At 39.7% G+C, this 72089-nt stretch overlaps 2 protein-coding genes and 1 pseudogene across 2 annotated transcripts; all 3 read left to right on the top strand.

Moving 5' to 3' along the window:
* Positions 1–1561, top strand: part of LOC103721037 — a 2873-nt pseudogene extending 1312 nt beyond the window's left edge.
* A 21770-nt stretch (positions 1562–23331) lies between these two features.
* Positions 23332–57002, top strand: LOC103721036 (LEC14B protein-like). Its single transcript, XM_008811065.4, has 10 exons — positions 23332–23479; positions 23970–24503; positions 24619–24738; positions 28970–29047; positions 33984–34160; positions 51386–51463; positions 54337–54512; positions 55476–55631; positions 55994–56054; positions 56445–57002. Exons 2-10 carry the CDS (start codon positions 24114–24116, stop codon positions 56652–56654), a joined length of 1446 nt encoding a protein of 481 aa, XP_008809287.1. The 5' UTR covers positions 23332–23479; positions 23970–24113; the 3' UTR covers positions 56655–57002.
* Positions 57003–60398: 3396 nt separating this feature from the next.
* On the top strand, positions 60399–71549 carry LOC103721034 (uncharacterized protein At4g15545). The gene is made up of 9 exons (XM_008811063.4): positions 60399–60809; positions 60899–60967; positions 67239–67295; positions 67476–67551; positions 67738–67842; positions 67944–68150; positions 70713–70755; positions 71008–71086; positions 71167–71549. Exons 1-9 carry the CDS (start codon positions 60522–60524, stop codon positions 71257–71259), a joined length of 1017 nt encoding a protein of 338 aa, XP_008809285.2. The 5' UTR covers positions 60399–60521; the 3' UTR covers positions 71260–71549.
* Positions 71550–72089: the final 540 nt, after the last annotated feature.

Below are 72089 nucleotides of genomic sequence, written 5' to 3'. Positions count from 1 at the left end.
ATCCCTTTATGCTGACCTCCAATCCCCGCCATCCCCGACCCTTTCCCTGTGATGATCTTCTTCCATGGTGGCAGCTTCGCCCATTCATCCTTCGATACTGCCATCTATGATTCCACTCTGCCGCCGCTTTGTCTCACTCTGCAATGCAGTTGTCATATCTGTAAACTACCGGCCGATCACCGGAGCACCGGTACCCCTGTGCCTATGATGATGGATGGACTGCCCTCAAATGGGCCTCCACCAAGCCTTGGCTCCACAGCGGTAAGGATGCCAAGCTCCGGGTTTTCCTCTCGGGGGATAGCTCTGGTGGGAACATCGCGCACCATGTTGCTGCGAGGGCTGCTGAGTCAGGAATTGATGTCTGTGGAAACATTCTCCTTAACCCCATGTTTGGTGGAAACCGGCGAACCGAGACGGAGAAGAGATTGGATGGGAAGTACTTTGTCACGGTTCAGGACAGGGACTGGTATTGGAAAGCATTCCTCCCTGAGGGGGCGGATAGAGACCACGCTGCTTGCAACCCATTTGGTCCCAATGGAATGAAGCTCGAAGAGCTTCCATTCACAAAAAGCCTTGTGATAGTGGGAGGGCTGGATCTTACCCAGGATTGGCAGCTGGCTTATGCTGAAGGGCTCAAGAAGGCTGGCCATGATGTGAAGCTTGTCTATCGCGATCAGGCCACTGTTGGGTTCTACTTCTTGCCTAACACAGACCATTTCCACGAAGCAATGGAGGAGATAAAAAACTTTGTCAGTTCTAACTGTTAGTAAATACAAAGCTCTTCATACCTTACCCACAAATGCATCGATCTATATATATAAGAAGCTTGACTTTTATTGCTCAGGGATTCTTTAGTTCTATGAAGTACGATGGGTGGTGATGCAGTGCTGCTTATGAGACTCATGCTATCTCTGCTGCTGCTTCTGCTGCTTTCTTACTGTGGGTAATGATTTTGGTCCTGTTTCTAAGGCATGCGCATGAATCCAAAGAAGTCATGGTTTTTGCTAGGAGCTGTTTGGTTTGATTTTGGTTTTGTGGGTGGACAAGAGTTGCTTGCATTTGATGATGAGGAGAAGCTCACAAAACTGTTGTCTGAATTCTGAATCACACTTGGTTTGTGAAAGAAGTGCTACTTTTGAGTTTTATACTTACAGTCTTCAGTGGTTCCTGATCCAATTCTACAAATATGGTGAGGTTGGAAGATGGTCCGGAAACGATAGGTCTTTGGTCCGAGGAAGAATCACGGGATTGTCTTCCTCTGGCTGACCGTCTCCGCGGCAGCGGTATCTGTTCGATACCACGCATGAAGTTTAGGAAGCTGGAGCTGATCCTGAATCTGGTTAAAGTTTGGTGAGAATGAATTGGGTAGCTAGCTAATGTTGTAAAGTATTAATTACAGAAACATGGTGAACACTCCATGAAGTTATTGCGAATTATATATGTTATACCCTCTAGGATTCTAGTAATATAAAGATGCCTAATTTTTCTTGTCAATGTTGACATTGTCTTCAATATACTGATCATGGAAATGAAACTTTGTGGACTTATCCATGGTATCGAATTCCTATTTATTGGTATGATTGTGTTCTCTGTCTCATTTTTTGATTAACCCATTACATTTTTTTGTTCTAATTTGTGGTTCTGCTGGTTTAGAAGTCCATTGTGCTACTGGTGCTTGCAGCATCAACGTCCATTTTCTTTTTCTTTTTCTTTTTTTTTTTTTTGTGTGTGCATGGGTTGGGTTGCAGCTTCAATGCATTGGTCGTTGGTTTAAGATGATGCTGGAGTATGGGATGTTTTCCATTTTGATATGTAGATGAACTGGTATGTTATAAGGTAAGCTCTATGGGAAATTAGTCTCATTTTTGTGTGTGTAATAGGCGCATCTGCAAACCTCAAGCAAGCCGTCTGTTCGAGGTCTTGTTTTAGATGGATAGATTTGGTTTGGATTTGGCTATAGTTCATGATAAAAGTTAACCATGAAAGAATTAACAAAACAGTTAACAGTGACCGGAAAGGAAGAAGAACCAGAAGTTGTCACATCCAACGAAATTCTCCCTTTTTTTTCCTTTTATAGTTTCCAACGGGAGCATTTGGATTTCAGTTGGTCTACTTCTTAGCAGCTTGAGCGGAGGAGCTTTTCAAAACACACCGGCCTGGACTAGCCGAAAAGTATTATCTACCTAGCGACTAATGATATAGATCTAAATATACGTCTGCACAGATCATCACGTTAAGGGTTCAAATTTCTTCAAATTTATCACAAGCACTACGATCGGTTCGTGGTCAGTCTTCATGAATCCGTGTTGCAGTGCTCTCTAGTTCATTTTGGCTATAGGCCGAGTTCGTTTTAATACCATTTGTCACAATCAGAACTTCACTCAAAAAACTAATCGGAAAGTATTATTTGGATTTCTTAATCCTGTATAAGTACCAAAAATTTATCCAGCAAATAACTAATGTGGGACTAAATATATGCCACGAGTTCTCACAAAATCCACCAGCCCTTTGGAATTTATTATAGTGTTCTTGTCAATGCATTAGATGCCATCCACAGCTAGGCGTGATGGGGACTTGGAAGCCCTGCCATTTGTTTGATTTCTCGGACCTTTTCTTGACAAATGGTTAGCTGGCCATCCATGCTTTAGAATAGAAAAGGTTCAGTGCCTCCTCCTCTCTCTCTATGGTTTGGATATACAATAAAAAGGCTTGCTTTATAACAAGACAAGGCATAAGGCAATGCCCTGTCCTTTGCTTGGGGCTTGTTATGTTGTTTCCACAGTCAGGCGGGCTGATTAGGCAACCTCAGCTAATCTCCTCATACCTAGTCCTTTTTGTCACTTTATATTTAGAGTATATCACCAACAAGACAGCATCCTCATTTACCTGGTAAGGACATCGAACGTATCAACTGATCAACCATTTAGTGTGACATCTTTGCATAAGCACTGACATAAAAAGTGATGCATAAATTATACTTTGGCATTCATGTAAAATTCCCATATTAATGTGGATTCGTTTTCTACTTTTACTACTATTTTGCTCAATCTAAGCTTATTTTTTTAACTCACCCACATCCATTTGTCCTCATCAAGTGCACCTCTCTAGTAGTATCAGAGACGATAGAAGAGCAATGCAACAAGATGTCAATACAAATGGTTATTAACCCCCTACTCTCTCTTTAATATATATATATATATATATATATATATATATAGAGAGAGAGAGAGAGAGAGAGAGAGAGAGAGAGAGTTACACCATGTCTGGATTTGTATCGATGATCTGAGCTACTAGATGTAATCTATTATCTCTAAATTGCTTGTATATCAAAAATCATATGTTCTAAAAAATTTTAACCTATCCTTCAAGTGGTAAAAGATTGGTCATTTTAAATAATATGAAATAATATATATTTTTTAACTACTTGGTGATTAAAGATCTCTAAATCATATGATTTTTGATTCATAAGTAGTCTAGAAACTATCATATATGTTTGTTTAAACCTTTACTCTATGTTTGATTGTCATAAAAAGAGATTAGGAATGAGATCATCCGGAATGATTGGTTCTATTTGATATTTTATAAGTGCAGGTATTCTTTAGGAAATACTAGAAATCTGATAAACATGTAATTATATGTTGTATTATTATATCAATGTTATATTAACATAATAATATTCCAGCACATAATCTACTCAATGATCTCTTTGAATTTATTCCAGCGAAGAGATCTTTCCTCACATCATTTGTCGATTTCGATTAGGGGACTACATTAGAATCAATCTTCCTAAGTCTAAATGAGTTATCAAAGATGGGATGGACAATATCTGGCTCCCTTGTCAGGTATTGTCCGGTTTCGGGACTTCACGTAAGCGTCCTTCATCCCTCCTCGATTTTGTTTTCCACCCAAAATGCGTCTGCAGGATTTGGAGACACTCGCCTCATATGCCCAGGCTCTAGAACGAGTTTTTCCGATGTAGGACTATTGGGCCTCACATCCTTCCCACCATCGGACAAGAGCCGTCCTCGGCTCTGATACCAAATGTCACGCCCCCGCCTGCACGGAGCACGTGAAGCACCCAGTGCCCATGTGGGGGCCACATGAGGGGGGAAACACGGGGCTTTCCTGCCAGATATTGTCCGGTTCCGGGGCTTCACGCAAGCATCCTTCACCCCTCCTCGGTTTTGTTTTCCACTCAAAACGCGTCTGTAGGATTTGGAGACACCCGCCTCATATGCCCAGGCTCTAGAACGAGTCTTTCCGATGTAGGACTATTGGGCCTCACTTATCCCAATTCTTGCAAACCAAATGTAGACTTGGGATATCTAGACGTATCGAAATTTCATACATTGAGAGCATGCAGAATATCCAAACTTCTACTAGAAAAATTGACAGAATACTGTAGTATACTGAGAAGATGGGACGTAATAGGCCATAAAAAAAAAAATTAATGATAAAACGATGTTAGTCAGAGTCTCATAGTCTTAATAAACAGGGATAATTTATATCACCTAACTTGATTGTTATTTCTGTAGATAGAACTCCAAGGAGACTCGAAGATATCAAAGACTTCACCTTTTGTTTTCATTCTTCTAGTACATCATCAAACACTTCATTTAATAAACCGAGTAGAAGCAAAACCGATTTCATTTTTTTACAAAAAAGATTCTTTGAGCAACACTTGGTTGGTCAATAGATGTATGGATGGTTTAATATATTATATGATGATAGCATGAGGAGCATCCAAATTGGTAGCAACTTATAGGCTACAGAACATGGGATATAATAGGCCAACAGGAAAGACTGAAGATAAAAACACTAGCGACCACAGTTTCATAGTCTTAATTAATTAGAATATTGTACATCTTTTTTTGATTTTTATATTTGTAGATTAAAATGCTAGAATAGGAATAATCAAGACGTCGAGCCTTATTAATGAACAAGTGGAACCTAAGCTCTGATTTTTGACCTTAAAAATTTCGTTAGGCCATTGTTTTTTTTGGGGGGGTAAAAGCCATAGTTGTTTGCTCAATGGGGTGTCCGGATGCTGCAATATACTATTCAAAGATTGCAAGTGGAGCATCACTTCTTCTTCCTTTGGAAAGTAGCACCACTTCTGTGTATGCTAGAGAATGGGACATGATAGGCCAAAAAGAAAGACTAAAGAAAAAAAATAGTTCAATTTTTTGTAATAATTTTGTAAGAATCGATTATAACAATCCAAGATCTCATCCAAAATAGCTAGCCAGAAGATATTATTTAAATTTATTAATTCTGTATAAGTATCTAAGATCTATTCAGTGCATAATCGATGTGGGACTAAATACACGTCTGCATGGTTCCTCACATACTTCTCTTGAAGCTCTGGCGTTCTTATCAGGTTAAGGGTTAAAATCCATTCAAATCTAATCATATACACCACGGTCGACCCGTAGCCAGCCTCAATGGATCTCTGATACAGTGTCTCATAGTCCACATAGGTTATGAGCCAGATTCGTCTGATACCATCAGCAACAACTCAGGACCTCAATGAAAATGGCTAGCCGAAAGGTATTATTTGGGTTCCTTAATTCTGTATAAGTACTTAGATCTACCCAATGAATAACCAGTGTAAGATTGAACACATGCCCACACGGTTCCTTATAGATCATCTTCTTACTTGGTTGATGATTGTTGTATCCATATATTGGACAAAGTTGGAGTGTGTGCTTATTGTCGGTGTTTAATTAAAGAAAAAAGTTTTCTTATTATTGACTACTATACCCCCACATTCATGATTTGAATCATTGTATAATCCTTGAAACCATGGAGATAATATAGAGAGTTGGCATTTACTTATCGGCATCAGCTTGGAAATTAAGTGATCAAGCCCTGCAATTATCCACTGGCAACTCAATATTCTTAGATTATATCTTCCAGAGTCCCATCAGCTGCTATTACAAGGACCTTCCATGCTCAACATAAGAACATGGTTAAATTGTAAAATGAAGCTATGTAGGAATTAACAATAGGCTTAAAGCAAATGATCCCTCGTGACTAATCACATTAAAATAGATCATCATGACACTCATCATTCCTGTTTGACATTTCACCTGTCTAAATGTTAGCAGTTTGTACTCACATAGCTTATTACAGAACGAATTGCAACAGAATACAACATAAACTGTAGTACCAATGATGTCCAAACAGCTTATCTAATGGGGATACAATTCCTGTAGGTCCTCTTAAGGATCCTCAACAAGGAAATGGACATCAAACACATATGGATATGGTTATATATCTCTAGTTAGGAATGTAACTAGCCTGCTATTAAAGATTTGTTTGATTTGCGAAAAAAAAATTTTCTCACTGAAATATTTTTTCTGAGAAGATTCATAAGAATATGATACCTAAGAAAATGATTTTGGCATGTTAGGTTGATCATGAAAAAATAGCACATTCCAAAATGGCTTATGTTTGGTCGAGTATTTACTTTCTTAAGAAAGTTGTATAAAATACCTATTATATTCTTAATAAAAGAAAAGACCTTACCAATAGGTTTTGATGGCTTAAAAATACTTTTGAAAAAAAACCAAAAATCTCAATTTCCAACCGATGGGAAAGTAGTTTTTCCTCTCTCATGGGTTTTTCTTCACCATGAAATATAGGAATCTTATTTCTATAGAAATGCCTACTTTCTCATCTCTCTCTTTTGGAAACTCCAACCAAACAAAAAACATTTTTTTATTTTTTTTGTTGACCATACTTTTTTTTCTTCTTTTCCTGTGAACCAAACGAGTTTTAAGATCAGAAAATGCCAATCAATTTAGTAGCATAAATACTAGTATGAGAGCTAATAAAGGAATAAAAAAATTTAGAGAGACCACATATACATGTATGTATGAACGTAAATATATCCATTTTAAGTGGTTGTAGATTTTTTTGGCTCTTAAAAATCTTTTAGATAGACTTTGTTCTTTTCAACTTCTCCAAAAACGCTAACCCTAGTTTTTCGCTGCCACCACCCACCTTTTGGGCTTGTAGGCCCATTCTGGCCAGGGACCAACCTCCACTCTTTTCCCTCTCCTCTTTCTCCCTGCTTCTGTCTTCCCTCCCCCCTTCTTCTTCCTCTTCTTTCCTTGGTGGCAGGTTGAGCCCCAAGCTCTTCTGCTAGTTGGATGGCCCAGGCGGTGGATTTCACAACAGAGATAGAAGATGTGATGGTGGAAGCCCAAGTGTTGGAGGCCGTAGTGGATGTTTAGCCAAGGTTCGATGGATCGTGATGGTAATGCGGTGGCCGATGGAAGTGGAGAAGAAACGACCTGGACGTGAGTGGTGGCGATGCCGTGGAGGTGAGGTGACAAGTGGCGACGAGCGTAGCTACGATGGTAGAATGGCTGCCTGCAATCAGGGCTGGCCCAACCCTTAGGTGATTGAAGCGGTCGCCAAGGTCCCGGCCTAAAGAAGGCCCACCGCATGGAAGGCCTCAAAGACAAAATAGGAAAAAAAAAAGGCCCTCCTTAGTAAGTTCGCCTTAGGTCGGCTTACTGCAGAGAAGATCTCAAAGACAAAATGAAAAGAAAAAAGGTCCTTTCTAGTGAGTTCGCCTTAGACCCACAAATGCATTGAGCCGCTCCTGCCTGCAATGGTGGAGTGAGGTAAGTTGGCATGGAGGAGGAGTATGAGCGATCTCATAGGTTTGGGTAGACCTTGTAGCCAAAAAACCTATGGAGAAACAAGGCAATGAATCTAGATTTAGATTAACAATAAGGAAGGGCCCATAGATACATCTCACCACCCTTCCTTTGAGGTGGCCCTAAGGTGAAAAAGGTTTCCTATCTCTAATACATCGAGTTTTGCTTCAAAAAATGATGCAAGATGGCAAAAGAAAATAGAAGAGAGGGATATGGCACCTGAAGCTCTTATTGTTGTTCCTTCTTCTTTCTTTGTTGCAGGAAGCTATATAAGTGTAAGGATCAAAGTTTGTTGGGGATGGATCAAGGTATAAGAAGGTACAGGGATGCAATAAAATCCAAAAAATTTTAAAAGAAATTTTGGTAGAGTCTTTCCTAGACTTTCTGATTTTGCTATTTATCTTTCACTTTAGAGAGAATACCAAGTATTTGTAGAGAGAGAGGATGGTTCAAGGACTATGATTGAATGAGGGATATGATAGCCCTAAATGTAAAAGTTAGCTTAATCCAATTAGAAAGGGATTAATGACATATCTAGGTTCAAGGGATAGGATTTAATATGTGCTTTTTATTTTTCTTTAGGTCTCAACTGCTAAGATTTTGTAGGAAGGGAAGAGAATGATTTAAAGGATCTAGTGGTTAGGATTCATGCAAAAAATTTGTAAGGACATGTTTCCTATCATTTTTTAGGAAGTGTTTAATGTTACTAAATTTCATCCTAAAATTCAAGCATCAGCAAAAGCTCTAGTGTTTGCTGTTCGAACTCTAAAAGCTTTTATTAATCAATGAATGTAAGATGAATTGAAATAAAATTTTCAGCACTTAATTGGTAGCCTTAAACAATAAAATCAAGTGGATTTATCCAATTTTTTGATCAGAAAATGAAGAAAAAATAGACCTCCACAATTTCAATCCATGCAAGGTTTTTTTCATCTAAAAACAAACAAAATATTGATATTACATATATATGTCATGTTGGTCTATGCCGGTATAGACCGACGTATATTTGCATGGGCCTGCAGAAACTTTCAAGGATTGAGAAGCTGGATAAAATACTCGAGTATCAAAGATAACCGATTCATGATACCTTAAAGAGTGCTTTACGCTGACAATGCATGGGATCCTTCTTATCTGATGGAAAGCCATTCATTACATTTTTGCTCCACCATTTCTCGATGTAACTGTTGGGGGGGAAAACCCAAGTCGTGCCAGTTCAAAAGCGCTCGGCTAGAGAGCGCCGACCAGAAAGGCGCTCGGCCAGGGAGCGCCGACCAAAGGCGCTCGGCCAGAAGGGCGCCCGACCTCAACACTCAAATTGGAGGCACTCCGCCGAGCAACTAGCTCGGCTCGGCGCCCGACCAGGTGCCGAGCCCATGCCTTGTCCAAATATCCAACCTCAGCCTAATCCCTTAGAGAATCTGACAACTAAATACCTGACCCCATCGTACTCTGTTTCTGTCATCAAGCCATTAAAGCACGTGATCACCGCAGGCCTTCGGCACGTCCTACCATTAATGCGTGTGACCCCTGCGGACCTCCAATGCACTCAACCATTAAATGAACACGGCTCAAGACGATCTTCGGATCACTGGACCTTCAAAGCGTATGGCTCTCCCTGATCACCGGTTCACTCAGCAATCAATGCACTTGCCATCCACGAACCCCAGGCCCACCACGGCCGGCGGTTCAACCACTCCAACAGGTCCGATCAACCATGACAATTCGCTGACTCCGGTCTGATCCGGTCTTATTCTCCACAACGCCATTAATGAGCATGATCGTACCCAATTATCACAAAGAGACAATCTACCCCGTCACCTCTCAGGTAACATGATATCCTTCTATAAAAGGGAACCTGGGGGGAAAGAAAAGGGGACGAACACACACAGAAACATTCTCCTCTTTTACTCCACTCATACACTAAGCCCCCCTCTGACTTAAGCATCGAGGGCCGGCGCCAGAGATCCCGGCCACCGGCTTTTTTGCAGGATCTTCTAGGAGGACGCCACCAGCCGGCGCGCCGCCACCTACTATTCCAGCAGCGGAGCTCCCCTCCCCTCTCGGCTCGCGGTCATCCCCGGGTCCAATTTCCAGCAACAGTTGGCGCTAGAAGAAGGGGACCGAGTTGCGGCCATGAAACTGAGAAGTAAGGGGGCTTCCAATGCCTCTCGACATCCTCCACCCAGTCCTGGACACTCTATCCAGAACTCGCCGCCTCTGGCCGAGTCAGCTCCTCAAGTTCGGCCGGAGCAGTTCGATGCCCTGGTGCAACAGGTGCAGGCCTTGGCCACCGCTGTCCAAGGCTTGCAACCCAGGGGCATCCCGACGGCACCGCTCTCTCCGGCCCCAGTTCAGCCGGTGCCTCCTACAAATGGACTCCCCCTTCGAGGTCAGGACTCTCAAGTCCAGGCCTCCCCCTGGAGAGAACATCCAGTTAGAGGCCCTGGTGCTTGGCCACAACCCTCGGAGGCTGAGTCAGTTCCAGGGCAACCTGCACTGGAGTGGACCGCTGCAGCGATTCCCCAGAATGATGAGCTCGACAAGAAGGTCGAGAAGCTGGAGCGCCAGATTCAGGCACTCCACGGAAGAAAATCGGGACGTGACAGTGACTTCGAGTTCACCACGAAGTCCCCCTTCTCCCAGCAGATTGAAGACGAGCCAGTCCCGCCACGGTTCAAGATGCCCCAGGTGGAGCCTTACAACGGCAGGACCGACCCCCTTGACCACCTGAAAAGTTATCGAGCCTTAATGGCCCTACAGGGAGCCTCGGAGGCCATGCTGTGCAAAGCTTTTCCAGCAACGCTCCGAGGACCAATCCGGTTTTGGTTTACCGGGCTGAAGCCGAGTACCGTTTCCTCCTTCGAGCAGCTCGGCAGGCAGTTTGCCAGTAACTTTGCTGCCAGCCAGCCCCAGCGGCGAACATCGGACTCCCTCCTTGATATAAAACAAAAGGAGGAAGAGTCCCTCAGAGAGTACCTAGACCGATTCACCGCCGCGACATGGGAAGTCCGGGAGCTTGACCAGTCAATTGCCATGTCGGCACTAAAGACTGGAGCCCGATCTTATAGGTTCCTCTTCTCCATCGAGAAGAATTTCCCTGCTTACCTTACTGAAATGCTTGTTCGGGCGTGGAAGTACGCGAAGGCCGAGGAAGCCGTGGCCGTTAGGCGGAGCGGGGCCGAGCAGACTTCCAAGAAACAGAAAAGACGCCGTGAGGAGCGTGGCCAGCCCAGAAGCCCGTCCCCGCGCCGAGCCAAGAATCCGCCCCGTCTGAAGAGTCCACCCCGATTACGGGGACCGCCTCAGCAGAGGTCACCACTCCGCCCGAGGTTTCCACCACGGGCTTGTGCACCCGAAGGGAGGTATGAAAACTACACTCCCCTTACTGCTCCTCGGGCCAAAATTCTCATGGAGATTGAGGGTCGGGATTATTTCCGGCCCCCGCCTCCAAGACGAGATCCCGGAGCCCGGCGTGATCCCCGGAAGTACTGTCATTTCCATCGGGATCATGGCCATGATACGGAGGACTGCTTCCAGCTTCGGAACAAGATCGAAGCGCTCATCCGCCGAGGGGTGCTCGATCGATTTGTGCTAGGCCGGCGTGAAGAAAAGAGGCCAGCGGAGAGAGCCGCACAGCCTGAAGATTCAAACGCCAACAGGCCCATCGCCGGCACCATCAATACCATCCGAGGCGGGGCCTCGGTTGGAGAAACTTCAGGGAAAGGAACCTCCTCAAAGCGCCTGCATGCCTTGGAAGCCATCTCGTTCTTCGATGATGACTTGGAGGGAGTCGAAACCCCCCACGATGATGCTGTGGTCATCTCTATGGTTATGAATAGATTCGATGTAAAACGCATCTTAATTGATAATGGAAGCTCGGCGAACGTTTTGTATTTTGATGCCTATTATAAAATGGGGATGCCAGAAAAGCAACTACGGAGGATGAATGCTCCGTTGGTCGGATTTACTGGGGATTCGGTCCCAGTAGAGGGCGAGGTCGACCTCCTGGTCACGGTCGGGCTCGCCCCCGGGAAAGCACCGTGAGAATGACCTTCCTTGTGATACGCCTGCCCTCAGCTTATAATGCCATCCTTGGAAGACCAGGTCTCAACGCCCTTCGAGCAGTGGTCTCAACTCGCCACCTGCTCATGCGATTCCCCACCAGCCAAGGAGTTGGTGAAATTCGTGGGGACCAGACGGTAGCGAGACGATGCTACATGGCGACCCATGAGGCGAAGCGACCGGCCGAGGTGCCGGCCCCAGTAACCGACCAGCCTTCAGCCAAAACCCTGGAGGCACGGGTCGGCCCTCAGAAGAATCGGGTAGAGCCCGGTGAGCTACTAATCCAAGTTCCTTTGCACGAAAATTTTTCCGAGCTAATCGTGCAGGTCGGCTCCGGCCTCAATGATCGCGAAAGGGATCGCCTCATCAACTTCTTGCGGAACAACATGGATGTCTTCGCATGGTCGCCCGCGGATATGCCGGGGATAGATCTAGAGGTCATGATCCACCGGCTCCAAGTAAAGTCAACCTGCAAGCCCGTGCGACAAAAGAAGCGAGGTGCCGCTCCTGAACGACAACGAGCAGCAGCCGAGGAGGTTGATAAACTTCTCAAGGCTGGCTTCGTTCGAGAGATATCCTACCTAGAGTGGCTTGCCAATGTGGTCCTCATCAAAAAGGCTAGTGGGAAATGGCGCATGTGCATGGACTACACCGACTTGAATAAAGCCTGTCCAAAGGACAGCTTCCCACTCTCCAGCATCGACCAGCTCGTGGACTCCACCTCTGGACATGAGCTGTTGGCATTCATGGACGCCTTCTTCGGATACAACCAGATCTGTATGGCGCCAGAAGATGAAGAAAAGACGGCCTTCATCACCGACGGGGGTACTTATTGCTACAAAGTAATGCCATTCGGCTTAAAGAATGCCGGAGCAACCTATCAGAGGCTGGTCAGCCGGATCTTCAAAGACCAAATAGGCCGAAACATGGAGGTCTATGTTGATGACATGCTGGTGAAAAGCAAGGTGGCGCAAGACCATGTGACCGACCTTGATGAAGCATTCTCCACACTCCGAAGGTACCGAATGAAGCTCAACCCAGCCAAATGTGCGTTCGGAGTCACCTCGGGCAAATTTCTTGGCTTCGTCATTACACAGCGGAGAATCGAAGCTAATCCTGAAAAGATCCAAGCGCTCCAGGAGAGGACGCCTCCGAGGACAGTCAAGGAAGTACAACGGCTTACGGGCCGAGTCGCAGCTCTCGGGAGATTCATCTCCCGATCGGCCGAGTGTTGCCTTCCATTTTTTGCGACTCTTAAGAAGCCAAAAAACTTCCTATGGTCGGCCGAGTGCCAGTAATCTTTTGAAGAGCTTAAGCACCTTCTTGCTTCCCCTCCCCTACTCACAAAGCCTCGGCAGGGTGAACTCCTTTACCTGTACTTAGCTGTTTCCCCTATAGCAGTGAGCTCGGTCCTGGTTCGGGAGGAGGGCAAGCTCCAAAAGCCAGTATACTACACCAGCCGGGTCTTGAGGGATGCTGAGACCCGATACTCCAAGCTGAAGAAGACTGTCTATGCCTTGGTCATCTCAGCTCGGAGGCTCCGACCCTATTTCCAAGCCCACACGGTGGCCGTGCTAACCGACCAGCCAGTAAAGCAGATCCTACAAAGATTAGACCGCACAGGCCGGATTACCAAGTGGGCCGTCGAGCTCAGGGAATTTGACCTCGAGTTCCGACCCAGACCGGCGATCAAAGCGCAGGCACTCGCTGACTTCATAGTCGAGTGCACCATACCGGACGAGGCCAAGCCTGAACCTGAGCCTACGCCAACAGAGCAGACCCCGAGTTTGGCATGGACTTTGCACGTCGATGGCTCTTCAAACTCGGAGGGTAGCGGAGCAGGTCTCATCCTCACCAGCCCAGAGGGGATGGTTGCCGAACAAGCCTTACGCCTCGAGTTTCCTGCTTCCAACAACATGGCGGAATATGAAGCACTCGTCGCCGGGCTCAAGCTAGCCAGAGAGCTAGGAGTGAAGGACCTGAGGGCCTTTAGCGATTCTCAGCTCGTCGTCAACCAAATTCTGGGTGACTTCGAAGCCAGAGACCCCACAATGCAGGAATATCTTTGTAAGGTACGGAATCTCACCTCGACCTTGAATTCTTTCCACATCCAACATGTCGCCAGGTTAGAGAACCTTAGGGCCGACCAGCTGTCAAAGCTGGCGTCCTCCCGCATGAGCGAGCTCCCCAAAACGGCGGTACTAGAGTATCTTCAAAAACCCAGCACGGAGGAGCTCAAGCAGGCCCTTTGCATTGAGTTCGAGCCAAGCTGGATGGACGAGCTCATCAGCTATCTGCAAGACGAAGTCCTCCCCAGTAATGAACGTGAGGCTCGCCGAGTAAAGCATTCCGCCACCTGGTACATGTTGCACGAGGAAAAACTTTATCGAAGATCTTTTACCTCTCCCCTCCTCAGATGTCTCCGCCCGACAGAGGCTGACTATGCAATGCGTGAAGTCCATGAAGAAATTTATGGAAATCATCTGGGAGGACGAGCATTGGCCCATAAGATTTTGCGCCAAGGATACTACTGGCCGACACTCCAGAAGGATGCTTTGGACTTCGTCCGAAGATGCGATCGATGCCAGAGAAACGCCAATGTCCAACGCCGACCCTCGGCTCTGTTGACTTCCATCAGCTCCCCTTGGCCTTTTGCCCAGTGGAGAATCGACATTCTGGGACCATTTCCTCTGGCTACCGGGCAAAGGAAATTCCTAGTCGTCTCCATCGACTATTTTACCAAGTGGGTGGAAGCCGAGCCACTCGCCCGGATCACCGAGCAGAAGATGCGGAATTTTGTCTGGAAGTCAATAATCTGCAGATTTGGGCTTCCCCGCGTCCTCATATCGGACAACGGCCGCCAGTTCGACAACCTCCGCTTTAGAGAATTCTGCTCCGAACTTGGCATCGACCACCGCTTCACCTTGGTTGCGCATCCTCAGACGAATGGAGAAACCGAGGTAACAAATCGTACTATTTTGCAGGGGCTCAAAGCCAGGCTCGACAAATCCAAAGGACAATGGGTCGAAGACCTATACAATGTTCTGTGGGCTTACCGGACCACATTCCGTTTCCCCACCGGCGAGACTCCCTTCAATTTAACATATGGAACGGAAGCTGTCATCCCGTTGGAGATCGGACTCCCTTCTCCGAGGGTAGAATATTATGATGCCAGCTCCAACTCCTCACAGCTCAGAAACAACCTGGACCTAATCGAGGAGACAAGGGAGGCCGCCCAAGTTCACATGGTAAGGTACCAGCAAAAGACAGCGCAGTACTACAACGCCAGAGTCAAAGTTAAATCCTTCAAAGCAGGAGACCTCGTCCTTAGAAGAGCCGAGGCCTCCCGACCGATCGAGCAAGGGAAGCTGGCTCCAAATTGGGAGGGACCTTACCGAGTCACACGCATCCAGCGGCCCGGAACTTGCAAGCTGGAGTCTCTCGATGGGACTCCCATTCCACGAAGCTGGAGTTCTGAAAATCTCCGCGTGTACTACCAGTAGAACCCCGAGGGGTTCTCCATTTTTTAATCATAAATCTCATTTTACAACAGCTTATGTGTACTTGCTCAAATTTGCCAATTCTCCTAATGATTGTCTCATGGTACCAGACCTGGCCCGGCTCGTCAATCAGCATAAAGCGGAGCCAGACGCCTTGATGAAACCTTAGAGCGTCAAACATCGAGCTCGGCTCGATCTCCATCGACCATCGAGCTCGGCTCGATCTCCATCAAATACCTCGACCACGGTCGGGATGCCCCGATACTTCGGGATGACGGAGCACCTACGTGGTCTCCCTGAAGATGTTCGTGAGTTCGAGATGCGGTCTCCATCAAACATCGAGCTCGGCTCGATCTCCGTCGACCATCGAGCTCGGCTCGATCTCCGTCGACCATCGAGCTCGGCTCGATCTCATGTTCATGATCAGTGAAACATCCGGGATCGGATTTTGCAGTTTTTTCTTCTGCAGTACCTCGACGTGACATGAGCGTGAAAGAGGTTCAAGAATCAGTTTTCTTTTTATAAGGGCTAAAAACAAATCACTTATTTTGGCTTTTTGACCCCATATTGTAGGGTGGATCTCGAAAGATATGAAAGATCGATAGGCAACAATCTCTGATGGCAATTGGTTTCTATTTATGTCGGCGTCCCCAAAGAACGGACTCCGAGAAGAAGAGCGTCCTCAATCGCCAGGCGAAGTTCACAGCCTCGGCATAAGATGCTCATGGTACCAGGTACCTATTCAATTAATGACTTTACATTATTTCATCTGCTTCATTCCTGATTAATTAATTACCTGAATGAAACCCCGATCAGTGTCAAGGCACCTGGTCGGGCCAATCATTACTCGGCCTCACCCGTCCCACATGCACTGTTCGATAGAGAGCTATAGCCTAATTTATACCGGCAGCTCGATGAATCCTCATCCCGAGCTTCGGGACATCCGACTTGGTTGTCGAAAGAAGTCCGACAATCCGCCTCGGCAACCTAAGATCCGAGTTTGAAGTCCGAATAAAGTTCGAGTTTAATGACCTTTGGTTCTGGGGCTCGGCCGAATTCTGAGCTAAGCTCGAAAAGACTTGCCGAGCCTAAGCATATCCTAGACATAAGCATCGCGATATCACTGATCGAAGGTCCGAGCAGCGAAAATTCATACCTAGGCTCGGACTAGACAAATATGCCAAACTTGAACGCAGGTCTAACTGCATAGCGGACGAAATTGGGGCTACAGAGCCCAACTCCTTAGAACCTAAAGCAGATCCAAGTTAAGAAACCTAGGTCTACCGAAAATCAAAACATAAGCCAATTGCGAGTTACGAAAAAATATCTATTCAAAGGTATTCATTTAAAGGAGCCCGTAGGCTAAGTACAAAGCTCGGGCTCGGCCTCAACAGTATAGAGGCCATCCTAATTTACAAAAAGAAAAACGAAAAACTTCAAGGCTCAGCCCTACTGTCCTCGGCGACTTCAGGAACGGCTAGCTCCTCCGCGATCGAGGCCTCTACCTCAGTAGCCTCGGCGACCTCAGGAGCAGCCTCGACGACCTCAGGAGCAGCCTCGGCGACCTCGGGAGCAGCCTCGCCCGCCTTGGCCGGGCCCCCCTGGTCAGCCCCGTCAGATGCCGGAGCTTCTGCCTCCACCTCGGACTCCTCGACCCCTGCTCCTGGTTGAAGCAGGTTAAGGTCGAAGTCTAGAAGAAGCCGCCGTAGTTGGTTGCGGAAGTCTTTGAAGCTCTGGATGAGCCCGTTCACGCCTTCCTCTTCCAGTAAGTCGCGAAACTCTTCCGATTCACAGAAAAGTTTAACGGCGTCCTGGGCCTGCTCCCGAGCTTCCTGCTCCCGAGCCTCGTGGTAGGCGGCCTTCCGCTCCAAATTTTTTATTTCCCGTTCGCGATCAACGAGTAAGGATTGCGCGTCGAGCAAACGGGCCTCGAGCTCTTGGGTTTTGAGGTGAGCCTCCTGCTCGCGGTTGGCAAGCGCCGACTCGGCCTCGGCCAGACGAGCCTCCGCGGCGCGCACTTCAGATCTGGCAAGGGCATGCGCGCCCTTCTCCTCTTCGAGCTCGGCGGTCAGAGCCCGAACCTCGTCCTCGGCCGCCCCCACTTTTGCTTGGAGCCCCTGGCGCTCGGCCTCGGACGCGAGACGCCTCGCCTCGGCCTCGGACGCGAGACGCCTCGCCTCGGCCTCCTCGTGCCCTCGCTGATGCCTTCGGGCTCGCTCCCGATAATCCTGGATTATATGCATCAGCGTCTCCGTCTCGTGCAGATGCTGTAAAAAAGAGACGTGAGAAACGAATTTAAAATATAACTTGCACAAAAATAGTTGCACAAATGAAGAGATTAACCTACCCGGACGGCAGAGTCCATGAAGGCGCCATAATTCATGGACCGGATCTTGGCCTGGTCGGCCGGGAGCAGCGCGACCCGAAGAACCTCGCGCGCTACCTGGGGGTTATCGAGGGCCGAGTCGCCCTCGAAAACCGCCCACCCGGGAGCGTAAGGCACCCGCTCCCGGGGGCCCGACGAGCCCGGAAAGCCGGCCTCGGCTGGTCTGGGGGAAGCCGACCCCACAGCTCCTTGACTATTCCCCGGCTCGGGACTGGGGAATTGGGGTCGGACAGGCGGCCGATCTGACTGCCGCAAAGCTGGGGCGGGGCGCGCAAGCACCAAACCCGCCGAAGGACTCCTCCCTCCCTAGTCGGCGATCGAGGCTTCCTGCCGACCAGGAATTTGTGAAATTGGCGCCGGACATGGGAGCGCTATCGTAGCCCCACCGGAGCTCGCGCCCCTGGAGCCTAGGCCCTCCCTCCGACCCGCCTCGGAATGTGCGGTACTGGGAGCGCCCGTCTCGGCCGCCGTGGTCGCCGAGACCTTTGCCTTCTTCTTTGGCTCGGTCGGCTCCCCCGCGAGCTCGGCCGCCCTCTTTTGAAATCGGGCGTACAAGACCTCGCTCTTGGTCACCATTTTCGTGATATCTGCAAGGGCGAGCAGGATTAGAACGCAGAATAATAGCAGAATAAAAAGCGACCTTCTATTGTTACCCTTACCCTGAGGACACGCCGAGCTCAGGCCAACATTCACTAGAGCGTCCTCACTTATGAGGCCGCTCAGTAGAATACCGTCCCCGAGGCTGCGAACGGTGTCGAGGATCCCCTGCTCGCGCGTAGAAAGCTTGGGGACTTTATTGACGGACCTGAGTCGGGTCGGCCTTCACCTAGGGTCAAACCCCCATGTCCGTTCGGAGCCTAGAAAGAAGAATTTCTTCTTCCACTCGTGAATGGACGAAGGAGCGCCCTGGAAGAGTGGCCGACCCGCCCGAAGGGCAATGTAGAGCCACTCTCCGTCTCCCGGGTTCGACTTCAGCACGAAGAGTCGCTGGAAAACGTTTACAGAAGTCGGAATCCTGAACGCCAAACATAGCGACAGGAAACCGACTACTGTCCTCCAGGCGTTCGGAGCGAGTTGCGCCGGGACCAACTGGTACTCCGTAAGCAACTCGTTCACGAACCCATGAAAAGGAAATCATAGGCCGGCCCAGAGTGCCTCCAGGTACACTCCGATCCGGCCTACCGGGGAATTCGTTACCCGATCTCCCGACCTGGCGGGCTCCAGACGGAACCCTCGTCGAGGAAAGAACCATTCCTCGGCCATCTCGACCTCCAACTCACTCATGGTGGACTCGACATCACTCGGACCGGGACCCATTAGGAAGAAGAAAGAAGGGTTCTGAGAGGATAAAGAAAAAGGGGACCTGTGAAGGATGCCGGAGATAAGAAGCTTCGGACTGAGAAAAGCTGGAGGAAGGAGACAATAAGAAAGTAGCAGGAGGCCAGGTGAGGATTTATATAAATCCCTCCAACGGCCCAGATCAGCGAGAAAAAACGCTGCTCTCCGTCCAGATCACGACGCGTGTTGGCCCGAAAGACGGAGCGCCACATTCAATTCGGGCTGACGCCTCGAACACAGAAGTGCCTCGTCGGATCGTGCGGCCCTATCATGAGCCCACGATGCGAGGACGCTTTGGAGAAGACACCCTAATAATGAGACGTTTCCGGAAAGAAGAGACGCCGCCCATTAAAAGCACTTCGAAACGCGCGATAATTCGAAATTTCCTTAACTCATAATGGCCCGACAAAACTACTTCCCGCGCTCAAGCTGGTAGCCAGCTGGAACTCGGAAGTCGGGGGGTAGTGTTTGGGGGAAAACCCAAGTCGTGCTAGTTCAAAGGCGCTCGGCCAGGGAGCGCCGACCAGAAAGGCGCTCGGCCAGGGAGCACCGACCAGAAAGGTGCTCGGCCAGGGAGCGCCGACCAGAGGCGCTCGACCAGAAGGGCGCCCGACCTCAACACTCAAATTGGAGGCACCCCGCCGAGCAACTAGCTCGGCTCGGCGCCCGACCAGGTGCCGAGCCCATGCTTGTCCAAATATCCAACCTCAGCCTAATCCCTTAGAGAATCTGACAACTAAATATCCGACCCCATCGTACTCTGTTTCTGTCATCAAGCCATTAAAGCACGTGATCTCCGCAGGCCTTCGGCACGTCCTACCATTAATGTGTGTGACCCCTGCGGACCTCCAATGCACTCAACCATTAAATGAACACGGCTCAAGACGATCTCCGGATCACTAGACCTTCAAAGCGTATGGCTCTTCCTGATCACCGGTTCACTCAGCAATCAATGCACTTGCCATCCACGAACCCCAGGCCCACCACGGCCGGCGGTTCAACCACTCCAACAGGTCCGATCAACCATGACAGTTCGCTGACTCCGGTCTGATCCGGTCTTATTCTCCACAACGCCATTAATGAGCATGATCGTACCCAATTATCACAAAGAGACAATCTACCCCGTCACCTCTCAGGTAACATAATATCCTTCTATAAAAGAAAACCTGGGGGGAAAGAAAAGGGGACGAACACACACAGAAACATTCTCCTCTTTTACTCCACTCATACACTAAGCCCCCTCTGACTTAAGCATTGGAGGGCCGGCGCCGGAGATCCCGGCCACCGGCTTTTTTGCAGGATCCTCCAGGAGGACGCCACCAGCCGGCGCGCCGCCACCTACTGTTCCAGCAGCGGAGCTCCCCTCCCCTCTCGACTCGCGGTCGCCTCCGGGTCCAATTTCCAGCAACAGTAACATTGTGGAATTGTCTTCAATTCTACTTTCTTCGTAATGACAAACATGTAACTATATTGTATACCTTCAGATTTTAATTTTAAACAAAATAATTAGCATACTTCAGATTGTAATTTAAAACAAGTACAGCTGATTCTCCTATTTCATCGATCCTAAAACGGCGGTCAATATAGAACCAACTGATAGGAGCTGATGTGCATCCAGGCCGACCATAGCTCACTAGAAGGACTGTCTAATCAGAATTAGCTATGACACCAGCGTGCAGCTGGTCAGGAGCTGGCATCTGGCAGGCCTACAGCCGCGTAATCGGGTTCGCAACTTAAGAGCTCTATATGGTTGGCAGCATTCTAGTCGAGAACCCCGGCGATCACCGAAATCTCGCTGATGTGATGGGTAGGACGTTATCCGCGTGCTAGATGCTGGTGCCTGGTTATCTGGGCCATCTAGAGACTAGTCATTTCTAGTCGGCCCACGTGCTCTAATGTTGCGGTGGTACGCATACTCCTTCACCTATACAATCATATCTCTTGGAAAACTCTAAAGGTAAGTGCTCAAACGTCTTGACGGATTGCGCGAGAACCTCCTTATGTTTCTTGGACATCTTTCTGATGTAGACATTCGAGGGTCCTCCATCAGATACACTCCAGTAAAAGAACTTTTTCGTTTGTGCTGTTTCAGGTCGAAGCATGGTCATCCAACCGGAACCCGATGGTGGCTGTCCTCCATAGGTTCTCATCAAGCCCGACTGGAGCGGCCGATCGTTGAGTTCTCCAGCATCATCACGTCCCATGTTCGATTTCTAGGACGAGCCAGTTCTCAGTGGCAACATGTTCTGTCAATATAAAGGTATTCTCAGATTTAGATTCCAAAATCTCAACAATCTTCTTCTATCATTTAACTTGCATGAGTTTCTGTTGGTTGATGCTAAAAAAACGCGTGTATACCTGTGTGTCCAGTAGCTAACTCTACGCCATATAGAATGGTGGCAAATCAAAATAAAAACCCTTCCCGAACAAAATCTTCTCCAACACCTCAATGCGAAGCCCAGTGGAAGAGGGGTATCTTAACTCAAAACTCTCGAGTGGTACTGTGGTACTTCCTCTGCACGGCAAAGGGATGATGGGAAGTGAAAGAAATAAAGTGATTGTAAGAGAGAGAGCGTCTGTATGTGAGAGTGGGATGGTGAGAGATAGGAGAGAGATAGAGTGAGAAAGAGAATGGGAGAGCGTTGTGTGGTGGGGGATAAGGAATGCGCTCCACCCGTGATAAGTTGTAGGGGCATGGACCCAAGCCATCAATAGATTTTTAATTTATATATGCTATTATATATGTTATCGTACTAATAGAATTGATATTGTTCCTTTTCTACCAATTTGATATTATATAAATAAATATTTTTTATTTTTTATTTTTCTTAGTATAGATCATATTCAACCATTTAGATTATCAATTTAGATGGTTTATTATTATTTTTAAAATTATTATTTTTTCCACATATAGTTGAGATAATATATATATATATATATATATATATATATATATATATATATATATATATTAGCACAAATAGGTGCAAAATACTAGCACAAATATATTAACATTATTTTAGATTATAAATTTATTTTGGTTAGTAGTACTAAGATAATGCTAGAGATTACTTGCCATCCTTGGAAGTCATTAATTGGCTAAGCGGAAGGCAGAGATCCACGTGGCACCATCTTATATGCTGCGATATACCATAATAATGCAAGAGATCACTGAATTAGGCAGTGATACGAGGATAGTGGTGCAGTTATTAGTTCCTTCTTGTAGTATTTTTATTGAGCTCCATGTAATTTGACGAAAATGTCACAAAGTTCCTCTTTTTCTTGGCGAGATGATTCTGGCAATGTGCATAAATTGGCACGGTATGGAGTATGGCCGAATGATCATGAATTGCCACATCAGCATATGCTCTATAGAATGTTCTGCTTTAGGTAGCAATGAGTATTTTTCTCGAAAATATCTTTCTAAATATTAAATTTTATAGAAATATCCTTCTAAAATTTACATTTACATATATATCCTCGTATAACACTTATGTTGCTATCATATTATTTTTTATCCTTAATTTTGCATTTATACCACACAATCTAATGCCACTAAAAAAATAACGATTTAAAATTAAAATGACTAAAATATGTTCGATGAGTAGATGCGCAAAAATATATATTTATAAGATGATCGCGATAAAAAATAAAAAAGTAATTTTAAAATTTTAATGTATTTTTAATTAAATTAAATATGTTTTTTATTAATGATGTTAGAAAAATCGTTATATTAAGGATATTTATGCAAAAATAGTATTTTATAAAAGTATAGCAATAAATATAATTTTTTTAAAAAGTATTTACATAAATTTAAATTTTTAAAGAGTATTTATGTAAAATAAATACTCACTGGTAATTTGTAGTATGCAAGTCGATAAACTTTTATCAAGTTTATTTTGTGTTTTTATTTATTATTACCTATTCTTTTAGCCTCGCCAGGGTGCAGCGGCAGCGAGATGGAGGCCATGCGACGAAGATCGGGGTTGTATCTTTCGCTCGAAAGAAGGGTTGTCCTTCCTTCGGGCAAAGTAACCGTTGGATCACATACCGCATAGTTCTCAAAGCTTCCCGAACTCATCATTCGCCGTCTGCACAGATCTCAAGGCAATCAGTGGATGATCCAGCGGTGATTCGCGCGAAGGAAGGTGAATCCTTCTTTGGCGAGAAAGATACACCCCCGAGTCTGCGGGACAGCTCCTTGATGCATGACGCGCCGTTAAAGATGCTGTCTTCTGTGCTAAACCAGACATCCAAGACCACGCGATCATCACCTTGAGTTTCACACGTGTCAAGAAAGCAGACACGCGCTTACACTCTTTATACAAACAGAAGTGCACCGGATCCGCAAGGCCCCGCCGCGCCGCTGAAAGTTCCACCCTGCACCATATCCGATAAAGATCCAGTCCCGTCTCCTTCTATCCGCCATGCCCAAAAGCCCCCAAAACCTCTCCCTCATTGTGATCGGGTAATCGAAAAAAAAAAAGAAAAAAAAATCCTGAGTAGCACGCAATCAGGAGGTACGCGATATCCAGAAATCAGATCGTTTGGTCTGATCTGATTGAAGCACGGTTTATAAATTTTTTTATGTAGTTTATAATGATTTATTTCATGAAACTTGGTTTTCTTCTGTTTTTTGATGGAAACTTGGTTTTGTGCTATGATTCAGCTGAGGGAGATTTTTGTGCTCATCTTTCTTTTTTTTTCCTTTTGATTATTCCTAACTTCTCATCGATCTTTGATAAGGTCAGCAAAAACTAATGCCTCGAAAGTTTATAAGGCATGATCATTGGAATTTCTCTTGTTTTCAATCGTTGAACTAGTTTTGAACTCCAAATTTGCTTCTCTTATTTCCTCTGTGGTATTCATGAGTTTGCTTTTAGTGTATCTTAAATTTAATTGTTCATCTCAAATTTCATGAAGTATAGAAAAAAGTGAGGTGCTTTTGGCTTCTTTATGATGTCAATTACTAATCGTCTTTCTGATTGATTTGTTGGCATTGTATGTCAGCTTTCACGGGAAGTTTTGGGTATTGGAGTTGGCATTGTGTGGTTCTGATCATGAATCGTGCAGTTAAGTTCCAATTTTGATGAGAGTTTGCTGGGTTAGACTGATGCATGTTTAGTTATCTCTGCTGCCCAAAATTTATGTCATATGGGTTATGGTATGAGTAAGCCAGAATTGGATCCCAATTTGTGTGACAATCCACAGACCAGCGGTGGAGCTCATGTAAGGCAAAGGCATGATGAAGATTTTGACATAGATAATGAGATTTTTTATCTCATTCGTCTCAGATCAGAACCCAGTGAAAGCACCCGTAAGTCCAAACATGCCCGGCGGAAGATGCCAATTTCGACAGTTAGAATGCTGTCGGGAAGGGAGGCCAATTGCTCTGGAAGGGGGAGGTTCTCTTTATCCGATTGCTCTTATGTTCTTGGTAGGTATTTGCCTGTCAACGGTCCATGGCCTGTGGACAGGATGGATACTCGAGCATATGTTTCACAATTTTCTGCTGATGGCTCACTTTTTATTGCTGGATTTCAGGTAGTTTTTTTTTTCTTGAGCAGGCTAATATTGCAGGACTATTTTTATTTGGTGAATTAGCTACCAATTACTTCTCTGTCTTTTTGGTTTTGTTTTTTTTCCGAATATTTGTTAGGGGAGCCACATCAGAATATATGATGTTGATAATGGATGGAAAGTACGAAAGGACATTCTTGCGAAAAACCTGCGCTGGACAATTACTGACACATGTCTTTCTCCCAATCAGCGCTATCTTGTAGGTTTACAAAAACTTAATAATTATCTCTTTGCTATACATCCCATTGTTGTTTGTTTTCAAGCACACTTGTTCAAAACCTTTTTTACTGTGGTTAAAATAAATTGTAACCCCTGATTCTTAGCCAAATAAGCTCTTCTATGCATTATATTTAAGAATGAAAGCCATATGTTTCCCGCAATGCTTCTTCGTGTACTTGGTATATGCTGAAAGATGAAAAAGTGGTCCTTATGTAGGATTTCATCCCTTCCATGGGGTCTAATTGGGTAAATTTGGGCCCCAGCATGTGCTAGAGTCTACACATTCAAGTTATGCAATGAGTAGGCATGCCAAAGAACATCCCTTGGCTTTCAACTTTGATGCTTATTTAACTATTAGACCAATTACAAGGGGAAAATAAAAACAGAAGAGGAGAAGAAGAATGATGATTAAAATAGCATAGAAATTACAGAAATAGTGTAGGATTTTAATGAGATCAACTCATAGAAAGTCGTATATACTCCTTCATGATAATGAACTAGAAGCTTCATTGTTTGTAGTCCTAAGAGGGCAAACCCTCTCTTACAAGACTCTTTGGTAGACACAGCCTGCAGCATTGGTCTGCACAGATTCCATACCTGCAAACTAGTTGGCAACTTGGTTGGCCTCTGTATAGTACAGGAGATTATAAAACTGGTCAGCTGAGAAGAGATTTAAAGAATGTCCTCAAAGAGGGGGCCATATATGTTTCAATTCTAAGATGTTTGTTGTGGACCTGACTAATGACAGTTGTGGATTACTTTCTAAGCAACTGGCATTGTGTTTGAGCATGTAGGATATGGCTGATGGAGCCATCAGCTAGACAGTTGGATATGCTGATATGCTACATGCTGAGCTCAAATCGTAATGCCCTTGCCCCTGGTTTTTTGTATTGAAGCCAATGCTGGCTAAGTTTGAGGTGTGAAAATGTTTATTCAAGCTGATTTTAGGATGTCGAGGGTTGAGAGCAACCAATGAAAAGCAATGGAATCTCGGCATGGTGGGAAAGTTGCTCTATATGCTCATATGTCAAAAAAGACAATTGTCTGAAACTTCGTCGAGGATCTGAAGAAATTTGTTTTTGAATGGATCTACCTGGGGGATCATGGTGTCTAGGAGGGTTCGCCGCTGTAGCAAGACATTGGGATTCTTGAACTCCCATATCTTCAACCAAGGTAGCAAAGGAAGGCCTTACTTTCGCCTGACAAGAAGGTCTCATAAAATCTTGAAGCAGATGTTGAATGGAATTTCACGGGCAGCTAACAAAGGTGCTGATGTTCGAGTTGCCGATGCTGTAGGGCAGTGAAGGGAGACATGGTCCATTCTTCAGGGACTCAAGGGCAAAGGTTACAAGTTTTTGTTGACAGCAGCCTGTGGGTTCAAGGATATTGTTTGCTAGAGATCCTATTCCATCATAAGTTAAAAGTTTTACCTGGTGAGGTATCTTTATTGTCCTGATCAAAATGGTGCTGATAGATAATGAGTGTCTCTTTTGCAAGCATTTATGAAATTAGGTACCAGTGAGGCCTTTAATGGGTAGATGGTTGGAAACCCAACAAACTCAATCAAACCTATTTTGGATGGAGATTGGAATGTGAAGGATTTAGTCACCAATTTTCTTGGGCAATAGAATGTGGAATTTATTAGTATTCATATCAATCTTCTTATTTACTTGTCCTAATTTAGGTTGCTTTGAGTTAGGAGTTAAGTTCAGGAGGAGCCCAAATTTATTAGGGATTGGCTGCCTCATGTTTCTGTTTACTTTTCTAGTTCTTGTAGGAAAAGCATATGTAGTGCTTTGGAGGCCAAAGATACATGCAATCAGATCAAAGATACCAGCTTAAAGTCTTGATCCCCGTGAAGATATTGGATATATCTTCTTTCCCACTTTTGTTACGAATTCTCTTTTTCTGCCCAAAATACCATTGATCAAGGTTTTAGATCTTGTGAAATGGTGGCATCCTGGTTTCTCCATAGAACGGGATCCCTTACAGTCCTATCTTGTCCTAGCGATGGTCCCGGTCGAGCATCCTAGTAGGTAACCTTCATCTTTCTCCCTTTTTTTCTTTCATTTCTTTCTTTCTTTATTTGTTTGTTTCATTTTCTTCTTTCTTTCCTTTCTTCCTTCTTCCTTTCATTTCTTTCTTTTTCTTCTTCTTTCTTTTTCCTTCTTTCTAGTTTCTTCTTCTTTCCTCACATGGATGGATTTTAGAGTCTCGCCCCCATCCTAGTTCCTATTTTCTCACAGAAATGAATGACACGGCCAAGATGCTCCCGTCCTGCTAGGATTTATAACCTGTTATTGATTACGGTGATCCTGTGCACATCTCGAGTCCTACACCATGGCTTTTATCAACTATACGTAATTCAGAATTACAACTTGATGTTAGAAGCGACGAAAGGATCAAGGCAAAGTTTAATCAAAAGCTTGATCAATTTAAGGAGGTTCTTTTGTTGACTTTCAAGGTACAATTGTTCAAACCCCTGAACAACTTTGGAAGGATCAGTGTTAACCAGCTTCAGTAATGATCATTATTGTTAAATGAACACCTTGTTAAGAAGGAAACTAAAGCTATAGTATCATATAGATCAATAAGACAATTTTACATGTGCAGGTGTGGTAATCCAATGCAAAAATGGTGATTCTTTAGGAGAGATAGCATAACTAAAAGGTTTGAATCTCATGATGGTGTTCCGACAAAAAAAAAAGGGTTGATTGAAGGCCCAGTGATTTTAGCTTTACTCCCTGAGTATGAGGAGATGAATGGTGAACTTGCTTAGGTTTACAAAACTTCTAGGGCTTTGTTGGCAGGTTTGTAAGTGGGGATCATATTATAAGATTCATTGTGAAGAAAATGCCCATAATCCTTTTGCTGTGATGGCGACAATTGTATCCACAACACTGTCAAAGGAGAGTGTTTGGATGATAAAGATGGTCGATACCTTGAGAACAAGACCATTTTGAAGGTGGAAGGAATGATAGATCTCCTATTTTCATATCCTAATTTTGGTTGCATTAGGTTGGGAGTTCCAAATTCATGAGGGATTGGCTACCTCATGTTTCTTATTTCACTCTTTGTAATTCTTATAGGACAAGTAATGATAAAGCATTTAAATGTGTAGTGCGCTAGAGGCCACTGGTACAAATGATCAGTTTAATGAAACTGAGCTAAATTCTCTTTGAGGTCCCGACCCCTTGAAGAGATTGAATATCCCTTCTTTCCACTTTTCTTTTCTATTTCCCTGCTTTCCTGCTTAAAATACTTTTGATACAGAACTAGGGTCGTGTCAGTTAGAGACCCGCAGATCAGGATGGAGGCCAAAAATGTTGCATTAAAGGGTGTTCCTTACAAGTGACATGGGTGAGATCCAAGGGTTGGGTAACACCAAATTAGATGGTCATTGCCTATGCACCATTGGAACTAGACTTTTATCAGAATATCTCCACTACAAATGGATTTTCAGATCACTGAACATCAGAGAACGATACTTTTGTGATTTTTGGTTCCCATTAAATTCATATTTATGTCTCGGAATGGAGACCCAGAATCCACTAGGGTGAGAACCACCTTAGCCACTGCTTTGACAAAAAAAGAAAAAGAAAAAAAATCCGATTTCTAATCCTGCAGCATGGTCACCCCATGCCCCTTGCACTCCTTAGGAAAAAAACAACCTTCCAGGAAGAAGGTGAAGCTCTCTCTTCTTGGAGGGGTTGGCCCAGAGAAATCATCTTCTGTGCTTGTCAAGACTGTCGATCATCTTAAGCTGGATGCAACCATTTTCCATTATAAGAAATTGGGGTAGCAAATAGAACTGAATAAATAAGGGTAAGTTGACCCACTATGTAGAGGGTCTACAATCTCTATAATCTGCACTTTTGGCATTATCCTCAAAGATAGAGTTGAAGTTGGTAACCTTGTGTCTACTGCCTGCGGTCTGATAAAGGTACCCTGAGGTATGACAAATACCTTCTTCGATTTGGGTACCCAACTCGATAGACATGTTAGGATGTGGTAAAATTATTTTCTGAGGAATATACCCATAAGGGATGACCAACTCTTGTTGTTTCTTCCTGGATATTCTCTCTTATAGAGCTTAATCCTTTCAAGTTCATTTTGGATAGTTACTGAATGTACATATCTTTTTATTTTCTTGATGTTGCATTTCATTTTCATGCTGCAATAATTTTATTATTGCATTTTTAATCTTGCAGGTTTATGCTAGTATGTCACCTGTTGTCAACATTGTCAATGTGGGAACTTCTGCAACAGAATCGCATGCCAATGTGACTGTATGTTCCATCTATAATTTTTGGGGCCTATCAGAATTTATTCACAAGATGAAAATTTCTTAAATAATATGTAAACATTCCTCTGACTGCAACTGTTCATTATTTATCTTAAAGATATTCCTGAAGTACACGGTTACCTCTGATTTTCTTCATTTACTAAACCTGATGCTACTGTAAGTATATTGAATTAAACTTGAAATAGGTCTGCTTACAAGTCCTTACTTACGTATATTGATTTTTTTTTATTCTTTGTAATTAGTTAGAGATATTGTATTGATTTGAATCATTAAGAATTTAGAAACTAGATGGCAAAGTTTCTGGACAAACTGAACTGTCATGACATACGTTACAGGAAGATTGACAGAGTAGAGCTTTGATGTGATTAATCAGAAGATACACGATCTTTTTTTTTTTTGATGGGAAAGAAGAAGATATGTGATCACTTTTGCCAAATGTCAAATAAAACTGATATCCAAATCCAAGTTCAAAACTCATGCTTATTCTCTGATCTGTCTTGAGTTCAACTGGACGAAAGCAACATTTATTTATTTTTTTCTCCAATGAAAGTTTAAACCTTATTTAATGCAAACTACTCTCTGTGTACCTTTTTAATACAATCCTAATGCATACCCAGCTTTCTATTCTCATAGGGAGGAGGTAGCACAAAGGCAAGTGCCCATGGAAACCCACCAATTGGGAATTAGCAGGTGTTGGAGGAAGAACTTGTTCATGAGAAAATCCTCTTGGTAAGGAGTGGGACTAACAAGAGCATAGAGGACATGCATTCCCTTAAACTAATTGACATTAGAGGCAGAGATAAGAGAGTAGCTTTGGAAAAAATAATATACATCTACTTTTGCTTTGAAACATTGTTTCATCAGGCATTGCGGAACAGGAGAAAGAAGGTTAATAGAAGTCAAATTCCAGGTATCTTACATGAAAAAGAAAGTGACATCAAAGGGAGGATGCAATTACGTCCGTAAACTAGCTAATAGAAATGAAATTTGAAAAATCTTTGGACAAAAGAAGAAGATTTAATAAAGGTGACTGATCAAGGGTTAATGAAAGCTTGCTATGAATGATGACATCTAAAGAAAACTTATCTAAATCAGGAACAGAGCATACAAAAGAAGCAACACAGAGGCATTGTAATGACCAATGACCTCGCCCAAAATGGGCTAGCCAGAAGTTTATTAATTGGGGTCCTTGGCCCTACTTATATACCTAAGATCTCTCAAACCTCAACCTATGTAGGAGTAAACACATGCCAACACAGATCCTCATAGGCATGAATTGGAGGATGATTGTGAGTGAAAAACTTAAATGGAGGTCAAAGGTGCATGCTCATCAAGGAGAAGCGCATAGGAGTATGTGCATGTGGTAACTAACATCAAAATATCTTAGGTTACTCAGATGTACTTGGAAGGATATTAAGGTAATGATGGTCATGGTAGTTGTAAATTAGCATAGTGAAAATCTGACTGAGAAAGGATGCTAGTGGACTCATATGCTATAACCTTAGCATCAGTAATTGCAAAACTCAAAGTGATATCGAGTGCAGATACATCAAAGGGAATTGTAAATAGGGTTTTGTCACTGCCAATGTTCTATAGAAAAAGTGAGAGTAAAAAGCATTCCGATGAAAAAATTTAAAACAAAATTGAAAGAAAGATCTCAAGAAACAACCCTAACATTGAATAGTATCTAAAGTTACACTATTTAAATTCAACCAAGAAATGCAGAACCGTCCCGAACCGCCCGATTCGGGGTGTACCAAACTATGTCGGATAGGACGGTTCCGGCATTCAAAACGAGAGGCTGGTAGGAGGGAGAGAGGGAGAAGGAAAGAGAGGAAAAGAGGGAGAGAGAGGGAGGAAGGGCCGCCGGAGGCTGCTAGAGGAAGGGCTCCGCCCTTCGGAAAGAAACAGGGGTCCGTTGGGGCTCCTTTTTTATTTTAAAAAATTTAAATTAAAAAAAAAGCCCCGATAGACCCCTATTTCAAACAAAACAAGGGTCCAGAGGGCGGAGCCCCTCCTCGAGCCCTCTAGGGCCCTCCGATGCCCTCCAGCAGCCTTCGGAGCCCCTCTTCTCTCTCCCTTCCCCCCACCTCTCTCTCTTTTTCTCTTTTCCGTTCACCCTTTTCCTCGCCCTCTTTACTTTGTTGGTACGGGCCCGGCATGGAATAGCACGGGGGCATGCTGAACCATGCCGCTGGTGACCGGTATAGGGTCCGATACCGGCATGGTGAACCTTACCCTTAAAGTAGTCCAATTTATAAAAAAGAGGTTGCAAAGCTGTGAGAAATAGATGACAAAGAACAGTGGAGAAACAATAGGGAAATTCCCACTCGTGCACAATGTTCCTGTCATTTAAATCTCTAGCAACGCATGTGGATCTATTTCATCCATGTGAACACACTTATCCAACTATAAGATGCACTAGAAATGTTGACCAAAGACTAGTAATAGGCTTATTAAGTGTCCCATCAACCTTCAAAAGCTGAATGTCATCACCATGAATCAAGAAAATAATGAGTCAAAACTGGAAAGGAGAAAGAAGCACACATCCAAATGCCATGAGACTTCAAAGAATATAAAGAGGGGAGATTGACTAAAAATATAGTATAGGATGTTAGAGAAATGGGCATTAAAAAACTCATAATATTAAAAAAAAGTCAATAACTGGCTGTTGGATTTTGGGAGTAGACATCAGAAAATGGAATAGACACAAGCAAACCCAAATTGACCTGGTCTAAACTATAGAAAATCATGCAAATCCTAATGTAATATATGTAATTGGTAAAAGAAACGGGGAGTGATGTTGCAAAAGAAGGAAAAAAGGAAAAGCTAAAGTGAAAACTGAGAGAAGAATAATAAGGCAGTGTGTAAGTGTGTGTATGTAAAAAGTGGAGTTTGAGGTAGAATTGTAGTAGAATAAGGAAAATAAAAAAAATGGTGGTTTAGAGAACCAAAAACTGACAAAGGAAGGTTTTGTTTCTCTCAAAAAGTATAACTTATCATTGTCAAAACTTCATCCGCAAAGCTCATCCAAAAATTTAACCAAGCACAATTAGTTTTGCCAATAGCCAAAGAGCTTTCAATAGCTCGAGAAACTCTGGTTGTTGAATCCTACTGATTCTATAGAAGTAGTCAATTGTTATATAGGCACGAAGTTCTATTGTTAGAAGACGCTTTGCTTGTCTGTGCTAATGTTGTTCTGAAGCTCTCACATGAAGGTCCTGAATAATGTACTAGTCTTTGGAACCACATTAATGTAAAAAAATCAAATGTTGATAATGCAAGCATATAATGTTAGGTCATAAGATAACATATGTTTGTAGCTGTAAGTTATGGACATCAAATAGTGAGTATAACAAAGGAAACCAAGGTACACCGTATTAGCCCGAGCTGGGCGGTTTGAGGCGTACGGTACTGTACTGGTTCGGTGCCGATATCCAATATGGGTGGCGTACTGACATTCGGTATACCAAAAAAATTTTGTACCGTACCATATGGATACTATGCTAGTGTGGCATCGGTACGGGGTCTGGTATCGAGACGGCGAACCTTGAAAGGAACAGAGAAAAAATATAACATGAAGATTGCACAAGATGCTACAATTGATGTATTATGCATCACATCACACCCATGATTCTAGACTATGTAAGAGACAATTAGGTGGATGGCCAAGAGTAAGACACTAATTAAGTCAAAACCAAGATATTTGAGCTAGCAAAGAGCTTAAAGAAGCCAAAGGATGAGCGACAAAGAGGTAGGCACAACCAAACCAGAGAAAAGTGGAGAAATAGCATGCAACTACAGAAGGAAAACCTCTAAGGGCCAAAAGGAAAGGGAAAAAAGAACACAATGAGAATAAAATAGGGGATAGGCTGATTAGGCTTCCATGATCGAAAAATGCCATAATGGGAGAGTTAATTCATAGTGGATTTCTCCTAGATTAAGTTTAAGCAAAAGATGAAGGTAGATATGAGAAAACTAAAGCCCAAATATCTGGAAAACAAAAATGATAGGGGGGAACTAGTCTTATGGTAATAAGTAATGTATGATGGATTCTGGAGGAAGAAGCATCAAAGCATTTATCTCTCAGATTCAGGTGGCTCAAAGCACGGCAGAAAGCTTGCAAAGAGATACTCCACTAAAAGACAGTGGTAGGTGCTGGACCTTCTGGAGACAACAGGTTGTCCAGATGAACCTTTAGCATATTGTAGTAACTTCAGAAGCTGCAGAGTGACCAAATGATGGGACCACCATTACCATCATAGAGAAGTATGGACAAATGATGGTGATTTCAGCTACATTTGAAAATCAGAAGCCATATTCTTCGGGAAGGTTAAAAATCATGTTCTGGGGTTAGATCCGGAGCTAACAGATTTTCTCAGCAAACCAGAAAACAAGATACCACTGTCTTGCAACAATTCTGATTTCTGACAGATGTTGTACATGAGGTTTCTGCTGCGAAGATAGACATCCGGACAGTAAAATCAACAACATTATTGACATTGGATCTCCTGGTAGCTCTTCGAAGTTGTCATGCTACTAGGTAAATTAATAAGTATTGTGGAGTTGCAGCAATGCAACTCCTCGTACTTGGGGAAAAAGTCAATATTAGAGTTAAATCACCCATTGCCTCTATCTTGTTAAGATACTCTGTATTTACATATACAAAAAGACTGTACAGTTTTTCTAATTAGCTATGATGGTGCATAAGTAATTGCAACCAGTAATATTTATCGGTTTCATAATTTTGTTTCTAATATTTGGTTACTTTAAGTGTTAGTTCTTACTATAGTTCTTTGGGAAAAGGTATGATCCTACTAAAAGATAGAATCCTACTCTGCATGCTTTTGTCAAAGTGTAATTGTTTTTTCCCCGTCACCCATGAAACCAGGCTGAACAATATAAATATACTCATGTAGGACATTCATGATGGTCTGGACTTCACTTTGCATGATGATGTGGTCTACTCCTTCAGTATATTTTCTGTAAAATTTTCATCTGATGGTCGAGAGCTTGTTGCTGGCAGCAATGATTATTCAATATATGTTTATGACCTTGAAGCAAATAAGCTGACATCACGTATTCTAGCTCATTCGGTATGGTGATTTTGTTATTTTTGCTGGCCAAGTTTATGTCTTTATATGTATATATCACTCTTTTGATTAAATCAAACTTATGTAGTGCTTCTTTTTTGGTAAACTATATGGTGCTCCTTTCATTGGATCATTTATGTTAGATAATGAAAGGTATTATTTTGTTTTAACATTTCTATAACTTTTTACCAAGATAAATTTTTGATGCATATAGTGCCAATGTCCAAACTTGTAATGTTACTTTGAATACTGCCCACTCAAGCCCTCTTGTTTCTCATTTTCTGTTTGTATATAAGAATTCTGCTTGGTAAGAAGAGTGACAAACTAGATTTTATGCGGCTACATGTTTATTTCACTTTTTTAATTACATTAAACTTACAGTGCTCCTTTCATTGGATTTTTTTGAGGGATAGATGGATGATAATAACTTGCTTTAACAATTTAAATGTTTATTACTAAAATAAAATTTTGATGTAAATGATACCAATTTTGAAACTTAAAGTGTTACTTCGAATACGATCCATTCAAGTCCACTTGATTCTTTGTTCCTTTTTTTTACATAACATACTACTATTCTTGGTAAGAAGAGGTAGAGATTTGTTTTGTCTGTTCTGCTGTATCAGATGTTCTTTTATCCTTAGTTTGGTATGCTTATATTTGGCACATCATTATATAATTACAGATTTCCTTTTAAGTTTGGATGTGAGTTAACTGATGTTGTTGTAAAATAGACTAATAGGTTTTGTTTCTCTCCCTTTTCTACAGCAAGGGAAGAGCTAAATCTTTGCTTTACTGTGACCTATTATGGTATCTTTAAAATCCAGAACTTAAAGGGGTGCATGTGCTGCCCATGGATGATGACTGCCTTAAGAGATCTCATGGAGTTTAGATTGATTAAGTCCTGGGAAGATATGAAAAGCATTCCCAAATCGGTCTTGGCTTTGGTGGGTTCCTTAAGTTTGAAAGCATATGTTTGGCATAAAGGAAATCTACCTCCTGTTTTCAAGGATGTCTATAATGTATAATGGAAATTGGAAATTAGTGGAAGGAAAACCAAAATCTGACAGCTGTCATCCTCAAGGAGGAAGACAACTGAGCGAGCTGCTACTTTGGTGACTAGTCTGGTAGCCTAGTTCAGTCCAACTTAACTGAGCTAAGTGTTCTGACTCAGATGAAAAAGAGCAGCAGCTCAGTTCTCTAAAGGCTGTATTGGGTCTGAGTCTCTGTAGATAAAGAATATGGGGATGTCCTTCTGGAGGTACAATAGAAAGGAGCAATCATCAAAAGATATCGAGGTAGCTAATGCTATTAGTGCGGATTTGGTGATTTCCAGACTTAAGATTCTGCTGTTAAATTTGAGGAACACATGGTCTTCCTAACAAAGGACCTTCCTTTGGAAGAGAAGGTTTCAGTGGGATTCAGTGGGAAAATCTAAGGAATTGGGCTCCATAGATAAAGGTTAAATTTATTGCTTTGGACTCTTCTCCCCTTTTTTGAAATCTTGATTCAATGGCCTTGGCTCGTGAATGAAAACTTAAATAACCTATTGTTTGGCAGACATCGTCCCTCAGGAAATTAGACACATGGATCCACCCAAAATTAATGTATCAAGTCCAATTGTTCATCTAGTCCATGGTATGCCATACCGTACCGAACCGAACAGTATCGAACGTACCGTATCGGTTCGGTACTGGTATTGTACCAGCACTATGCTAGTGTGGCATCGATATAGAGTCCGGTACCGAGACGGATCTGGTCAGGTCAAACCTTTTTTGAGATTCTTGAACAAGAAACTAGTTGTCAAAACAAAAAAGCCGCACTGAAAACAGAAAGAACTCTAACCCTCATATGATAATTAGAGAATGGATTTTTTTTTCAATTGATCTGATATATGTGCTTTATGACAACTAGGTAACAAATAACAGCTAACGAACAACAGATAATTTACCTCATTGTAACTATAACAGCACTGTCATAGCTAAGTAGATGACAACCTCTACTAACAGGCAGTAACATAACAATATCAATATGATTGAGGACAATATTACTCAAGACTAACTTTGTAGTCAATTAAAGAAGTGTAGAAACATGCTTCTTAAGTTTATCTCCCACATTCATTGCATGTGCCCTCATCATTTAAGCCACACCTACAGCCTGCACCAACTTTACCAAGTCTTCAATCGAATTCATCGGGGGTATAACTAGAAATGCCTTGATGACACTAGCCATGTCATCAAGCAACTTGCTGAAATCAAGAGAGACTTTGCTTAGATGATCCACCAAGATTTAGCAGTCGTTGGTACAGTAGTTTTGCACTGATGACTGGCTGATCTTCATCATCAGTGTTCTTGGATGGGCTGTTACACCAATATGTGGTGTCACTACTTAGTAGACTGAAGATTAGTCTCTAAATCCAAGAGCCAGGATGGTTTAGAAGTAAAATCTCTGCAAGAGCTTATTTGAGAACTATTGTGTAAGTGGAAGTGGAGATTTCTAAAGGAAGATAAACTTTTGTGGAAGAATCTAGTTTGCTCTATTAACTATAGAAGAAAAAGCCCATTTGGTTCTTTTTCTTTGCTGCCAGCGGCTTCTCCTTTGTGGAGAGGTGTTCTGGAAATTAGAGTTTTGCATGCAGCATCTCCTTTGACAGAGGCTTGCTGATTTTATTCTGAATTCTTTATTCCTGAAGTATTTGGTATGGGAAGTGAGAAAAGTTGTTTGGTGGTATCCCTGTTTCAGTCCAGTGATTATCGATGAGTGTAATTTATCTTTCAGAGGAGTTCTCACTATGGATGTGCTGGAAGGATATCTATAGCTGATGAATTTGCTTCATTCTATCATCCTTATTGAGTAACCTGACAACCTTATATGGAGAGAGAGATGCTCATGTGAATTTACTGTTATATCCTTTTCCTGCTGCTTCAAATTTGATGGAATTAAGTTAGATGATTTCAAATCTATTTGGCAGTCTAAGCTCTAGGGAAGGTCAAAGTCTTGTGTTGGTTAGCTATCAAAAATAAAATCTTGACTGATGATAACCTAAGAGAGAGGCTGGTTTTATCCTATGTCTTGTGTTATGGGTAAACTACTTACCATTTGCTACTGTGTTGTTCTATTGTAAATGACATTTTAATCATTTCAAAAGCAAATTAACTATCAGAGGTCAACCTGGTTCCTTATACTCATTTTAGACAATTAGGAGAGCTAAGAGAATCAAGAAAAAATTCAGATAAGTTTGGGCTTTAATTGGCTATGGCTGTGTAATGGAAGGTTTGGTTTTTCTAAGTGTCTATAGCTGTGTAATGGAACGCTTGGTGCAAAAGAAGTAACAGAATTTTTCATTCTACTTTCAAGCAACATGAAGGTATTCTCAGAGAGATCAAACATTGCAGGGCTAGAATTGTCTTTGGTTTCTTTTGAAAGACATAAGGTTGATAATCTTTTTGAAAAGCATGATTATTCTTCTCTTTAAGCCTGTATGATATGAAGGCTTATTTGTGGAGATTCTAGGGAAGTTCCACGTTTTCCTGGCTTGATCTGGTTTCAAAGAATTTTGAGAAACGTGCTGCTGATGTTTGAAAATTGGTTTTTTTGGTCCTTAACATGAGTCATTGACTTATTTTGCGAGGAACAAATTGGTTCAGAGTTGATGAGGTTGCTCTGAGTTTGAAATGAGAAATGCCGATGGTGTACTGATCCTTGTCATGGTTTGTCTCCCCTGAAATCTCATGGAGTATCCAACATCTTACTGAGCAAAATCAGGTCTTATGGAACTTTCCTGTTGGCCAAGGGTCATGGTTTGTAAATTACTTTGGATTCAACGTTGAAATCAAACTGAAGTTGCTGGAATAATTGAAATGGCTGAGATACTTTAGTTTATGTCTGGACTGAAACACATTCCTACAAACTCTAAAGCTATACGAGGATGTCTTCTCACAAGGAGTGCTGATACATAAGGATTTTATAAAACACAAGAGACATATAAAAATAGTTTGCATCAAGAAGTATGCAACTCCTGTGCTGCAAATAGTGAATTCTTCAATGGGAAAGGAGGAATAATTGGAAGGTAGCATGGCAGCAACAGTACAAGTTCTTTAATTGGTAGCTTTGGTGCTAGTTATTAAGGAGAGCAGAAAGGACACTCAAGGACAGGTAATTATGAAATAACAGTCATGAGCATAGCAAAGCACCAAAATAGTTGGTAAGTCAAACTAGCACAAATGAAATGCTGATTACAAACTAGGTCCTGAGTTCAGTTGTTATGTCACTGAAAGCAAGATGGCCCTGCACAAGTTACTCTTGAAATGACTTGTAAAGTTGTAATAGTATTCAGCTAGGTCATGAGACCCCAAAGTGCCATGCTGACAGCTGAAAGCTGCATATGAATGGCATCGTAAATGTTGGTGAATTCACAAAGAGGACCGTGAATTCACAAAGAGGTTGGCAATATTAGCTCGTGGCTAAAATCATGTGCTGATGAAGTTGGATGACAATGAAAGAAGCTGGCTGATCAAGCCAATCAACATCGAAAAATACTAGCATGGATTGCTAATTTTATGTTAAAAGCATTACTAAATTGAAATGTGTAAGAAATGGACCCGAGAATTGCCTAATAGGGTAGGTGAGCCATAGAGAATATATTGTTGCCCAAGATGACAACCCAAGAGGGGAGGTGAATTGGATTTTCTAAAAATTGTGTTTCCTAATTTTTTACTTTAAATTGAATGTAGCGGAATGATAAGATGTTACTTACTTAAGCTCTAGGTAATTATAAGTAATGCAGTGACAAACTAAGCTAGAGCAATTGTATTATGGCTTTAGGACGCAATTGATCCTAAATTAACTTATAGTTGTATGATCAATTTAATCTATGTGAATTGTAAGAATAGAGTGAAAGCTAAACAAGTTCTAAACAATCTCTTATAATCAATTAGGAAATAAAGCTAGAAATATTACAAAGTCAAGTATGTATGTAAGGCATGAAACGCAAGAAATAAGGCATCACAAACACAAAGATATATAGTGGTTCGGTGCACCCCAGCACCTACATCCACTCCCCAAGACCCCTTGGGAATTTCACTATAATTCCTCAGATTACAGTCGGTTGTTTTACAAGCTCACAACCCAACTTGTTGTTTTGCGAGATCACAACGAACTCGGTCGGTTTTCACAGGCTCACCGACTAGAACCAACCGATTGTTTTCACGGGCTCACAATCCAACCCAGTTGGTTTTCCCAAAGGCTCACCAACCAGAACCTTACAACGATTGTTTTCCGGGTTCACAATCAACCCAGTTGGTTTTCCCAAAGGCTCACCAACCACAACCTTACAACGTTGGTTTTTCCCTTTGGCTCACCAACAAACCTTAACCCCTTGATTCAATCCCTTGATTGAATCAAGTTACAAGATATTAGAACAAGAGTTTAAATCAAATACAAGCTTCTCACATAAGCAAATATAGCAAATATAAATAAGTAAAGTAAAGAGAAGAAGCCCTCAAACAAATTTGTAGATGGAGGAACTCGGCTTCTTCTTTAGTTGACCCTCTTCTGATTTTGCACGAAGTAGAGGATCACCGAGGCAGCACACGGATGGAGAGGAAGCTTTGGGATTCACTTGGATGCTCTTCTTCTCTCTATTTTACTTTGAATGGCCCTTTTGTGCTTATGGAAGATTTTCCTTATAATCTCTTTGAAATCTCTTCCCTAAATGTTCTCTCCCACTTCCATACCCTCTTCCCTAGCTCTCCTCTTGATTTTATAGCTTTAGAGGGAGTGGAAACAAAAATCTAGCCGTTAGAGACAAAAATAGAGCCGTTGGAATCAAGAAAAAACTAGCCGTTATGCCTCCCAGCGTGCTAGAGTCGACTCGGCTGAAGCAGGAGTCGACTCGGCTGAAGCAGGAGTCGACTCGGCTGAAATAGGAGTCGACTCGTGAATAGTAGTCTGCCGGCACTGTAGCTGGGAGTCGACTCCGCACTGTAGCACTGAAGTTGGAGTCGACTCGAGATCACTGTAGCGCTGAAAATCAACTCTCTGTCTTTTTGTTTGTTCTCAGTCGGAGTCGACTCGTAGAGTATCGGAGTCGACTCGAGAACTGTTTCTTGAAACTCTAGAGTGCCAGAGTCGACTCTAAACTTCCAGGAGTCGACTCGAGGACTATTCTTTTGAATCTTTCTTTGAATTTGCTCCTTCAACTTGAATCCTTTGAACTTGAAACTTGGGCCAATGAAGTGAAGCTTTCTTCCAACTTTTTTTGAGAGCTTTTGAGGCCTTCTTGTATTTTTCCAACTTGCTATGTTCCTTGCAAAATAAATTATCTTTCTTCTTGCAACACAAACATTAGTAATTATACTTCAAGGTTTTGTGATCATCAAAATCAATCTTTAACTCAATCTTTGGGTCATCAGTCTCCCCCTTTTTGATGATGACAAAACTTGGAGTATGTGCAATATAAAATATATTGTGTTCTAGGACTAATGCATAGCTAAGTTGCATGAAGTAGAAAACATATATATTTAAAACATACTTCATGATAATGCTTTAGATTTAATCAGCTTAACACAATCAACATATTTCAATTTAAGCTGATTTGTATTCAATTCAAAACATAAAGCATTATGAGCATATACTTAGATATTTCTCCCCCTTTTTGACAACATCAAAAAGGTTGCAAGATAATGAAACATTAAGCACAAAGATAAGAATACTCAAATATTTCTTTTTCTTTTTGTACTCTGATTTGCATGTCAAATTATTGCAAGAATATGAATCATATAACTCAAGGCAATAATGTTAGAAAAAGATTAATGAGCATAGATCAGAGCCAATTATAGTGAGAACACATCGAATGTGGTTCCAAAGATAGTTTTCAAATCAAGTGTAGGTGGAATCTTTCTCAAGTTAATTCAAGAAGTACCAAGAATGATATTCAAAGAAAGCACGAATGAAAATCTAACCATTCTTTAATAATAAATATGAAAGCTTGTTCATTTAAGATCTTTTGCCCAATATATTAAGTATTTTAGCAACATGAGAGCAATTGAACTAATTTTCAGAATATAAGAACAAAATTTTTTTTAAAAAAAATATATATAACATCATGTTGGATCATTAATTTTTAATGGCTTCAAAGTTCTTTCAAAAAAAATATTGTGGCATACATATCAAAATATGAATTCATGAAATTTATGATATATCTTAGAGCATATATAAAATGCAAAGCTTTGAAAGACTTTCTTTTATTCCTTAAAAAATAAGCACAATTTGATACATAAAAATATGAATTGGCACTAAATTGAAGTTCTAAAGAGCAAGCCAATTAGGACTCATTAGTGAATTTCAAAATAGATTTTCTGAGAGATACTCAAGAAAATTCAACACATTATTCTCCCCCTTTTTCATTAAGTTAGAGGCTCTTAAGATCAACTGTTTGAATTGCAATTTGGTTCATGATTTATGTATAAGATATATTAACCAAATAACAAGCCTCAAGGTGTATCATAAAGATTTTCAGATTTTAAATTTCAGATGATACATATTGGAGAGTATTAGGATCACTTTTCATTTAGTATTCTTTCTCTCTCCTTTAGTTATAGATTTATGCGATTAAGTTCCATTAGATCTCTCCTTCTGAAATTTTCTTTCTCCCCCTCAATTGATCATTCCATTTAAGAGTTTAGAATTTGAAGATAATGTTCAATAAAATTGTCAATCTCAAAAAAAATATATTTTCTATAAGTTTCAGCTTATTTTCATAAGACTCAATGTTTGAGATAAGACAGCCTTTATAGAACTCATCTCAAGGTATAAACTTATTATATAATTAAAGCAAGTCTTGCAATATAAGGAGGTTCATCAAAATCAATCCATAAAAAATCAAGGTATGCATCAAATTAAAGTAATTTTAGGATAAGATACTGAATATCTAAATCTTCCCCTCAAAAGATGCATTCCTCTTTAATCATTCTTTTCTTTTGTTGAATTTCAGATTTTAACGACAAGCGTGAAGAAAACTGAAATTCTATGATATCGAGAATGTAGAGTGATCTAGAATTATTCAAAATTTATAGCAATCACTCTTTTTAATCTTTCAAGAACAAGTTATGCTTTCTCTAAATTTTGAGAAAATGTATAGAAATATTGATCAGAAAATGATTCATTTGAAGCTCAAATTCTTTCAAAAGCATTTACATTTTCTTTCTTTTAAGAATCATTTGAGTGAGCTGAAATGTTTCTAGACTTAAGATCATTCACTCTTTTAATAATATATATATATATTTTGATGGAAGTCTTTAATAATGTAGGAGAGAAAAACATATAGATGATCATTGAAGTATATATATTTATAGAACTTAATTTCTTAATCATAGTTTTTCAGCAATGTATACATAACGACAAGCGTGAAGAAAACTGAAATTCTATGATATCGAGAATGTAGAGTGATCTAGAATTATTCAAAATTTATAGCAATCACTCTTTTTAATCTTTCAAGAACAAGTTATGCTTTCTCTAAATTTTGAGAAAATGTATAGAAATATTGATCAGAAAATGATTCATTTGAAGCTCAAATTCTTTCAAAAGCATTTACATTTTCTTTCTTTTAAGAATCATTTGAGTGAGCTGAAATGTTTCTAGACTTAAGATCATTCACTCTTTTAATAATATATATATATATATTTTGATGGAAGTCTTTAATAATGTAGGAGAGAAAAACATATAGATGATCATTGAAGTATATATATTTATAGAACTTAATTTCTTAATCATAGTTTTTCAGCAATGTATACATGAAGCACAATAAATCTTTTTAATATCAAAATAAAATCATATATTTAAAAATATTTGTTTGCAATTAAGATCATTGAAAGACACATCATTTAGACCAATATTAGTACACTTTAAGGATAAGAAAAGATATATTTCGGATGCGTATCGAGACAATCAACCAAGGCATCAAAATTAATTCTGTTTTTCTTAAATTAAGATTTTATTTAAAAATCATATTGAGTTTAAGCTTTTATACAAAATCAGATTCTGAATTTCATAAAAATTTTCAATAGAGGCTTTCAAAGTCATAATTTGAGATATGTATCTTCCAGATTGTAGCTCATCTTAAATCATTATGATTGAAAACACATATTTCAAACATATAAGAGCATATTCAGAATATTTGTATTTATGTTGAGTTTTGGTATGAATTAGAACATTATATACCAAAGTTAAGCAAGTTGAAGGATAAAACAAATTCAATTCATTTTGCCTAAATAGAGATATCCTTCTCTTCTCCTTTTTACAAATTTATTCAACTTTCAGATTTTAACGATGATTGTGAACGACAAATCTGAAATTTCTTTTCAATAATACCAAACAAAAATTTTATGTAGTATTCCAAACATTCAATCAAATTGTCCAAGCATGGAGCATTACAAAATATTGAGAACCCATAATTCAAGACATAATGCCACATGCAAAATATATTATGTGTTAAGTCATGCATTAAAATATTAAGAACAAGCATGTCAAGGATCAAAATCAATTCTTTTCAAATAAACTCCCTCTATTTAAATATAATCTTGCATTGATTTCATCCTTAAAGTGTGTTTTCAAGTGATTAAAAAATTTGACTTGATTCTTCTTATATACTTTCATTTACTTTGTCTTTCATTTTTACTTTCTTATGCTCTATACTCTATTTGCTCCCTATCCGTTGGAGTTGGAAGGGGCACGAGGTACTACCACTAGCCTCCCTCTTGTGCCGTCCCTAATATACCCTACACCGAATAGTTGGGTCAAATAATGCCGGGTACTACCACTAGCCTCCCCATTGGCACCATCCCTATGATGAGCAATATAGAAATGTTAAAATGTTTATTTCAAACTCTCCCTGTTTAAGTGTAATTAATTGCGGATTTTATCCCTTTCACGAGTCTCATAAATGTCCCAAATATATTATGCTTGTTTTGCTTTTCCTTAAGATTGAAGTATTTGCCTTTACTTAGATTTTACTTCTCTTGAATAATATCTATTTTCTTTTCTTTATCTCTCTCTTTTCGTTATTCTCAAGTAATTTACATGAAAGAGCAGAATAAAGAAATAATCTTATGTATCATATAGATGTATATCATGCAAACAACATTTTCATTGTGCTCAAGGATTCATAACTTCTCACAAGTTATTTTACATCAAAATTTTAAGCATATACTTGTGTATTCCATGGTTATGATATAGGCAAAGAAATAATTTAGTTTGGGCAAACCATGAAACAATTTCTAAAGTATAAGTCAGTCAATACATATATAGACATGATATCAAAAATTAATAATTAAAGAATTTAATCATGCCATAATAAGATTTTTAAGTTATTGACTTTGCTCAATTAATTTATGAGAGGTATCTAAAATTACCTATTCATTCTATATTCTTCAAGCCAAATACCTACTAGATTTCTTATGTACGAACTTTTGGCTGAAGAAGGTCCTCTCTCTTGTTTGCATGTGAATGTTTATTGTATCTTACATGGAGATATCCTTCAAGTTGAAATCTCTCATTTTCTTGTTCAAGGATCCTGCATTATTAACAAACTCCTTTTCTTTCTTGAAAGAAAGTCATTAGTTTCTTCAAGATACAAAACATTCATCCAACATATTTTTTAACTAGATGACTCAATATAAGATATGACAATAGTTGCATGTTGAGTCACTTTATTCAAGAGATTGCCTAAATATAAGCAAGCACATATCACTTGATCTAAAGAAATAGTTTCATTAATCAAGATGGTTCAAGGACAAGCATGTGAGGCAATAGAAAGATTCATCAAGATCAAATCAATTTCTTATTTCCAAAATCAATTTAGTTTAGATTCTATTTGCTTAAGATAATTATCAATAAAACATGTTAGCTAAGTTTTAATCAATTTATCTTAAACGGTTGTTTCTATCAAAATTCAGATTATGATTTATTTGTTATCAATAAAATATGATTCATTAAAGTTAGATTGAAATCTTGCACAAGGGCACATAATGAGCATACAATCTGGTCTACTAGCTGTATGATAAAATGATTATTCTATCATGCTTCAATACAGCTTTAAAAACAATAGATCTACTTTGCTCATTCTTTTCAAATTCTACAAGATGGGGTCATAGACATACCTTCTTCATGCCAATCTTCTATAAGAGTTTTCTTGTGGACTAACTTTGGTCAATGAAGATCCCCTTTCTTGTTTGGCTTAATTTGGAGTTCGAGAAGGAAAATGTTAATTTATTCATTATACATATTTCAAACTCACTTTGCATGAGCTTAGTAAAATCTCCATATAAATTTTCATCAGTAGAACAAAAATGATGCCATCAATGTGTGCTTTGAGCAAGCAAGATATCACAGATTCATCTTTTTAATGTATAGATTTATCATTATTACTTTTTATCAAAAAGTTACTCAAGCTTTTATATATCATGCTTTTGATGCTTGTTCCAAATCACATATTACTTTATCATATATGTAATGAGTGTTTTTAAATAAAGTGGTTATTTTACATAGATCTTTTCTAATGAAATAACCACATAGGAGTGCATTCTACACATTCATTTGACACAATTAAAGTTCATAAAGCAAGCAAATGATAATGGTGATCTTTACTTCTAATCATGCAAGAATCTTATCAAGATCTATTTCATCTTTTCTTGATTTAGTCTTTTAGTAGTCATCAATTTTTCTTCATTAAGTGCATTTCTGAAAAATCCAATTTGGTTCTAATTATTAACAAGTTTTTTCAGATTGTTATATGTAAAAGATTAACCATATACATATATAATTTGATTTTAGTATTTTGATAATAAATCATTAGTCTCATAAAGAATAAAATGAATTGATACTTCTACAACTAGAATCTTTTTATGAATGTTCTATATGCATTGCTTGATGAATGATATCCAAGGATAGAGATATCTTTATCAGATTTGGCATTATTTTCATAAGAACATATCAAGCATAACGTGTATGACTGAAGAATATGAAAGATATGCAATGGTTCATTTTCCATTTTTCAGAAGATCAAAAGGAGTTTTCATCAAAAATATATCTAATAGAAATCATATGTATGACAAGCAGTGATGATAGCTTTTAAAAAACATTTAAGTAGATGACTATCATACACAATTGTCTTTTTCATTTCTTCAAGAATTCTATTAATCCTATTTTACTTAAGGTGTCCTTGGTGCTGAAATAATTAATTTCTGTATAAACTTTATCAGGATTTTGGTTTTCAACACTGTGCCATGATACTCTTTATCTTCACAGTTTGGAAACCTTTATCATTTGAAACACTTTTACAAGATTTAGCAAATATAGAAAATATTTCAATTTCATTTGCCAAGAACAAATCCAATGTAAGCTTTTGAAAACTTAGTGATGGAAACAACATCTTTAGACTTAGAAATTGATTTTTGTTTGTTTCCTTAGTTAGCATGCATAGCAAACTTTGACCTTTCAGAAGATAATCTAAGTAAGCCAATGGCAAGGTCTTTTGAGATTAAGTACATACTAGCATGAGTTGATTTTATATGCCAAAGATGGTTTCTTTAATCTTGGTATTCATAGTGCATATATTCAAAAGCACACCAAGTACACATTATCATATCTATGATCAATAAACAATAATGCCATGGATAAAAACTCTCAATCAAGCATATAGAGAATTCATAGAGTTATTCTTAATAAATTGATTAATCATTTAGCAACTTATCCAATAGTGAGTAAAGTATACTATAAAATGAAGTGATTTGATTATATTTCCAAAAGTATTTTCTATATCACAAAATTGATCAATCCTTGCAATTCATATTTTAATCAAATACTAAAGCAAAAAATAATGATGAGATGCAAGGATTACTGATTTCATTATTATTATTATTATTATTTTTATTTAAAATTACTTTTCATAAGTATGTTTTAAGTTTCATTTTTTGACGTGTGTCTAGAACACCCATTTGTATGAATCTATTTGTTCCATGGGTATCTTGGCACATCTATGTCTACATCCTCATATTTTCATTTTGGGTACCCAAGCTTGCTTGGGTCCTTGAGAGTTAGGACATATGGTTCCTTTTGGAACCCAGATTTGTTTAATTGTAATAACTTTACCACTTGATTTAATTATGTTAGAACGATAGGTAAAGTTGTTATGCCCATTCTTTTCATGTTTGAAATAAGTTATCTTATTTAATGGTTTGCTTAGTGAATTGATAATTTTTTTCTCTAGAGATTTATTATTAAGTAAAGGAGTCAAGCCAAATTTTGATTTATCATAAGCAACATATTGGCTTTCAAACATTATTTTTAATCTTTCTGAACTTACAGTGAATTTGTTAATAAAAGATTTTAATTGGTTAATTTCTTCACTTAAGTTTTGATTTTCTTTAATTAAATTCTGATTTTTCTGAATCAATTGTTCTGAATTTAACCTTAAGCTTTCATTTTCAGAATTTAGTTTGTCATATATTTTAGCAATAGAATTTTTATCTTTTGAGATTTCGAGATTTAGCTTTTTAAGATTTTTATTTTTGATAGCTAATTTTCTACATTCACTATACAAATCATGAAAAGCATTTAATAGTTCATCATAAGAATATTCTTCATGAAATTCATTAGATTCAGATTCTACTTTATCTTCTAGTGCCATAAAACATAAGTTAGTTACCTCTTGTAGTTCATTGTTGCTTCTAGCTTTCAATTTCTTGCTTGACTCTTTCTTGGTCAAGACTGTCTTGCTTTTTATCTTTTTCTTCCTTTCTTCTTGCTTCCTCTTCTTCCTTGTCTTTAGGAAGCTTTTGAATCTTTCGGTGTTTGGGAATGGATCCTTGTTTCCATCACCAGACTCTTTGTTTTTTGAACTAATCTGCCTCAGAGTCGACTCGACTAACTTGGGAGTCGACTCGGAAATACTTGGAGTCGACTCGTTCACAGGGTCTTCAAGACTGTGTCTCTGCCTTTCAGACTGTTCTTCTCTGGGAGTCGACTCGGACAAACTGAGAGTCGACTCGGCTACTGTGGAGGATTCTGCAATCTCATTGTTAGTACGCAATTGAAGCACATGTGAGCTAATCTGAGATTTATCATAAATAATTGTTAAAGTATCCCAGATTTCTTTAACAGATAAGCATGCAGAAATCTTATGAAATATAGATTCATGGATAGCACAATATAGAAAGTTCATAGCATTAGCATTCAATTGTGCTAAGTCTTTTTCATTGACATTTTGAGAGAGTGTGTGAGGTCCATTTATAATGATATTCCACATTTTATAGTTTTGTGATTGAACAAAAATTTTCATTCTAGCTTTCCATTGAATATAGTAAGTTCCATCAAACAGCGGAGGTCTGTTTATGGAAAGTCCCTCGGCAAATAATATGTTATGTGGGGTTGTCATAATCTTTAGCTCTAGTCAGTTAAGACTATAATTAATAGAAGAGCACCTGCTCTGATACCACTTGTTGCCCAAGATGACAACCCAAGAGGGGGGGTGAATTGGGTTTTCTAAAAATTGTGTTTCCTAATTTTTTACTTTAAATTGAATGTAGCGGAATGATAAGATGTTACTTACTTAAGCTCTAGGTAATTATAAGTAATGCAGTGACAAACTAAGCTAGAGCAATTGTATTATGGCTTTAGGACGCAATTGATCCTAAATTAACTTATAGTTGTATGATCAATTTAATCTATGTGAATTGTAAGAATAGAGTGAAAGCTAAACAAGTTCTAAACAATCTCTTATAATCAATTAGGAAATAAAGCTAGAAATATTACAAAGTCAAGTATGTATGTAAGGCATGAAACGCAAGAAATAAGGCATCACAAACACAAAGATATATAGTGGTTCGGTGCACCCCAGCACCTACATCCACTCCCCAAGACCCCTTGGGAATTTCACTATAATCTCTCAGATTACAGTCGGTTGTTTTACAAGCTCACAACCCAACTTGTTGTTTTGCGAGATCACAACGAACTCGGTCGGTTTTCACAGGCTCACCGACTAGAACCAACCGATTGTTTTCACGGGCTCACAATCCAACCCAGTTGGTTTTCCCAAAGGCTCACCAACCACAACCTTACAACGATTGTTTTTCGGGTTCACAATCAACCCAGTTGGTTTTCCCAAAGGCTCACCAACCACAACCTTACAACGTTGGTTTTTCCCTTTGGCTCACCAACAAACCTTAACCCCTTGATTCAATCCCTTGATTGAATCAAGTTACAAGATATTAAAACAAGAGTTTAAATCAAATACAAGCTTCTCACATAAGCAAATATAGCAAATATAAATAAGTAAAGTAAAGAGAAGAAGCCCTCAAACAAATTTGTAGATGGAGGAACTCGGCTTCTTCTTTAGTTGACCCTCTTCTGATTTTACACGAAGTAGAAGATCACCGAGGCAGCACACGGATGGAGAGGAAGCTTTGGGATTCACTTGGATGCTCTTCTTCTCTTTATTTTACTTTGAATGGCCCTTTTGTGCTTATGGGAGATTTTCCTTATAATCTCTTTGAAATCTCTTCCCTAAATGTTCTCTCCCACTTCCATACCCTCTTCCCTAGCTCTCCTCTTGATTTTATAGCTTTAGAGGGAGTGGAAACAAAAATCTAGCCGTTAGAGACAAAAATAGAGCCGTTGGAATTAAGAAAAAACTAGCCGTTATGCCTCCCAGCGTGCTAGAGTCGACTCGGCTGAAGCAGGAGTCGACTCGGCTGAAATAGGAGTCGACTCGTGAATAGTAGTCTGCCGGCACTGTAGCTGGGAGTCGACTTCGTACTGTAGCACTGAAGTTGGAGTCGACTCGAGATCACTGTAGCGCTGAAAATCAACTCTCTGTCTTTTTGTTTGTTCTCAGTCGGAGTCGACTCGTAGAGTATCGGAGTCGACTCGAGAACTGTTTCTTGAAACTCTAGAGTGCCAGAGTCGACTCTAAACTTCCAGGAGTCGACTCGAGGACTATTCTTTTGAATCTTTCTTTGAATTTGCTCCTTCAACTTGAATCCTTTGAACTTGAAACTTGGGCCAATGAAGTGAAGCTTTCTTCCAACTTTTTTTGAGAGCATTTGAGGCCTTCTTGTATTTTTCCAACTTGCTATGTTCCTTGCAAAATAAATTATCTTTCTTCTTGCAACACAAACATTAGTAATTATACTTCAAGGTTTTGTGATCATCAAAATCAATCTTTAACTCAATCTTTGGGTCATCATATATTATTGAGGTGAAATGATCAACCAACAAACAATAAGCATGATGATGAAGGTCAAACATCAAGACAATGAAGCTAGTTCGGAGAGGGCCAATGTTTAGGATTTAATGCACAAGCAGAGGAAGCTAGTCTTTAAGATAGAGCATGACAGAAATTTTGTTGATGGTCTAGGTGCAGGTCTAATATGTAATAATGGATCTGTAAGAACCACTATGCAAAATGATTGAAGTAATGACGTAGAGACTATTTAGGCATGAAGGTTGAGCTAAGAAGATTTCTAAATAAAATAGAACAGAAACAATTGAGGTCTTAAAGACAACCGATCTGAATTGCTGACAATAAATTAGGCCAAAAACATGATGGATTTTGAGACCCACAGATGAATAGCAAATTGCAGTCAAAATAATGGGTTAAATGGTGAAAGATGATGATTTAAGGTTAGAAAGCTCTTAAAGATTACATCTTAAATTGGAAAAAATTCAATGGCTCTACATAATGATTAAAGAACAAGATCAGACACGAATAAGATAAGACCAAATTACAAAGAAACCTTAAGACACTAGGAAAACATGGGTTAAGCAAACTAGGACGACCTAGCAGGTTGGTAATTATTGATTGAATGTTGGCAAACACAAGTAGGACCAATGACCTAATTAGTAATTGGAAAGGCTATCCAATTAGCATGGTACTAGGCCTGGTCCATAGGATATGAACATGAAATATGCACAAAAAATCTAAACTGATGACCATGGATGCTAGAATTTGGGCTAATACGACCACCGAGTTGATATTTACGATTATGTTACTTGCATTGTAATTTGGGCTAATACGACCACCGAGTTGATATTTACGATTATCTTTTTCACGTGTTCTGTGGATTTCTTTCACTTTCTGAGCATGCAAGCAAATTTTGTTTGGATATCACAATTTTGCAGGATACTAAAAATGGCTGTTATCACTGAAATTCAATTCTTTTGTTTTGTCTTTCTAGTCTGATGTGAACACAGTGACATTTGCTGATGACACTGGCCATCTTATATATTCAGGGAGTGATGATAATCTTTGTAAGGTAATGTTTGAACCTCTATTATCCACTTTGTAGTATGTGAAGTACTTTGCAAGAACTAAGATGATATAGCTTTTAACTTCTTCAGATTTTGTGAGTCGATGGTGTAAGGACTTATCATTGGTCCTGCATTAAACATTTTCTGTATCACCAAAGAAACTTGACTACAGTTGGCAAATTACAAGATATTTCGAATGGTTAGTTTAGTTTTTAGACTAAACAGATGATTAGAAACTGAAGTATCCAGTAGGTGAAAAGATTTCTTCTTTACATATTCGTGTCTTAAGGGAAGCATGTCTCTTTTGGGCGTCCATAAGAGGGCATTTTCCCCCAACCATATTCTTCTTTGAGAAAATCTATGTATAGGGAAGGGAGGGGGGGATTTGATTCATGAAAATGCTTCTGAAACTGACAGTGCCAACTAGTGTATTTGATAAAGTCTTTGGGATTGGTACCAAGGACCTGAGTTTGAGGCCTGGCCTCATCCAGATTTTGGCTGGATTTCTCCCATCATAGATATCAAAAAAAAAAAAAATGCTTGTGAAACCAAATACTCTTCAGAAGTAGGGACAACTGAAGACCAAAAGGGAGGCTTCCATACATGATCATTCAAGTGATCTTTAACATCTGGAAGCTCCAAAGTTCAAAATGTCTGTTTTTCTCCTTTTATTCCTTCTGTTGTTGGATCTTTGGGCAACAGCGTCTAAGAGCTTGTCGTGCTTCCTATGGAGTATGGACATTCACATAAAAGGAGCTCCGCTGGTTTTAGGCTCATCAGACCTTGAGGTAGTTTACTGCTACATCAATCTCATGTTAGGAGGTAGGCAGTAGGCACTGGGGCGGGGGTGAGGTGGGGTTGGGGGTTCACTTGGGTGGTGCCCCCATCAATGGAAATATTTCATACACTGCCAGGGATTCCATGCCCCCACCCCCACCCCCACCAACACCCCCCCCCCCCCCCCCCCCCCCACCCCACCCCCGCGCCCACATCCTCTCTCATGTGCGATGCCTCACCTAATCCCATCAGCTAGGATATCACATGGTAATAATGTTGAATGTTAAAAAAAACTTTCTATGATAACCATCTTAGATCCTCATACCTCAAATTCCTATAGAAGTTGGAGACTTTTCAATCCCATTTTTCATAACAAACCATCCACTTTACGATCTCCATATTTTAAAAGTCCTATAGAATTTAGGAACATTAAAATCCAATATTTCTCAACTTAAAAGGCATGATTTGGTTCTGCCTTTTTTTGCATGGCTTTATCTAAGGAGTTCTGATATCTAATAACTTTTCTTTTAGTATTTTGATGATCTGAAGATCTTGTAGTTTCAAATTTTAAAATCTGAAAACCAACAAACTTAAGCCCTGAGCCTAGGACTCACTACATGGTTTCCATGGTAGAGGATTTGAGTGATTCCTTTGAAAATCTTTTTAGGGTGGACTGCTGCCTTTGATGTTTCCACTATTATCGCTTGTCTGACTGTCATCAATATATACACTTGAAGAAGTTGGGTGCTTCCCTCATTAAATAAAATTTTCATCTTATATCTCAAATCTCATCTCAATTTTTTTTGCTTGCTGTACTTGACGTTAAATGTAGGATACACAACCTAATACATTCAATGGATTTCTAGCTTGATAAATATGATCGCAATTGAATATGACTTTTAATTGAATTTTGAACCTAAAGTACTTTCTTAAGATTCCTGGATTAAAATGAAAAAAATTCTTGTAAATTTTTTACTTGAGTTTTTTTTTAATAATTACCATAAACCAAGACAAGATGATATGACAACTTCACGGCAATTGGCCTCCCTACAAAAAAAAATCCTGGCTCTACACAGGGGAGTGATTACATGCCTTGATCTCAAGCCAGCAATCCAACATCTTCATCTTTAATTTCTTTTGTTTTAATTTGCCAACTTCGAAAAAAAGGGTCAGTTTAGCAAATTCTAGGCCTTCTTTTTAAAATAAATCAAACTATCAGATGTCATGTTAGACAACTCCAACTTGTGGTTTCATCACAATTACCCAGAAAGCTTTGTTCATTGTGCCATGAATGTGACACCATATTAACTCCAGTAACCCTGTCAAAAGTCAAGACCATAGGAAGTGGTCATGCTCTCTACTCTAAGGACAAATGTTAAAAGAGCAATGGTAAATAAAAAATTTCAAATTTGGCATTTTGTTCTTGGAAACAGATCCATAAGCTGCTGACAAGTGAATAGGAAACTTATATTCACGTGTCACCATGAGCATCTACTGCCTGATGATGAAGGGGGGTAACTTTAATAAGTCTAGAAACTTACAGAATAGCAGTTATCCAATCAGTGATGCCCAACCTCATGCTTGGTTGTCAGTAAAATCAGTTGCGAAAACATATTGATCCTGCCTGTGCATTAGTCCAATCACTAACCACTTTAATCATACCAACATAAGCAACTCGTTGATTGATATTGTTGGCACTAAGGCCAAATGCAGCGAAAGCCATTATTTACCATTGTAGAAAGCAGGAAACTTGCACGCGTAATAACTCGTCTGAACCATAATGCCTCAAATGTTGGGTTGTAGGGTGGCACAAGGTTTGTTAATTTTCTGAATCTTCTCTTTATCTCTATTTTGACAGTACTTATCTTCTTAACTAGTTACCATATGTCAAGTTGTGTTTTCTTTCAGTATTTAATTACATATGTTAAGGTTCTTATCTTTTAATCTTTTTTGGAGCTAGCATATGAAGACTACTGTTAGTAGGTATCATTGGTTTGATGAATTTTTTCTCGACGGTAGTTTGTACCAATTTATTGATTTATGTGTCTTGGTCCTCTTTGTTTAGTCATCAGATTCTGGATGTAAACTTTATAGTCTACAGGTGTGGGACAGGCGGTGCTTTACCGCTGAAGGACAAGCAGCTGGAGTTTTGACTGGACATTTAGAAGGAGTTACATTTATCAATAGCCGGGGAGATGGTCGCTATTTCATTTCTAATGGTAAAGATCAAACTATCAAAATGTGGGACATCCGGAAAATGTCCTCCAGTGTTAATTGGTATGTATTAGTTTTTTTCCACTTCATCTATTGTTTACAGGACACTAATTTGTAGGTGAATGGCATATGTTGACCAACCTTGGTTGGAGTATAAGGAGTCATGTAAGATGCTATGCATTATTTTTTTTTAAAAAAAAACCAAATGCTTATGTTATAGAAGTTATAGAGCATTCTCAGATTGCTTCAGGATTTTGGTTGCAGCTTGCCTCTAGAATTGCTGTTTCAAATGATTTTCTAGAATGAAAAGTTTTCATGTGTTGATTTAGGGTATATGCTCATGAGAAGGATCTACTGAAAACACCATGTTGACTTGTCACAAAATTGCTTGAAATTAATCATGACCTTATATAACTTTATGGTCATGTCGACATCTTTTATAAATCTAAAATTGGTTTAGCTGTTACTGTAAAGTGTAAACAGATTCCTAATGGCATGAACTATGCTTATTTATGGGTTTTATAAATATTTATGTGAATTATGTTATCTTGCAGCTGCTTTGTAGCTCATTATCCTTTTGCATAGGAGTTTACATGTACCTACTCTTTTAAGTTTCATGAATTATGCATGGTTGTAATAATTTTTATATGAAATTTCATTCAAATGATATTGGATAAATTCATTAGCGAATATCATGATGCATATATATTTATGAATAAGTAGATGCGTGCATGACTGTTTCTGTTAAAATGTACCAATATGTGAAGATTTTCAGGACATGCATGATGTTTGAGTTTAGGAGGTGAAAATAAAGGCGCATGCATCATAATCGGACTACCTTTCCAAGATATAAATGCTTGTGAAGAGGGTGTTATATGTACTTTATACATTAAATTTTTCAATCAAATAGTCAAATTCTGTTTTTCAGATGTTCTCGGATAAAGGTTGAAGATATTCTACAGACTGGAGTTCTTTCATTTCAAGTAGCCGCACTTCTGATACAATTGCTAAAATTTGCCTGTGCAGCTCCAGACCAAGAATATCTGATTGGGATTATAGGCACACCCAATATCCACCCCATAAGAAATATATGAAACATTCCAGTGATCAATCGCTAGCCACATACAGAGGTCATTCGGTTTTGCGTACTCTAATACGTTGCTATTTCTCCCCTGCTTACAGGTAATTGCAAAGAAACCCATGCTTTTTTTTTTTTTTGTCTTTTTTTTGAAATAGTGCTACAGATTTTGTTTTGACTGTCACTATAACATGTTTATTGAATTGACATATGGATTACAAATCTGATCATCAGTAAAATTTAAAGTTTAAAAGTTTTTGCAGTACATTTGTTTTTACCTAGCAGAATTTTTTTCGGTGACTGTCGAACATGAAGACTAAATCTTTGTGCTAGGGCAGTCCTGCTGGATTATTGATAGACTTATTTACAATAAGAATTTATCGATGAAAGATTTGGCATGAATGGTTATCAAGTTCAAGGTGAACTCAGTGAATACAGATTACTGACATTTACTTCCCTGTTTCAGTACTGGTCAGAAGTACATTTATACGGGATCTCATGATGCATGTGTTTATATTTATGATGTGGTATGTTGTCCACCTCAACCTTACTCTATTATTTTGTTTAATTCGTAATCTTAAGCAAGTGTTTTAACTCCAAATTTTCCTCATACGAAAATTTGTTGAGGTGTCTTATTCATATTATTGCCACTATATTAATATATCTGTTACTTTGAATGTTCATGATTCTTCGCAATGGCCCGAGACATTATAAACCTCCCAATTGGGATGCTGTAGTTCTGTAAACTTCCAATAGCCTGATTGTCAGAAATGGCAAACAGTTGTCTCACCGATTTATTACTGCTCATACCTGCACTTGAAACCAATTTGTTGGATTCCAGCATCCAAGTAAGCCATCTGTCAGGACCATAGCTGATGAACGAGCAACTAACGATAAGTCTTTGGGCAATGATTCAGGTTAGTGGAGACCAAGTTGCAAGACTAGATAGCCATAAATTGGCTGTTAGAGACTGCAGCTGGCACCCTTACTATCCTATGCTTGTCAGCTCTTCGTGGGATGGCCAAATTGCTAGATGGGAATTCTCAGGGAATGGTGAAGTCTCTTCCTTGATTAATAAATCCAAGGGGCCTGTCAGAGACAGGATGTTCCGTGTAATGTATCTGTAACTAAAGAAATAGTACCTTCAACAATTGAAATAATTGTGGACTAGCTGGTGAGAGCAAGCAGCTATCGAGCACAAAGAATGATCCACCACTGTAATTATGTAGATAGTTCTTGAGGAACATAAAGGCTACTTTACATGATGATAGTTTGGTCACCTCCAAGCATGTGGCTTTGACCATCCATGAAATGCAGATCAAACACAATGTAAGATGAATTATAGTGAATATAATTGGTAAGATACCTTCATTCAGGCAAAAGAAAAAAAAAGAGCAACAGTGTGATAAACTAATGATGACTGGACTGCCAAGCAGTGGCAATAAATAATGACAATCTGACTTGATTGGATAATATTGGTTGGATGTATTGATGTTTGGTGATTTAAAGTTGTATATCTCAATTGATTTTTTATAATAGGTTGGACATTGCATCTCATGCTTATCATATTCCCTTTCTTTTGGGACCCATGATCAGTTAGTACGGTTCTCTTCATCTAAGCTGGGGGATGGCTATTGAGCCTCTCTGGAGAGTTTTGGAATCCCAGTCGTTGTGGAGGCTGGAGAGGGCAAGTCTGTAAAGTTGAGAATGGCTGTCATGAATTTTCAGAATGTAATAGTTGTTCTAGAACAAAATTCAAAGACTCTCATTCCCTCAAACCAGAATCGTGAGTCAGAGGCTGCGGCTACCGTTCGTACTTAAAAGGAATTTTTTTCAAACATACAAAGCATCTCTACACGATATTATAAATAATTAGTAGAATAGATTAAAATAATTAATATTTAAATTTTAATTTAAATAATTAAGTTAAGTTAAAATTAAATTCTTACAAACTAATAATATTTTAAAGTTTAATAAACAATTGATCTAATAAAAATGGCAAAATTCTATCTCTAGTTGTTCTCTCAAAATGAATTTTTGGATCAAACTAAATCTCTCAATTTGGAAAAATGGTAGGATATAAAATAATAAGCTAGACAGCTCAATAAGTAATGAACATTTTAGTTAGATACATCAAATAATAAAATAAATAATAATAATATACTGAAAATAAGCATGCGAAGTATATCAATTCATATAATCACTCATACATTTCTATTTTTAATTCTTAAAATTATAGGAAATTTTAAGAAGTGATTTTGATGGATGACTCACGCATCGATCAGCTAATAAAAATTCAAGATTAGTTTTTTTTTATATATAATAATCAATTTTTTGTTTACATAGATCAATAAATGAGCTCTTACTTGGTGTGTCCCTTTTTAGGCAGAATATTTATTAGCAGTAAAAATAGAGAGATTATAGGAAATTTTAATTCTTAAAATTTCTAATTATTAAAATTATAAGAAATTTCCTAATTATTTTTTTTAATATATTTCTAATTTTTAATTCTTAAAATTATAGGAAATTTTAACAGTAGAGAGATTTAAGAGGGGTCTAACTATTGGAGAAGGGAGGGGCTTTTAGCTCTCAGTGCAACATTTCAATCCCCGAACAAGAAAGAGCTCATGCAACATGCGTAATAGAATTAAGCTAATTAAAACTGAAAAGGGCTTGCTAAAATGTTCAACGTTAGTTTTTTTTGGGGGCTAGTAGATATTTCTTTATTTATATAGAACAATATAAGAGCTCTTATTTGGGATCCCTCTCTAAGAATTGAAGAATGGACTGTCTCTAAAGAAGCTTTCTAGCTCTCAAGCTTGTGCTTCTTTTGAACCCCAAAAAGAGAGGGGTAAAAAGAAAAAGCTCTTGCATTGTGCATAATAGAGTTAAGCTAACTAAAACCAAGAGGTTTTGAAACTTTTTTTGGGCATTTATTTTGATGCATAACAGAGTGTGCTCCTGCATCATGCAAACAGCATGAAAAGCTACCAAACTTTTTTTTTTCTGAGCATTTTATGTACACCACACCAAATCAAGCCTAATGTTACCACGCAAACAAAAAAACAACCTGATGTGGTTCATCAAACTTTTCGGAGGAACCTTTGCCCACCTACATCATGGCAGTGAATGCTTATAGTAGATTTCAACAAGGTGATATTTTGGTCACAACAATATGGCGGGGAGATGTAAAACTTTGCTTTGTCTCCCTGTGGAAAATGCCCAGCTTAGATAATATCATAGCAATCAACTGATGGTTCCGAAGGGCCAGCAAGCAATATCTTAGCTACTCTGAACACTTCTGGATTCTTATAAGCCACTCTTTTTGTCCCCTTCTAATTAACACACTATAGCAGCAAGTCTTGCTTGGGATTAGATCATGATGTGGCCCGGTCCTAGAAACCATGTAATGAGACTTTGTTCCAGATTGCATTCTGGGCTAGGAGGCTAGGGTACCAGATTTGCAGACGCTACTTTTGTTTTTTCTCTTTTCTGCTATTCTTCAAAGTCTTATAAGCATCGGAAATACCCCAACTGATCTCCTTTGCTCTTCTTTTTATGCCAGTTCAGCTCCAACGATCTTTGTAGCTCTTCTTTTGTGTGCAGATCCATATTTTTCCATGGCAGACCAATGCTTCATTCTCTATAGTAGGTTGGCCGGCACTTTCTAGACCTCCACCATTGCTAAGTCGGATTAGCTCTAGCAATCTCTTTTGCTCTTTTTTTTTTGTGTCAAATCAGCTCCAGCGATCTTTTTTTGCTCTTTTTTTTGTGTGCAGATCTATATTTTCTACAGTAAATCAACACCCTATTCTCTATATCAGGTTGACCGGCGCTTTTTAAGCCTCTAGGATCGCCAAATAGAATTTTGGCGACAATGTCCAATCACATCGGCCTAAAAATATGAAAAAAATTGTCTTAGATTTGCTCAAATTAATTCGAGCTCAAATCTATCAAACCCACTGTTGCTGGAAAATTGACCCGGGGGCGACCACGAGCCAAGAAGAAGGAGCTTCTCCTGCGGTGCGGTGGCGGACAGCTGTCTCCGGCGGACCTGCAAAAAGCCTTTGGCCGGAGGTTCCGGCGAAGGCCCTCCGATGCTTAAGTCAGAGAGGGGCTTTGGAGATAATGGAAAAGTATTTTCTGGCTAGGGGAGAAGAGCTCCCCCTTTTTATAGGAGGGGGTGTAGCGGTTACACGCAATCGGGTGTGATTGCGCAAATCTTGATTTAAATGAGTTACCTTAAACGGCCCGAGATTTCGGGCTAGCTGGCGATTAGTTGAGATTACGTGAATACAAATATTGACAGCCATTGAGGCGGAGATTGCAGGATTTGATCCCAGATATGGAGGATTTGACGATACTTTCCTTAGGCGAACCGACTTTACTATTGGTGAAGTCGGGGTCGGCTTGAGGTCAATAGAGCTTTGCTCAGCCAAGACCATGCATGTCGAGGTCGTGCCTGCCGAGGTCATGCTTGCCGAGGTCATTCCTGCCGAGGTCATGCCTGCCGAGGTCATTCCTGCCGAGGTCATTTTCGTCGAAGTCATTCTTGTCGAGACCGTGCTTGCTGAGGCCATTCTTCTTAAAATTATGCTTGCCATCGAATTCGGGTACTTTAATTGCATTTCGTGGGGTGGTTCACTTTTCCCCCAACATCCACATAACTCAAAATTATTCAACTTATTTCTAACAAGTTGCCGATCATATGATGCATGCACCTCATGCCCCTTTTCTTTGTACGTCTAGCCAAATCTACTCTATCTATGTTAAAGTATGGATAATTACACATTTGGGAAAAATAATCACCAACCACATGTTCCCCCTTTTCTTATCCAATACTTTATCTAACCAATCCCTCAAGGTATCCATACATTCCATCCCCCGCCCACCTATTTTTATTCTTGAAGAAAAAGGATCTGTGTAGCACCAAAAAAGTTCTTTTTTTTTTTAAAAAAAAAGAAAGTTTGATGGAAAAATTGGGTGGGGGATAGATGGCAGCGCAGGACCAATCGGCAGGGAGGCCGCCAGATTTTGGTCTGCCCGAGGCGGTGTTATCGGTGATTCCTTCCGACCCCTTCGAGCAGCTGGATGTGGCGCGAAAGATAACCTCCATCGCCCTCGCCACCCGCATCTCCAAGCTCGAATCCGAGGCTGCCCACCTCCGCCAGCGCCTCGCCGAGAAGGACGACCTCGTCGCCGAGCTCCGTGCTAAAGTCGAGACCTTCGACGCCTCCCTCGCCGACGTCTCCGACCGCCTCGCCCGCGCCCACGAGGAAAAGGTTTTCTTTTTTCTTCTTCTTCTTCTTCTTTTATATTTTTTCAGAATTCTCATGATTTTGAATGGGTTATGGTGTTTGGATGCGTGCAGGAAACTCTCTTGAACGAGAATGCTTCGCTTTCCAACACCATCAAGAAGCTCAACCGAGATGCTTCTAAGGTACGCTTTTAATTTCAATTCTTTGTTTCTTTACTTTATATATATATATATATATATATATATATATATATATATATAAATGTCACTATGAGAACTCCTCCTAATGGATTACCTTGATTTGCTTTGCATTTCTCTCTTGTTATTGCAATGGAGAAAGTGTGAAAAGTGATTCATTTGTAGTGTAGTTGATGATTCTTGATAGTGGTCTCTACTCATGCAAGGACTTCAAGATTTTTATTTAGACCGTTACAAGGAAAGGGAAACTATTCTTCTCCATCTCCCTCCTCCCAAAACAACCTAATGAGCTTCAAAGTTGTGTTGATTCATAGAGCCCTTCCAACTTTGCATTTAATGATAATTTATTTTTTTTCTCTTTTTCCCTTGCCAAATATGCATTTTCTCTATAGAACTATGAATTTGCAGAAAATAATTTGAGACTTGCTTTTCTCGATGTCTATTAATATCCTTTAATGAGGGGAGAAAAGAAAAGTGAAAAGATCTTTCCACACTTTTTCTTACATTTGCTAAATTTACTTATATTTTAATAAAACATGCACTTGTAGCTAAATTGAGTAATCTTGGCTGTAGAAAGTATAAATTATAATTTAGTCAATCAAAATTGATTTTTCAAAATAAAAATTATATAATATACTATCTATTCTAACCAACATTGGCGGAATCGTCCTGAATTGTCCAGTTCGTGGCATACCGAACTGTTCCACATAGAAGTGTACCGGCGGCGGATTGAGATGGTTCCGGCCTTCGGATCGAGAAACCGATAGAAGGAGAGAGGGAGAAAGACAGAGGGGGGAAGGGAGGGAGAGAGAGTGGCCGACGGCGGCCGAAAGAGGAGTGAGGGAAGCCCTCTCTCCTCCGTGCATCAGAATAGGGGCGGAGCCCCTGTTTTGAAACAAAATAGGGGCTTGCGCCCTTTTTTTATATATTTTTTTGAATTTTGTAAGTAAAGTCGACGCCACTAACAACTTTACTTGTTTTTTTTTTTTTTGAAAAATTTTAAGTGAAGTTGGCATCCACTTGATACTATCGACTTCGCTTAAAAATTTTCAAAAGAAAAAAAGTAAAGTCGGCAGTGGCTGCCGACTTCACTTAAAAAATTCAAAAAAATTATAAAAAGGAGTGGATGCCCTTTTTTGTTTCGAAATAGAGGCTCCACCCTTGTTCCGATGCATGGAGAACAGAGGGCTTCGAAAGCCCTCTCGCCTCCCTCCTTTGGCGCTGTTTCGAGCACCGCTCTCGCCCCCTCTCCCAACCTCCCCCCCCACCCCCCGCCGCCGCTCTCTCTCTCTTCCTCTTCCTCTCTCTCCTTCTCCCTCTCCCTCTCCCCTCCTTTCCAGTTTTACCTGTCGGTTCACGCCGGGATGGCATGGCGTGAGTACGTATCGTACCGTCCCACCAGCCAACCGGCATGGATGCTGGTTTCGATACTCCCTTTCTTGGTTCTAACAGCCAATACATCTGGACATCTCATGGATGTACCAACCCTTTGTTGTGTTTAATTGGCTCAATGATTTAGAACCTTGTCTTGGATTTAACAGGAAGAATATTACCTCAGACTCCCAAGTGACTATGTTTTCACAATGAAACAACACAATAAAGTACTACCATAACATTTTCAAAAATTGTCCTAGGTGATCTTGTTCTGCAAGCACACTAGTTTCAATCTTTCTGCACTGCTTATATTGACACAATTGTGCTTCTTTAAGAAACCATGTGCTCGTCCCTATGCCAAATTGAAGCCCTATTTGTAAAATCAACTACCAAAAAAAAGAGAGCTAGAATGGGTCTGCAAATTTTTAAGCTAAAAGGCTTGCATGTACAATCTTGACTGACTGCCCAAAAATGACTTTTTTCTTCTTTATAGTGTAGAATGCTGAGTTTATGTGATTAAATAGGAGGAAAAATATGTATGTATGTATGCAAGCACAAATGCATGCATGTAATGTATGTATGTATGTTTGTAGAAAAAGATGTATTCATGTATGTATATATGTATGTATGTATGCACCTATGTGTGTGTATGTGTTAGAGATTGGTGTGAAATGTGGATGTGTGGATATAAATATGTGTGGATGTTTTTTTTTTTATGTTGAAATAGGGAGGCACATGACACCCTGCACAACCCCAACCCAACCCCAATTAGGCTCTCAGGTCAATCGATAACAAGCTTGCAGAATCGGGACTTTTTATCAGGGGTAAATAGGGAGCTAAAAATATTGAGGGCCAGTGCACTTGGATGAGAACCCACGATCTCTCAGTTAGATGAACGAGAATGGATACTAAGTTAAAGCTCCGGTGCATGTGTGCGCGCGTATGTGTCTGTGTGCGTGGTTAGAGATTTGTGTAAAATGTGTGTGTGTCTTTGTCAAGGTGTGTATGTTCATCAGTGTATTTTTTGATATAGGGACTGAAAATGATCCAAGCTTTGGATTGAGTTTGCATTCTAGAGGAAAAGTGTGAAAGATTTTATCCATACATCAAAATTGATGGATGAAAGGCATAAATAATAGAATTTACACGATTTTGTAATTCAATTAGACTAGTGATATAGTTACATGAATCGTAAGCATTTTGTATAAAACATGTATTCATTTATTTATATTATTGGACTATGTCTGGTTTGTCCTGGTTCATTTTGGGTTTAGGCTCAAGTGCTCAACCCCAACCCAACTCGACTTGAGGTGTAGTTGGAATCTTGGATCCCAAGCCCAAGTGCCTAACCCAAGTCATTGAACCTCAATCAACCCAAAACAACAAGTTAAGCCCAAACAAGTTGCATTGCTAACAGAATAAAGTGACTATACTTGAACTTCAAATGTTATTTAAATATTGTGTGAAATGTTCATCAAGGTATTGTTCCTTTTAAGGGCTGCAAATGTTCCAAGCTGTGCTGAGCTTTAGACTGTCCAAACTTTGGGTTGGGTTTGCATTCTAACATAGAATACAAGTTTGAGATATTTTAGTTGTCCATCAAAATTGATGGATGAACGGCATAAACAGTAGCACTTAAACAATTCTATAATGCAACTAGATTAATGATCGAGTTACATGAAACATGCAAGCATTTTATATAAAACATGTATTTATTTATTTATTTATTGGACTAGGTCAAGTTCGGTTTGGGTTTAGACTCAACTGCAACCTAATTTAACTTGGGGACAGTTGGAATCAGCCTAAGTTCCCCGACCCAATTTCATAGAACCTCACCACCTTGAAACAATAAGTGAGTTGGGCTAGTTAGTTTTAGGTTAAGTCCGAACAGTTGTATGCCTAATAGGATCACATTTAGAATTTAGATTCTCGCTTAAGTTTAGGAAACCACTGATTGTAACTCAATTTTGTAATTTCTATGTAGTGGAATTGCGTTGCTCAAGTTTACCATACCTTTGTGCATATAATTTCTTGCATCTTCCCCATGAGTATATTGAGTCTCTATTCGAAGATCATACTTGTTCAAGTTTCTTAGGTAAGAGGTTGAGGGTTTCCTTTTGGCATTGGCCAGCCTATGGAGGGGCAGGGGAAGGTCTCGCAAGTTTAGAGGCTAGGCTCAAGTGATAGCTAGGGTTAACCTAATTGGGATGTGGAAGCATGTGATTAATTTTGCTTGCAATAGAAGAGAAGATAAACACCAAGAGGCCCGTCCAATGTTCTTTGACCTTAAAGGGAATTTGAGTTATCTAATTAAAGAAATAATGATGAAAATATTTCTTTTGGATTTTGCATTTTTTATTGATGCAAGGAAAAGAAAATCTTAGCTATTATAACTAGTTAGAGTTTCACCCAACAATCACTCAATCCAACAACAGTCAAACAGTTCTTTGTTGGGTTTTCTCATGCCCCATTAATGTTGCTGTGGCTTCAACAAGGGGCTCTGCTAGAGCTGCATTGGAAGAAGTGCCATGGAGTTGCATCAAGGTTGCTATGGAGTTACACCGGAGCAAAAGTAGAGTCACATCAAAGAAGAACCTTCCATATTCTGTATTTTGCATATAGTATCAAAAGAGTGGATTACTTGGAGTATTTATAGTATTCTAGGGCCTCTTACATTGACGAGGACATGGTTGCCTCTAGAAAATCGACTAAAATTATTTAATCCTAAAGAAAATAGAACATTCCTAGCTAAACCACACCTAAATGGTGGTTACATGGCTTCTGAGAAGTCAGGACGCACTTAGGATGTTGTCTAGAGCTTCTACTGCTGTGTACAGGCCATCCAACCATTTCTACACCTACAAGCACTGAAAAATGGATTATGGAAGTCTAGTGGGGTACATTTTGGCATCTGAATGAGCTGAATGGTTGGGTTCTTGCTGTCAGATTTAGCAAATTCAGCAGCACTCACATCTTTAGTACTTCGTCCATAGCTTCCTCATTGGACCTCTTATTCTGGTGAATCAAGGTATGTTGGAAAGATTTAATTCAATGCTGAAATAATTGAAGTTCTCACTTGAAAAAGCCACATGGAATAACTCTAGTGGCATATATTTTGGCATCTGAATGAGGTGAATGGTTGGGATCTAGCTGTCAGACTTAGCAATATCACAGCTTTCGTATTTTGGTTACAGGCTTCCTACTCAGGTGATTCAAGATATGTTGGAAAGATAACTCAATGATGCAAGTAACTGACGTTGTCTCGCTTAAAAAATCCACATGGTTTGACTCTAGTGAAACTCTAAATTTGCTAATACCTACAATGTCATCCTCATACTAGTAGGGCTTCAAAAGTTTGCAATCATCAAAAGCTTGCAGGTCAAGCGCCACCTTATAACCCCACTCCACTTACATTTGAAGCGTTGCAGAGGTCTTCCAAAGTGCTTTTAGGCAAGGTTCGTCGAACCGGTACCGAGACCCATACCGATCGGCAATCGGTGCCTGTTCGAATCGGACGGAACCGTTCGGTTCCGTCAATTTCTGGCTGGTTTCGGCCGGTCCTGGTCGGTTAGGGGCCGGAACCGTTTTCCATTCGAGAGCCAACCTGGTCAGAGACCAGGTCAGCTCGGTTCAGCAATCATTGCTTTTGGGCCTGCACCACCTTCTTACGTTGATGGCATGCATGTACATGCTAAATATCATTTGGAGTGAACTTTTTAGATAGGAGGCCAAAGTCATAGATAAATAATATAAGGGCCATACTTCACTGGTATGAATTTAGCAGTATAGAAATAGAAAATCTTGTTCATATATCTTACTTCCACGACATAGTTCTCTGCTTCGTTTTGTGCTATTAATTTTGCTTGTATCTTTCCTATTGACACATTGCTTTTTATTTTTGGTTTACTCATACTGTTTATATTGAGAATGCAGTTCTTTGGGGGATTAAAATTGATTCTGTTCTTTGTCAATGATGGTTTCATAGATTTTTCCTGATCAAGATGAATTTATGCCATGATGAGAGATGGTTTTCCTGCACTTGTGAGAGCAATTATTGTATCCTTTCAGTAATTTTTCTCCAAAAAAAATAATGGATGTCTGCACATGTAAATGTAGTCCACATGAACCCATAGTTTTTCTATAGAGCACTATACATGCGTCTTAAACTTACTGGGCATAAGTGTGTCTACTGTTTTTGTCAAAAAAAAAGTCTTTTAAGCTTACAATGTTTTTTTTGCCTATGTTATGTATACCTTTAAAATCAGTAACATTCTTTCTCCTTAGGTATCATATTCGCTTACTGAATCAAGTGCTCGTTGCTTTAATTCAACAGTATGCATATTGGCTTCGAATTCATCTTCAAGAGTCCTGAATACATGACTTTTGATTTCCATATTCTGCAGAATCGTGCACTCCCTCCATTATGCTTATAAAAGGTTTAATTTGCTAGAACAATTTGGCTATTCTTGTCAATTTTTCAGAATTTCATCAACTTTTGTCAAGACATAAAAGTTCAATTTTCTTGCAATCTTTGAACTACCTTTTTGAGGGTAATCTCTTTAGATAGATAATCATTTCTCTATCAAAAGTTAGACTGCATGCCAAGTGCAGAATGAGAGGTTTAACATAATTTATAAGAAACTCTGCCATATTCCTTGGTCAAACTCAAAGCCACACAACACCTACACAGATTTTTCACAGTGACCAGTTTCTTCTGATTCATATTGTTTAGTTTATTTTCCTCGGATATTTTGATGCATGTAAAGACTAGTTTTTGGCAGCATAATGAGCAGTATGAAATTATGAATAGTATGTGTCACAATCGAGATGGTATTTTAAAAATTGGCTTTTGTTATGTCATGATTGTTGTTGGCTTGTGCAGTTGCAAATTTTCAAGAAAACACTCATGCAATCACTTCAGGAGGAAGAAGAGAGTCCTGTAAGTTATAATGTTCGAGAATCTTCATGTAATCACTGATTTACTTCTCAGAATGTAGTCATTTTAGTTATCAAAAAAGAGTAGCTGAAAATCAAGCCGTTTCAATTTTTATAGATCAAATTTTGTAGTTTACCATTTGAGTAACAACATGCTGGTTAGACTAAGATCATGTTCTTATAGCAAATAGGAGCTCCCAGGGTGGTTCCAGAAAAGATGACAGACACTGCTAGTTTCTCAACCGGATCACTTGGTGGAGGTATTCTATTACGATGACACTATATACACTGAATTCAGTTTTTATTATTGTATTCACTTCAGGTATATGTCATCATTTAGAATAAGAATCATAAAGAATTACATGTTAGTCTATCTATTGTTAAATCATTTTGTTGTGACATGAAATGTAAATACTGTTATAGAACATTTTGGATTATTTTGTCAGACAAGGATGCAGCCCTGCCCCCATTGAACTCATCTTCTGTACAAAGTCAGTTCTCAGAGACTGCAAGTTCAATTTCAGTGGATGGTGGTTATAGTGAAACAGATGGTATGCCAATTGGGCATATGTTGGCATTTTCAGTTTCAATCATAACTGTACATTTTGATTAATATCAAAACTGCTCATTCTCACTGATGATATGCTTGCAGGCTCCAGACAAGGCAAACCATATGTGTTATTAACATCACGGGGTAGCACACCAAGGCTTACTCCACCAGATTCTCCTCCTAGACGACATTCTATTTCATTTTCAACTACAAGGAACCTGTTTGATGAAAGGTCATCGATATTTTCTTCCTTGCCATCAAGCCATCACCACTCATTAAGCTCTCCCTTTGACCCGGGAGCTCAAACAGGTTAGGTTTCAATATTCTTATAGATCTTATAAGAAATAGCATGCTTACTTTAAATTATTGAGCAAATGTGTTGCCAGTATTGTTTTTACCTGTAGTTCTTGATATCGAATTGCTATATTGCATATGAACTTGTTTTGATTTGGATGGCTATATAGGACATAGGATGTAAATAACGTAGTCTAATATCTATTCTACTATTGCGCTCAACCTCCAGAGCATGCTTGTGAGGCTCCATGGGGGTGTTGTCCATCTCTTTGCACATGCATTGTGCATGCCAAACTCTAGTATATTGTCGATAAAAACTCAGGATTTGCTTCATTCCCGGATTCTCCAGAAATATATCTATTCACTTCTATTGGTATGCTATCAATAATATTAAATTACTGAATTATTCACTTTCCTAGTTTGTCTATACACAGTTAAGCTTAATCAGGCAAGACAGATTAAACTTGTGTTTGGCTCATTTATTGCTTGAGCTCAAAATTTTAGGTCAAACTCGAGTCATTAAAAAAACCCAAAGATAGTGGAACATTTGAGAATGGATATTAGCTTGTGATATCAATGACTTCATCTAGGATTTCTCACAGATGCAAAAAATAATAATATAGTTACGATTTCTTTGTGCCTTACATGACATACAAATTAGCAAAAGGTTCATGGCACATTATTTCTTTAATGACAGTCTTACTTGATAAATGTAATTAGTGTTTACTTATTTCCAAAAATTTTATATGCCTAGCTCAACAGTCACCACATAGATTTATAGGTTTCACTTTGGCATGACTTGCTGAAGTAATCTGCCAATATCTCTCCAAAGGAATGGCAATTATTGAGATCGGCCTTCGTCAATAGGAGGCAATGATCAATAAATTGCTGATGAATGATTGTTTAATGATTAGCTTCCATTTGGAACTCTTGGGTTCACCCATTAAGTGTATCTTGCTTGAGCATTCCAGATGATGTGTCGGAGACGATATGGGGAAGCCTTGTGATAACTCCATCATGGAGTTGAATTAAGTTATTCATAATCCATTGACAAATGCAGAGAGGTCTCAATAATATAGCCCATAACCTAACTGATCTGTGACAAAACCCCACAATCATGAGAACTGCCTCTAAGAAATCCTTTCTAATTTCGTATATGCTTGCTAGTGTCGTGCTTAATAGCCATAACAATACTCATGAATGCTGTCTGTAAGGAACATAGAGCTTCATGGACAGGCAACACATTATCATAATTGTGCCTTCGCAAAGCAACTTGTTCCTTTCATTCTCCCTTTTTTTCTTCGTCTACTCCCAAACACCCAGCTCGAACCTGAAGTCCCCCATGCCCTTGGCCTTCTCTCCTTAGCAATCAACCAGGATAATGCAACTCTCACATTTTACCTCTCTTCTCCCAATCTCATATACCCAACCCTAGGCCACCAAATTCATTTATTCTCCTGATCTTTAACCCTCAAAGATTCGAGTAGTGGTTTTTCTGCCCATTTCCTCCTCTCTACTAATGATCAAGTTGGTGATCGGGTTGAGGTCAATTTCACAATATGGTTGAGATCAGGCTGCCATCATATGTTTTATCTCTATTATCATCGTTGACAAGATTTTATCCATTGCTCCTGTCGCCCTTAACAAGCTAATCAAGCCGAGCTCAATCTGGCTTGGCAGTAAGTTAAGCTGAGCTTGAGCTTGCGGTTTCTAGCTTGTCGCAAGCTTGAGTTGATTTCGAGCAAGGCATAAAACTTTCGATCCAGGCTTGAGCTGACCTCAGCTTGCTCACGTTCAGCTAGTTTTCACCCCTAGCAAACACATAGTTGCTTGAATCTTCTACCTAAAGTAACATCCATTGCGAAATTTTTCTGGAATCTCAAACTTGCGCTTGCTTCCTAAGCACTTCATAATTCATAATGTTTCTAAAATGTCCACTTCCCCGCACCAACATCTGCCCCCACACCTGCTACTGATGTTGCTCGCAACTAAAGAGCAGACATCCTTCTTTACAATATTCCAATATATTTCAAAAAGATATGACCCTTCTTGGGCCAACACCTTATTGGAGGGCTTATTTAGAAAGTCTCTTAATTTCCTCATCTAGAACTTCTAGTAACTCTGGCATTGTCAGTCTCAGACAGGGTGTCCAACATTATCCATTTGTGTGCCTAGCACTAATACACTGCCGATACCATGCCAATGCCACATGCTCGTAAGATAGTACAGTTCATGTTGAGGGACACTTTAATCCATTCTTCGAACAATTTTTAGGCCACCCTTCAGCATCATTCTAATACATACCATTTAGCAAAAGAGAGCATGTATGCAAAGCTGCAGCAGCACCATTTAGGAAGAAACATCATCAATGACTTGCTCAACCTCTGGTTGTTGAATTCAAAATCAATTACATATGTAGGTGCATTCCAACATTTTGAAATGAAATGTTTGCTTGATTATCATGAGCATATCTTACCTTAACCACAAGTATGGCTGTTTGTGCATATTGACTAATAAACTTAAGAGCTGCCATCTTTCCTGATTCTGTCATTTATCCAATTATATAATTTGTTTCAGGACGGACCCGAGTTGATGGAAAAGAGTTCTTTCGCCAAGTCCGGTACATACAAAGTGTATTTCGCAAAGCATGTTGATTTTATCAATCTTTTCATAACAATATTACTGCTTCTTGCACTTTTGGGGCTACAGCTAAAAAAAAAAGAAAAAAAGAGAGAGGAAAAACAGATGCTGCTTGTCGAAATAAGTATCAATCTTGAACTTGTTTTCACGTAGAAAAGGGTCCACAACAAACCATTTAAACATTGCTGGTGATGCTATAATAACATACATATCTTATTTTTGTCTCATTCAGGAGCCGTCTGTCTTACGAGCAGTTCAATGCTTTTCTAGCCAATGTAAAAGAATTGAATGCACATAAACAAACAAGAGAGGTATGAACAGATACAAGCCCTGGCCAGCTTTATCACCATATTTCCAACTTGATTCAATGACTCTTTTGGTCCATTTCCAGGAAACACTTCAAAAGGTTGATGAGATTTTTGGTCCAGACAACAGGGATCTTTACACCATATTTGAAAGTCTGATCACCCGTAATCTCCATTGAGTAGGAAACAGGTGGAAATGATATGCTTTCCCTCTAAGAGCTGGATGAGTCATGTTAATTCCCATTTGTTGTTTCTTTCATAATTTTCATATGTATGAAATGGTGAGCTCTATTTATTTGTGTTAATATTTAATTGTAAGATAATTTAGGTTATATGTTTGTGCTATACTCAAACACTACCTGTAATAATCAGTGTGTAAAATGGTTGTAATGGTATTAATCTTCAGAGACTTTGGAAAAATTGTAAAAAGAGGAATGGGTGACCAATGTCTCATCTTCCTTTTAGATGATGTAACATGGTGGGAGGTAACGATCTGTTTTACTACATATGCACTAATATTGTTTAACATAACAGAATGGCAATGACTGTCAAGTATTCAGGAAAATGTAGCTGAAGGTTTATAGTTTTCATGGTAAAGTTTATAGGATTTTTGAGAAACTCTATTGCAGCTCGCTGAAGTAAAAGATTGGCACTGTTAAGCCGAGGCTCAGACCTAGAAACTATAAAAAGAAATGTCCAATTGTACAATGACAAAGCTGATTAATAAAATGACTCTCTTAATTTTAATCAAAACCAAATTTTTACTCTGATTAATAAATGTTACTCTACTTGTTGAGCTCAAGCCGGCTAACTAGCTAAGTGACGAAATGGACATAGCAGGCCCGCTAGTCTTTAATGATGCAAGAATTCAACGTTTTCTTGGATCAGAAGATATTTGCATGTAAGAATCTCACCTCCTACGCGTTTAATAGTTATGTGCATTTATTGTTATTATTTTAGAATTATCCAATCTTCGATTGTTTTGTTAAGTATGTATGCATTTGTCATA

The sequence above is a fragment of the Phoenix dactylifera genome, chromosome 13 (genome assembly GCF_009389715.1).
Source record: "Phoenix dactylifera cultivar Barhee BC4 chromosome 13, palm_55x_up_171113_PBpolish2nd_filt_p, whole genome shotgun sequence".
NCBI lineage: Eukaryota > Viridiplantae > Streptophyta > Magnoliopsida > Arecales > Arecaceae > Phoenix > Phoenix dactylifera.
Note: the sequence above shows the minus strand (reverse complement) of the source record. Positions and strands in the feature narration are given on the sequence as shown.

Bases quoted from the DNA above. Each gene is read 5' to 3' on its own strand.
- LOC103721036 (XM_008811065.4), top strand. From the start codon at position 24,114: ATGGGTTATGGTATGAGTAAGCCAGAATTGGATCCCAATTTGTGTGAC. The intron at 34,161-51,385 runs GTATGGTGATTT...TTGTCTTTCTAG, and splicing joins CACGTATTCTAGCTCATTCG to TCTGATGTGAACACAGTGAC. The intron at 56,055-56,444 runs GTATGTTGTCCA...GCAATGATTCAG, and splicing joins GTGTTTATATTTATGATGTG to GTTAGTGGAGACCAAGTTGC.
- LOC103721034 (XM_008811063.4), top strand. From the start codon at position 60,522: ATGGCAGCGCAGGACCAATCGGCAGGGAGGCCGCCAGATTTTGGTCTG. The intron at 67,843-67,943 runs GTATGCCAATTG...ATATGCTTGCAG, and splicing joins TGGTTATAGTGAAACAGATG to GCTCCAGACAAGGCAAACCA. The intron at 68,151-70,712 runs GTTAGGTTTCAA...AATTTGTTTCAG, and splicing joins TGACCCGGGAGCTCAAACAG to GACGGACCCGAGTTGATGGA.